This window comes from Capsicum annuum, chromosome 9, assembly GCF_002878395.1.
Source record: "Capsicum annuum cultivar UCD-10X-F1 chromosome 9, UCD10Xv1.1, whole genome shotgun sequence".
NCBI classification, from domain to species: Eukaryota; Viridiplantae; Streptophyta; class Magnoliopsida; order Solanales; family Solanaceae; genus Capsicum; species Capsicum annuum.
The window spans coordinates 10,713,151-10,785,239 of record NC_061119.1 but is presented as its reverse complement, the minus strand read 5'-3'; the positions used below and the strand labels follow the sequence as shown (position 1 = coordinate 10,785,239).

Below are 72,089 nucleotides of genomic sequence, written 5' to 3'. Positions count from 1 at the left end.
CAAGCGGGGTAGGGGTAGACCTAAGTTGTACTGGAGAGAAGTGATTAAACGTGACATGGAGCAGTTACAGCTTACTGAGGATATGACCCTTAATAGGAAGGTTTGGAAGAAGAGTATTAAGCTAGAGGGCTAAGGAGTGGGTTCGAGTCGTAGTCTGTAGATAGGAGGGTTAAGGGTAGCTTGGTTGGTAGCTCTAGGTTTGGGGGATGGAGGGTCCTTGGTGGGTTAACTATACGTCTTGTTTGTGAATGTTGATTCTTTGTTACTTTAACATAATGCTTGCCTTTTGGTTAATTATACTTTATTTTTGTGGATGTTGGTGCTATGTTATTTTATCATTTTGCTTTCCTGTTGGTCTACAGTCCTTGGTCCTGAGCCGGGGGTCTATCGAAAAAAGCCTCTCTACCCCCGTCGGGGGTATGGACTGCGTACATTTTACCCTCCCCAGACCCCACTATTTGAGAATATACTGAGTATGTTGTTGTTGTTGTTGTTGTATGTTGTAATGTATATATATTGTACTATATTTTATTTAAAGTAGTACATATACATTGAATGGTGCGTATATATGTGTATATATCTTCTATAGATGTGTATATTTATCGTATACATGTGTATATGTTTTATAAATTAGTATATAATTATATATAACTATATAACTATAACTATAACTATAACTATAACTATAACTATAACTATATATATATATATATATATGTATTATAATGTATATATGTTGCAGTATATTTTATTTAAAGTATTACATGTATATTGAATGGTGTGTATATGTGTGTATATATCTTTTATAGACGTATATATTTAACGTATACATGTGTATATGTTTTATAAATTAGTGTATAACTATATATATATACATATAAATATATATATACAACAACAACAACAACAACAACAAACCCAGTGTATTCCCACTTAGTGGGGTCTGGGGGGGGTAAGATGTACGCAGTCCATACCTCTACCTCTGATGAAGTAGAAAGGCTGTTTCCGAAAGACCCCCGGCTCAAGTCACGAGATATCACACAAACACATAGTACAGCACAGAAGCAGATGACATAACATAGATACGGCACCCATAAGGAATATAAAACAGAGTAAAGCAGGAATGCAGGAATATAAAGCAGAGGAAAGCACACAGATTCGTAATAAACATGGAACACAGAACACGAAACACTAAATACGGAATCATAACAGGAATACACCCCCACCAATTAATTCCCTACACTAGCGACCCGAACTGGCCCTAATCCTCTGCCGTAATTCGCATCTTCCAGACCTTCCTATCTAGGGTCATGTCCTCGGTGAGCTGTAACTGTTCCATGTCCCGCCTAATCACCTCACCCCAGTACTTCTTCGGTCTACCCCTTCCCCATCTAAAACCATCCAACGCTAGCCTCTCACACCTACGGACCGGGGCATCCATGCCCCTCCTCTTCACGTGTCCGAACCATCTCAATCGTGCTTCCCGCATCTTACACTCCACTAAAGTCACACCAACCTTCTCCCGGATAGTCTTATTCCGAACTCTATCCCCTCGGGTCAGTCCACACATCCAGCGCAACATCCGCATTTCTGCCACCTTCATTTTTTGGATGTGGGAGTTCTTAACTGGCCAACACTCCGCTCCATACAGAAAGGTCGGACGGACTACCACCCTATAGAATTTGCCTTTAAGCTTGGGCGGCACCTTCTTATCGCACAGCACCCCCGATGCGAGTTTCCACTTCATCCATCCCGCCCCAATACGGTGCGAGACATCCTCGTCAATCTCACCGTTACTATGGATCACGGACCCGAGATACTTGAACTTATCCCTCTTCCCTACCTCCTGAGCTTCTAGCATCACTCCTACCTCATTCTCCCGCCTCACGTCATTAAACTTACATTCCACATACTCTGTCTTGGTTCTGCTCACCCTGAACCCTTTAGACTCCAGAGTTTGCCTCCACAACTCTAATTTGTCATTCACACCCCCTCGAGTCTCATCTATCAGGACTACATCGTCTGCAAAAAGCATACACCACGGCACCTCCCCTTGAATACGCCGCGTCAACACATCCATTACTAACGCAAACAAAAAGTAGTACATATGTATTGAATGGTGCGTATATATGTGTAATTGGGTATATGTATATATATTTTTTTAATTCTAATGCAGTATATACTATATATATAGTTATATATTTGTTTAACGTATTTATAATGTATATAGGTGGGTATATATAATGTATATTGACAAAAAAAAATTCTTATATTCTGACCGAGTTTGATCGATTTTTTAACCGAGTTTGACCATGTTTAGGTGGGTTTAATCGGGTTGGGTTAAGTGGGCCGGGTTAGGGTTGTTTTTAAAAATTTTATTGTTGAGCCCAGACCGACCCGGCCCACTTAACCCCAACCCAGTTCCGGCCCGGCCCACAACCTGATTAATTTTAACGGGTCGGTTCCGGGTTGGCTAGGCCCGTCTCACTTGACAGCCTTATTCCAAATACCCAAGAAAATAACCTCACAAATACAACTCCAAAGAAGAGGTTCACTCAAAATATTTCCCAACACAACTCTCTCAAAAATACTCTCTACAAAGAAGAAAACAAACACAACTACATCTTCTCAAATGTTAGTGTTCTTCTCAAAATGGTGTGTTCTTCTCAAATGGTGTGTCATGAATGAGAAAGAAAGCCCCTTTTTATAGAGATGAAAAAGGGCTTGTTGATGTCATCCATAATGAAAATGGAAGATGTAAATTTCAACATTTGCATGTGAAATTTCAACAAAATCTTTGGTAGAAACTTTGTTTGACAAATCTAAAAATAATCTTTCAACTTTGGTAGTAACTTTGTTTGACCAAGTGTGAATCAAAGAAACAAAAAAAAGCCACATTACAAAATATGTTACATTACGGTGTTGTTTTCTATTTGTTATTGTTTTGCCTTTTCTTTTTTTCCGTGTGCCAATGGTTTCTGATACTGGAAATTCTTTTTTTGTTTTGAAAGTTTTATTTAATTTAAAAAGCAAACGTACACGTACTTGGACAAGATTCTTTTTTTTTTTTTAAAAAAGCAAAAACAAAATAATTTATTTTCTCAGACAAAATAGACCCAACTGGTATTTTCTTTGGCAAGACTAAAGACTTGAGCATTAACTTAGAGATTCTAAACTTGGAATAGAAAGTTCAAACACATACAAACTTAGAGCATATGGATATAATTCCTTCCTTAATTTCTCCGTTTTGATCGCATTTTTTTCAATAACAGTGGTGTTCAAGCTAACTTGTGTATTGAATACGTGCTACCTTTCACCAGTAAATATGTATCTGTAAAAGTAATTAACAAACATTGGACAAGTTCAAGCATGATCTGTTTAATTTTTCATCTTTAAGAATATGACATATTTAATTAAAATTATTAATAACATATCAACACAAGTCTATTCTCTCTTCATTTATAGGAGAAAACAAAGATCTTTTTAATTACATCTTTGTCAATGATAAATTATCAGACAAAATGCATGTGTTATTATTACAAGTGGAGGGACCTTTGTGTTGTTGCTTGTAGTCAAGGTCTATTACCCCAATCGATACTCTCATCTTAATTAATCAAACTCATCTTGATTTTGACATGACAAATTTTGGTCAAGGTCTACGCACCAATTATCACACTGATAAATTTTTTCGGCATTCTTTGATTTTTGGGCAATAACTCCTGCATCGACTTGAGATTTTTTTTCCATTACTTTAACTTCATAGTATCAAGTTAGATTACAGCAAACTTTCTATAACAATCACGGATTAAATATCTACAAAGTTAAGATAAGTGAACAGCAGGCGGCAAAGCCAACGTGATATCATTAAAAGAAAAAGTATCACATTGCTATATATCATTTGAAGTTGAATGGAATTAGAGTAATTAACACCATGTACCTTGAACACGTGCTAAACAATATCCGAGTTTTACTGCTTTTAAGATAAATCGTAGATTTTAATAGTCCAAAAATATTTTTTAGTAATTGACAACATAAAATTTGACTGAAAAAGACTAAGTAGCCTTCTTGGAATTGATTACTCTGAAGTAACCATAATTTGTGGTTCACAATATTTATCTAGTTGGTCTTAATGAATCAATGATATTAAATATATGAACAACATGTCATGTGTGGAGTCATTAATTGTCTTCCATTAGTAGGGTATATTTTCATGAAAAATTGATTCCATCAAACGTGTTTCTTTTTTCCAATTCTTGACTTAAACGTCTTTGCCAGAGTCTTTCTCTCCCCTCTAAAAATTAAATTGACTATAATCAAAGTTAATAGTCCAAATTGTCACTCAACTAAGGACTATTATCTTAGAAGGTCACTTAATCTTTTACTTCAAAGTCACTCAACTATAACTATTTTATTTAGAGAGTCACTCAAGTAATTTAATTGTTTTTTCCATTAAAATTTGTTTTTAAGAATTTTTATTTAAAACAAAAATTCTAAATCTAAAAAATTTGCACAAAGCATAGACTTTTCAAGAATTCAAGGTCTATACACCAATTGTCACTCTTATCGACTTTTCTTTCTCCTTTAAGAAATGGACAGCCTCATAGGGTCCAAAGAAAGTTTTCACTCCAAGCTCTAAACACGTTCTTGGAAAATTGGTTCAATCAAACTCGAGGTGGTTTTTTTTCTTCCAATTCTTCACTTGAAATGTCTTCGTCAAAGTCTCTACACCAATTATCACTCTTATATAGTTTTCTTCCTTCTTAAAGAAAGGCCAGCCCGGTGCACAAAGCATCTTGCATTAGCAGGGTCTGGAGAAATTGCCCACCCCAAAAACGTGATGTAGACAGTCTAATATAATGCAAGCATTAATATCTACTGTTAGGATCTGTAGACTGCAAAAATCTTAAAGAGCAGAGGTTGAAATAAAGAGGCCTCAATATGTGCTGAAACTCAGCTTTTCTATATATTCAAAAACAACTGAAGATAAGTCTTTATATAGACTTACAAAACAAATAAACCACTAAGCCACTTATCCACTAACTAGGCAATAACTATCCGCTACTGTTAACTAAAAATATACTGTAGCATGACTTGCTAACAGTCCAAGAAAATAGGAAACTACTAACAAATTAAATTTGACTTGGTCATATATTGAATTAGTCTTCAATACTCCCCCTTAATTCAAAGTTACAGACACCAAGCAAAGCCCTCAAATAAATAAACTTGTCTGCTGCCAAAGACTTCGTCAGTATGCCAGCTAATTGCTAATGAGTGCTGCAATGTTTCAGTATTATTTCCTCTTTTGCTACCAAATCGCGAATGAAATGGAAACGGACATCAATGTGCTTAGTTCTGCTGTGAAAACTTGGATTCTTTGTCATGGTGATCGACGCTTTGTTGTCACAGTATATCCCTGTTGCACTTTCTTGCTTATGCTGAAGTTCTACTAACATCCTTCCAAGCCAGATGGCTTGACAAGCTGCTGAAGTTGCTGCAATGTACTCAGCTTCTGAGGTTAACAACGTTGTTATAGCTTGTTTCTTTGAACTCCAAGTCTCTGCACCTAAACCTAAAGTGAAAACATGAGTTGAAACGCTTCGTCTAACATCCAACGAACCAGCATAGTCACTATCAGTGAACCCACATAATCTAAAATTTGAAACTTGTGAATACCAAATACCATAGTCCATAGTTCCAGCGATATAACGCAGAACCCTTTTTGCTGCTCCAAAATAAACCTTTGAAGGTTTTTGCATGAATCTGGAAATGACACCAACAGAGAATGCAATATCGGGGCGTGTGTGGTTTAGGTAAATCAAACCTCCAACTAGGCTTTTGAAACTTCTAGCATCATTCATCTCCGCTCCATCATTAAGCTGTAATTTTTCACCAACATTCATAGGTGTAACTGCAGGCTTGAAATTAAGCAAACCAAATTTAATGAGAAGGTCCCATACATATTTTCTTTGTGATAGAAATATTCCATCTTCATCTTGATTGACTTCAAGGCCAAGAAAGTAATGTAATAAACCCATATCTGACATCTCAAACACATTCATCATTTGCGACTTAAATTCATCCACAAGAGAAATAGAAGAGCTAGTATAAATAATATCATCAACGTAAAGGTAAACAATGATGAAATCAGTACCTCTCTTCTTTACATACAATGTGGGTTCATTATCACTTCTCATAAATCCCTTTGTTTGAAGATACCCATCGATTTTACTATACCATGCTCGAGGGGCTTGCTTCAACCCATATAATGCCTTTTTTAGCTTGTAGACCTTTGTTTCATCGCCCTTCTTTATGAAACCTTCTAGTTGTGCTACGTAGACCTCTTCTTGTAAGTCTCCATTGAGAAATACCGACTTGACATCAAATTGATAAACTAGCCATTGTGATTGCACAACCAATGCTAGAACAAGTCTAACGGTTTCAAACCGAGTAACTGGAGAAAATTTTTCTTCAAAATCTATACCATATTTCTGCACATATCCTTTTACCACAAGACGAGCTTTATGCTTTTGTAGGCTTCCATCCACTGCAAACTTTGTCTTGAAGATCCACTTCAAGCCGATTGCATTTTTGTCTTTCGGTAATTCCACCATCTCCCATGTGCCATTCTTTTCGATAGAATTTATATCTTCAACCATCGCACTCCGCCACTCTTCCTTTTCAACTGCTTCTCCATAATGTGTAGGATCTGAAATAGCAAAAGAAAATTAACAAGATGTATACATGTCATTAGCATACTTGGGATTCGGCTTTATAGGCCTTGTTGATCTTTTTAATGGAATTGGCTCATCTGGAGACTCTTCAAGAGTTGTATCTAAAGAGGTTTTGCTTGGTGAAGTTGAAGAAGATGAATACGAGGAAGTTGTAGAAGAACCCATTGTTGTAGCTGCAGTATTTGGTTGTTGAATTCCATCAAAAGTGATTCCAGTCAAATAGGAATCTGCTCTTGCATCTTACCATTGCTTCCACTCCAATTCCAACTTGCCGTTTCATCAAATACTACATCCCTTCTGATTAAAATCTTTCTACTAAGGGGGTTATAGAATCTATATGCTTTGGATTGTGTACAATAACCAGTAAAAATGTATTTTTCAGATTTCTCATCCAACTTATGACAGAATTGAGAATTTATCAAAGCATAAGCAATACAACCAAAAATTGTTAAATAGCTTACATATGGTTTTCTACCCCACCAAGCTTCAAATAGAGTTTGATTTAGAACAGCCCTTGTGGGAGATAGATTCAATAAATGGACTGATGTCGCCACAGCTTCAGCCCAAAAATGATTCGGAAGTCCCTTTGCTTGCAACATGCTTCTTGCCATCTCCACAACAGTGCGATTTTTTCACTCAGCAACACCATTTTGCTCTGGTGTATATGGTGTTGTTAGCTCCCTATGGATGCCAATTTCTTCATAAAAGAAATTAAATTCCTTGGACAAGAATTCGCCGCCTCTATCAGTGCGAAAGGTTTTGATGGACATACCACTTTGTTCCTCAACCATGGCTTTGAATTGCTTGAATTCTGAAATGTTTTTTATTTGCTTTCCAAAAAATAGACCTAACTCATGCGACTATAATCATCAGTAAACAGTAGAAAATAACGACTGCCACCAAAAGATGTAGTATGCATAGGTCCACATAAATCAGCATGTATTAATTCAAGACATTTTGAAGCCCTCCAAGCCTTTCCAATAGGAAAAGATTTTTTAGTTTGTTTTCCATAAATGCATCCTTCACACAATTCAATAGAATCAATTTTTGGTAGTCCAGAAACCATACCTTTGTCAACGAGCAATTTCAAGCCTTTTATATTAAGGTGACCGTACCTAAGATGCCACAACTTTGAGTCATTTTTTGCACTTGTAGCAAGGGCAAAATTTTCCATATTGGAAATATCCAACGGAAACATATTATTTGGCATCATGGTGATGCAAACCTTTTTGCCTGACTTCTTGTTTGTAATGACACGCGCATCGTCATCGAACCAAAGAGAATATCCATCAGTCATTAACTGTCCAACACTTATCAAATTGTATCCTAGATCAAGTACAAACTAAACATTATCTAGCACTTTTACTTTGTCGTGGCTAGTGTCGACAATCACCTTGCCTTTTCCTTCAACCTGCATCTCTTTTGTGTTGCCAAGTTGCAGCTTCTTCCTTTGCTTCTCATCAAGCTCTTGAAACATAGATTTGGTGCCCGTCATATGATTTGACCAACCACTATCTACAAATCATAAGTCACTTGGCTTATTATCTGCATCAACGTAAGTAAAGAGATAATTCTCTTCCTCATTTTCTCCTGCCGCAAAGTTTATTTTCTGGTCTTTATACCAGCAGTCAGCCCTTATATGCTCGTAGCGTTGAAAGTGATGACATTGAATGCCATTTTTCTAGTTACTTTTCTCATTGGACTGCTTGTGCTCGTCATTCCTTCCTCTGCCTCATCCATAACCACGACCACGACCACCGTGGAATCCTCTTCTTCCTCGGCCTCTGCTTGCTGGACCATTGTTTTCTCCATACTTAGTTGTAGCATCCTTCACCTGGAATGCCTTCTCTTTATTCTTTTCAGTAGATCGATTGAGTCTCGCCTCATGAGCTTGAAGAGATCCCATCAGTTCATCAAAGGAAAATTCTGAAAGATCCTTAGACTCTTCAATCGCAGCAACTACATGATCAAATTTTGGAGTCAAGCTTCGCAGTATCTTTTCCACAATGGTCTGGCAGTAACTTTATCGCCATAGGATCACATTTTTCTAACAATTGCCACTTCTTTGGACAAAAAATCAGCAATAGATTCTCCACAAATGTTGGGATCTGTAGACTGCAAAAATCTTAAAGGGAAGAGGTTTTAAAGTCACGCCGGAGTGATTGAAGTCTCACCATAATGACCTTTGAATCACCTTAAAACTCCTTCTGTAAAATGGACCAAGCCTGCTTTGACGTGGTTGCTGCTGCAATCCATGAAAAAAATACTATCATGGACAGCTTGTTGGATAAACACCAGCGCCTTAGCATCTTTTTGTTTGTTGTTTCACAGTCTATCTCCTTCGTTGGGATCTGCAAATCCAATTTCTACCAAGTCCCAAAGATTTTGGGATTTGAGTATAGTTCTCATATGAATACTCCAGAATTCGTAACTTTCTCCCGTAAAGATGGGAATGAGTGGTTGTGTCACACCCGAGGAATTGCTGCTACTTGCCATGGCTCTTGATACCACAAATGTTGGGATCTGTAGACTGAAAAAATCTTAAAGAGCAGAGGTTGAAAGAAAGAGGGCTCAATATGTGCTGAAACTCAGCTTTTCTGTATTTTCAAAAACAACTAAAGACAAGTCTTTATATAGACTTACAAAACCAATAAATCACTAAGCCACTTATCCACTAACTAGGCAATAACTATCCACTACTGTTAACTAAAAATATACTGCAGCATGACTTGCTAATAGTCCAAGAAAATAGGAAACTACTAACAAATTAAATTTGACTTGGTCATATATTGAATTAGTCTTCAATATCTACTTCCCTAGCTCGATCATTTCCAAGGCTACCCTTAACTTTTCTTTTTCCTATAAGAATTTATATTGATCAAATAACTGTTTCCTTGTGCTAGAGATCCTATTCAAAGTGATAGAATCTTTCTATTATAGCTATCGTTAAGAACTTTCTTCGCAATGTCTTGACTTGAGAATTTGAAAGTTTTGATACTTTCCTGCACTCATTTAGATTCTTGTGCAATGACTTGTATATTGACTTGAGATTTTTGTCCCTTAGATTAACTTCATTCTATCAAGTCATTTAAAAACAAATAAGAAGAAACTTTTTATTATAATCACGGAGTAAATCTTTACAAAATTGGATAAGTGACTAAGTGGCAAAACAAGTACATGATATAACTAAAAAAAAAAATACATTGTTCATATGTATAATTTTAAGTTGAATGGAATTAGTTTAAATAATGACATGTATCTTGTGTTTTCAAAGTAAACGGTAGATTTTTGTTAGTCTAAAAAATCATTAAGGTAGAATTCCACTGAATAAGTCATTATGTAATTGAGAAGTTAAATTTGACTGAAAGTGACTAGGTAACCTGCTTGGAACTGATTACTCCAAAGCAACATGCAGTAGTAGATTTTTCTTTGCTTAATTTGTAGTTCAGAATATCTATCTAGTTGGACTAAATGAATCAGAAGTAGAATATATGAACTATTTTCCATCGACAGAGTACATTCTCGTGGAAAATTGGTTCTATCAAGGTCGAGGTGTTTTTCTTTTTTATTCTTGACTTGAAATGCTTTTGTCAAGATTTCTACACCAATTGATACTCATCTAGTCTTTTCTCTTCCCTCTAAAATTAAAATTAATTAAATAATTGTTTCCTAATTGTAAGGTTAATATTCTCAAGAAACAGTATTCTGCATCATGTAAGATTAGGTTATAGTTAAATCTAGTACTATTTCATAACAAGATTAAATAAATAAATGCTTTCTCGTTTTACTTTTTCCATGGCTGGAGTGGAAATATGTATCTGTAAAAGTAATTAACAAACATTGAACAAGTTCAAGCATGATCTGTTTAATTTTTCATCTTTAAGAACCTGACATATTAAAATAAAATTATTAATAACACATCAATTGAACACAAATTTACTCTTTCTTGATTGTGCAGAGAATACAAAGTAGGAATTTTCTTCTTCTTTCTGTTTTTGTTGTTAAGAGAATCAAAACAAAGACCTTTTCAATTACATCTTTGTCTATAATAAGATATCAGACAAATGCATGTGTTATTACAAGTGGAGGGACCTTTGTGTGGTTGCTTGTTATCAAGGTCTATACCTCAATTGATACTCTTATCTTAACTAATCAAACTCATCTTGATTTGGACATGACAAGTTTTTGGTCCAACATTTTTTTGATTTTTGAGCAACAACTAGTGCATTGACATGAGACTTTTTTTTCCATTACTTCACTCAATACTATCAAGTGATTTGAAAGCCAATTACAGAACACTTTCTATTACAATCATGGAGTAAATATCTACAAAGTTTAAGATAAGTGAACAGTAGGCGACAAAGAAATGTGATATCGTTAAAAGAAAAATTATCCCGTTGCTATATATCATTTGAAGTTGAATGGAATTAGAGTAATTAACACCATGTAACTTGAACACGTTCTAAATAATATCCGGCTTTTACTGCTTTTAAGATAAATTGTAGATTTTAGTAGTCCAAAAATATTTTTTAGTAATTGACAACTTAATATTTGACTGAAAGTGACTAAGTGGCCTTCTTCGAATTTATTACTCTGAAGTAACCATAGTAGATATTTCTTTGTTTGTTTTGTGGTTCACAATATTTGTCTAGCCGAACTTAATGAATCAGTGATATTAAATATATGAACAACAGGTCATGTCTGGGAGTCATGACTTGACTTCCATTAGTAGGGTACATTTTTTGTGGAAAATTGATTCCATCGAATGCGTGTCTTTTTTCCAATTCTTGACTTGAAAGTCTTCGTCAAAGTCTCATATAGACTTTTCTCTCCCCACTAAAAATTAAAATTGATTATAATCAGAGTTAATAATCCAAATGGTCACTCAACTGAGGACTTTTATCTCAGAAAGTCACCTTACTTTATCTTTTACTTCAAAGTGACTCAACTATAACTATTTTACTTAGAGAGTCACTCAAGCAATTTAATTATTTTTTTCTATTAAAAGTTGTTTTTATGGACTTTTTACTTAATATAAAAATTCTAAATCTAAAAAAATTTTCACAAAGCATAAGACTTTTCAAGAATTCAAGGTCTACACGAATTGTCACTCTTATAGATTGTTCTTTCTCCTTTAAGAAACAGACAGTATAGTAGGTTCTAAGGAAAGTTCCCACTCCAAGTTCTAAACACGTTCTTGGAAAATTGATTCCATCAAACTCGAGGTATTTTTTTTTTTCAATTCTTGACTTGAAATGTCTTCGTCGAAGTATCTACACCAATTATCACTCTTATAAACTCTTCTTCCTTCTTAAAAAAAGGGCAGCCTAGTGCACAAAGCATCTTGTGTTAGCGGGATATGAAGAAAGTCCCTGTAGACACGTAATTTTGTCCCTCCCCGAAAGTATATTTTTTTTATTTTTTACCTTATCTTACCGTGTACCCTCAACCATATAATTATACCCCACAAAAATACAAAAAATAACAACCCTTAACAAAATCCCTAGCAATTTATTTTAAACACCCTAACAACCTCTCCAATTAAAAAAGAACACCTCACACCTCACGTGACCCCACCCCACCTCACAATTCACACACAGTGAGCCTTCCCAAAAATTTCCACACACATACTCACTATTACATACATCCACAACAAAAAATGGAAAAGGAGAGGGCCCACGGGAAGCAATAGATACACCCACCAGGGAACCTTATAGGGCTCTTCTATTTTTTTTGAAAGAGAGGACACACAGAGCTTAACGGGGAGGATGATATACTCCCTCACTGAACACACCATTTTTCTCCTTCTTTTTTCTTCACAATTGAGGCAAGACGTGCACGTTCTCAGTACATATACGTACACAGACACACATTGAGATTGAGAGAGGTGAGGAGGAGAAGAAAATGAGCAGAGAAGGGAACTGATCTAGATTGAGAAAAAAATAGTAAAGATTGAAGGCCGATTTAGTAGAAAATGGTGTGAGAGAAGAAAAGGATGAATGAAGGGGTAGATCGGGAATAGGAGGTCAAAAATGGAGTGTTGAGAGAGAAGTGAATCCCTGCGTTTATCACTGTCCCAGTGAAGGGTTCGCTGGAAAACACCATGTCTATCGGAAGCTTGTCCCATTTTTTTCAATTTTCGTTACTACCGAAGCTCGCCATAGCTCTGTCGACTCCACAATAAGAACCCTGCTGCGAATCTGACCACAACCCCAATCAAAAAACCATTAATTGAAATGGGTCAGTCAGTTTGTTTGGGCCAGTTTGAATTTCGGGTTTAATCGAGTTAGTGGCTCTGTGTTGAGTTCGTTGAATCGAGGTCTTGAGGTCAGTGGTTTTGTTCGCACAATTCAATGAGTTGAAATAAAAATGAGGTCCGATTCTTCAACTCAATCTCTTTCTATTTTTATCATAATGTGATGTTTGATGTCGTGATTTTTGTTGATTTGTGATGGATTGATGATATAAATTTTGACCGTGTTTGAGTTTCTATGATTGTCGTGGCTTGATTGGTTGATTCTTATATTGAAATTGGTTAATTTATTAGGAATAAGTGGGACGGAAATTGAAACTTGATAAAAGGTGAATTTTGGTTGGTTTGATTCATGGGTTGTTGTTTGACATGAAACAAACGCTATTTGAACTTGATAGTGGCATGTTTTAGGTCGATAAGGGATACGCAAGACGTAGGTCGGGTAGGAAAATCTAGAGATTATGGATTGATGAAATGTCTGAGATGTGTGTTAAAAAGGTTTTGTTTTATCGTATTCGACTCAATTGTACTCATTTGGCCGGAGAATTCCCCGAAGTATCTGTATTGTTTTATCCGGAGAATGCCCCGAGAAAGTTGTACTCAAAGATGGTGCACGGTTAAGGCCCAAAACGTCGGGTGGAGCTTAGTCTAGGATTAGTTTAGAATAGGATTTACATTTCCGTATTTTTCTATTTTCGGGACTGTATAACTCGGACTGGACGTTAATTTGGTTTTAAACTTTGTTTGATTTGTTTGTTGCTTGTTTTATGTTTTTTGTATGATTTATACATTTGTAGTATCAAATTAGCCGATACGCTTCACCAAGCGACAGTGATCGAACCACGGGACCGAGGGGTGCCGAACACCTTCCCCTCGGTTAACAAAATTTCTTAGCCGGAATCTCTATTCGTAAACCAGTTTTAAAAGAGTCAAATCATTTTGAAAAATATTTTTCAAAAGTGACTTGGCACACCGGATTACGCCAAGTGGCGACTCTGAGTTTTAATGTAAACAAACCTTTTTCGAAATAAATTTTAATCTTTTGTCACTTTAATAATAAAAACCCTTTCAAACTTACATCTAAATTTTTTTTGGAGTTAAAAAAAAAGGGTGTGACAGCTCTGGCGACTCTACTGGGGATTTTTCAGAATTTGAGCTTTTTCTTTTTGAGTTGTATCGGCTTAGTTTGAAATTATGAGTGTATAGACATTGTTTCTGTTATTGTTTGTATTTATTTTATCATTATTGCATGTTTACGTGCTCTTTATTTACAGTTTTTTCCTTATGTGTTACCGCTTTATATCTGGCATCATGTGAATAACTCGAGTCAATTCTTTCTGCAACAAGTCCGTAGTACACGTTGTGTACACGACCTCTAGTTGAGTTACCCTTATCTTAAGAGGGGGAGCCGTCAGCTGGTTTGGAGTGGGTGGAAAGCTAAAGCAGCCACTATCGACCACATGCTCCCCCGAATAGCCTTGTTAGTGAACCCCAGCGTAAGTCAGCCTTTAGGTCATATTTATCTGCATCATATTGACACCTAGCGGGACCCACTTGATCCTTTGTAGGAGACTCACCTCTAAAGAATCCCTACGTGCTAAATGTTGCATCCTTGAGGGTAACAGGGTCATTTGACAGATTGATTTAGGCAAAAGCATGTGCTAGAATTCAAGGAAGTGTGTAGGCAAGGAAAACTTTAAAAAAAAAAGAGGGAAAAAGAGAAAAAGGCGAATCGAAAAAGAGTTTCATAGTTTTTTTAGAGTTTTTTTTATGGCTTTTGTTCTTCACAATCCAAAAATTCAAAAAGATTTTTACCTTTTGCACTCATTTGTCAAAATCAAAAACATCAAAAAGATTTTCTTTTGTTTCCTTTAGAAAGTATTCACAATTCAAAAACTTCAAAAAAGATTTTTCATTCATAGGATTTTTTATAAAAGAAAAATGCAAAAATTGTAGGAGTTTTGTACATTTCATGAAAATACCAAAAAGATTTTTCTTTCATAGTGGTTGGTGTCAGTTTTATGTAGAGTGTCAAAGTGAAAACCCAAAAAAGATTTTTATCGTTGTAGTTTCGTCTCTCAAGTCAGGGTTCAGTCGGTTATTTAATCCTTAATTATCCTATCTGAACAAACTACGCATCCCTGATTCTCCTCTCTCAGGAGTGAGATACGTAGGCAGCCAATTATGGATTTGGGGATCTTATTTCAAAAAAATCTAAAAAGATTTTCTTCAATCTTTATTTAGAGTAAATCTTTCATATACATCTTTAAAAGAAAACTACAAAAAGATTTTTCTTTAATAGGTTCAAGTTTTATTTTCATAAGAAATTCAAAATTGGAAACCCAAAAAGATTTTTCTTTGGTAATCATAGGTTTCATTTTGTATAGGAATTTCAAACGTGAAAAATGCAAAAAGATTTTCGTCAATTCTTTTGACAATTTGTTATTTCCTTTTCTTTTTAAAGTTTCAAGAAAAAGAAAAAAATAAAGGAAAAAGAGTTTGGTGGAACATTTTGACAAAACTTCACGAACTACGCACACCTGATTCTCTTCTCTTGGGAGTGAGATACGTAGGCGCCCTTCTTGAGTTCGGTGATCTTTTCAAAAAAAAAGAAGGAAAAAGAGGTTTTGAAAAAGTGTTGAACTCTATCACATTTGTTGTTTTTTGTTGAGTCAGTTTAAGGTAGTTGGTTTATGGTATTTTGGCTGGTCTTTCATATCACACAAAATTCAAAGGGTTAGTTGTGTCCAACAAAGATATAGAGAGTGACATCATGGATCAAACAAAGAATCAAGAAAATGAGAGTTTGAAGCAAGAGATTAGGAGGCTAAGACAACAAATGACAGAAATGCATCGAGCTTGGGCTAGTGGGTTGCCTCCTCCTCCATTTTCCTTTATTGATCCTACAAATACCTCGAGTTTTCCACCAAAATCTCAAAGTCAGTTTTCTACTATTGTTGATACACTGCAACATGACTCAGAATTCATTTCAAGCCAAAAGCATCTCAATACTTCCACCACTTTTCATCTAGCTCCTCAGCATAAGCCTGCTATATTCACAACACCACATGTCGTCTGTGATCTTGTTGCTCAATCCTCTACTAGGACTTCCATACTAGCTCGCCCAACGGTTGTGTGTCCCTATGCTGCTAGTGAACCTATATTCAATACTCTTGGTGATCATTGTTATACTCTTGATCCTATTTTTAAGTTAACTGAACTACCAAAATTTCTTAACCAGAAGTCTCGTGTGCCAGAAGAGTCGGAGAAAATGGTTGGAAAAATGAAGAGTACAGAAAATGCCATGAAAAATTCTCTAGGACCTGCAGGTAAAGAAGATGTTTCATACAAATACTGGGGCATGCCTTCAAGTTCTAACCTTCCTCCAATCTTTAAGATGTCGAAATTTGAGGAGCAAGATGGGCATGAGCAATCCGTGAACCATTTGGGACAATATTGCAATCAATTCAGGAAACCTGGAGGGAAGATGAATGAGAAAGATGACACTGCTATTGTAGTTGGAGAACGGGCACATCCAAGAAGATGATGTCATTGTTGCCGCCAGTCTCAAGACCAAGTTCATACCCAAAATCTCCATAATCACTCTTAAAATCCATTATACTCTGTTTCCCCACCTCCATATCTAGTATATTGCACAAAACCATATGTTCAACTCCCTCCTTACCCACAATGGCGTGCACCAACTCCTCAAAGTAATCCTCTAATTCCATAAACATACCAAAGCCCTTCTAGGCCCGATGTTCGATCCAAGTTAAACAATGAAATGAGTCAAAAATTGAGGGATAGTTTCATTACAATTGAAGATTCATATGCTAGTTTATTTTAGAGATTGGCACAGCGAGGCATGATCACTCCTCTCTTTGGGTATACTCCTGACCTACGTTCAAGAAGTTTTGCTACTAATGTACTATGTGCATATCATTCTGATGTTCAGGGTCACAGTATTGAGGATTGTCGTGCTTTGAAAAGAGAAATAGAAAGGATGATTCAAGAAAAATTGATTGTGGTGCAAAACATTGGCACCTCAACCGTCCCATAGAATTCTTCTCCAGCACATGGTACTACACAATTTGTGGGAAGCAATGAGTTAAACATGAGGACCCAGAATTTATTTGTTGAAGGAAATGTGTCTGATCATGGTGGAAGTTCTAGTCATGCTGATATGCAAACCAGTGGCTAAGTTGTCAGGACGAGCAATTGAGAAGTCACCCTCTCCTTACTAGAAAGAGGTCTGGTAGTTTGTTTTGTTTTTTTTTCTGTTTTCCAAATTATTTCAGGGTTGTAGTTCGAGATCTATCTTGTTTTGTTTCTCTGTCATCTTTGTTTAAACTCTTCTATCTTTCCTTTCAATGAAATGCGGTTTCCCTTGTTTGTTTTGCCTTATTTTAAGTTGTTTATTTGTCTGCTTTACACAATGCATTTTATATTGATTCTAGTGTTATGACATGCTTGCAAAATTTTCAGTCAGATCTTAAAATCCAATTTAACCATGAAACATTGAATCAGAGGTTTAAGTTAGTAAAAGAGAACATCTGAGGAAATAGGTAGAGTGCTGAGACATTTGGTGACAAGTTGAAGCCTTCTTTGAAAATTAAGGCACTTATTTTGAGAATCACAAGAATAACTTGGTCATTAATTGAAAGACATGTCTCAATTAGGTCAAATAATGGTTGCGTGAACAAAACAAAAATCAGCTCCACAAAATCATAAGTCATTCAATGTGAGGAATATGCAACAAAAGTGGAGTTGTATGCTAGAAAAGAACAAAAGAAATAGTGACGCACAGGCTCAGTCAAAGTTAATGCTGCAAAAGATGACACAAATGATCTTCATCTTTCACTTCCATATTGCATGATATGTACTTGCATTTTTAAGGATTGATATGACGAAGGCATTTCATTCTGTTATCCAAACACTGTGTCATCCTTTGTTTACCCCATTAAGATTTAGTCCTCTTTTCTTTCATACACCTCTTTTGGAATCAAGATAGAGTCAGCAAAGCTCAAAAGAAAAGTGTCGAGCAAAATAATAGAGTCAGAAAAATTTCAAAAACAATAAAAGAGAAGAAAAAGAAAATATGTCCAAAAAGAAAGAAAAGAAAAGAGTGTCGAGAAAAATAGAGTCAGAAAGTTTCAAAGAGAAAAAGAGTCAATAAAAAAAATAAAAAAATCAAAATCAAGCAAAAGAACAAGCTGCCAGAACTATGCGCGACCTAATTCTCCTCTCTCAGGAGTGAGATACGTAGGCTTCCCTACTTTGGGCTCGGTCTAACCAAATAAATAATTTAGAATCACCCAGTCAAAAGAAACTGGGGCATGAGTTAATCCTCATTGTTTGAGTCGATTCCAAAAGTTGTAAGTCCTACCCCACTTCAAGTGTTGTTTGGGCCTCATGTCATCCTTTCTTTCTAACCTTATCCAAAAGTCAAGTTATAACCAAAGAAAGACCTTTAGATAAATCTATGAGAATGATAAAGCTAAGTATGAAATGAATGTGATGACACATTTTGGGAACTACTTGTCTTCCTCATCATAAGGAATCAAAAGAGAAATAAAAATGAGAGTCTTATTGGTAAAAACCCTCACGGGTACCATAAGGCGATGGTAAGTCAAGAAATATAAAAATGAGAGAGTCTTATCAGTGAAAACCCTCACGGGCACTGTAAGACGACTGTGAGTTGAGAAAAATGAAAAAAAGGGTCTCATTGGCAAAAAACCCTTATGGACACCATAGGAAAATGGTGAGCTGAGAGAATGAAAATAAGAGTCTCAATGGTGAAAAACCCTTACAGACACCATAAGGCAATGGTGAACTGAGAAAAAGAAAATGAGATAGGCTTGTTGGCAAAAACCCTTCAAGGTGTCATTATCCAAATGAGGTCTTAAATGCAATTGACCTAATGAAGCAACTCATTTTCAAGGCCATTAACTCAAAAGCAATTGGTGAAAGTATGGATGGAAAGATTAGGCAGATTAATTCAAAATGCATGGCATAATCATTAGAGTTGCCTGTCATTTTTAGATAATTTTTCATTTCTTTGTTTCAAATGGGGACATTCATGGTCTTTTCTTTCCTTTCTTTATTTCTATTTTTATTTTATTTTCTTGAGTCAGTTATCCCAAAAAATCAATGTCATTTTCTCTTGTCTTTAAGTTGAGTCTATGCCAAAATAAGTGAGAAAAGATTTCAAAATTGGCTATTAGCTTCTCTAATTGCACAAAGAAAGACAAAAGCTAGCACATGAAAGAGACATGATTGTAAGCCAAAATAAGGCATGCAGAATGTTTTGTCAACAGAAAAGTCTAGGAACTTATGAAAATATGAAGGTTCAAAGGGTTTATCTGAGAAGCATGGCAAAGCAAAAATACTGTGTTTCTTTCAGAGTCACTCTTAATAATCTGAGTTCGAATCAATAATGCAGCGAGTCAATGACTATGATAATGGTTGAAAGCAATATTAATGTGATAGGGGAAGGAGAGATTTCCACGAAAGCCAAAGCCACAAACTAGCCACCATGTTTTTAAACTAACAAGTTTTGTTTGTATGAAATAGGAATACATATTACCTTCGAATCAAGGATTTCAAAGCCTAAACATCAAAAATTGCAATTCCTCTCTTCCACAAATGTAGGAGACAATATTGTTGCACAGGCTTGGTAATCAAAACCATGGTAAAACTCATCATCCAATATCTCAAGGAGATTCATTTCCTTGTTCAGGTAATACAAGTAGCATTTGTAAGGAAACACACTCCCTTGTTTTGGAAATTCAAGTGACATTTATAAGGAGACGCACTTTCTTGTTTGGGTAATTCAAGCGGCATTTGTTAGGAGATGCACTTCCTTGTTTGGGTAATTCAAGAAAAATTTGTAAGGAGATGCACTTCCTTGTTTGGGCAATTCAAGCAGCATTTGTGAGGAGACGCACTTCCTTGTTTGGGCAATTCAAGTAGCTTTTGTGAGGAGATACACTTCCATGTTTTGTTAATTCAAGAAACATTTGTAAGGAGATGCACTTCCTTGTTTGGGTAATTCAAGCAACATTGGTAAGGAGATGCACTTCCTTATTTTGGTAATTCAAGCGGAATTTACAAGGAGATGCATTTCTCATTTGGATAATTTAACCAGCATTTGTAAGGAGACACACTTCATTGTTTGAGTAAGTCAATCGGCATTTGTAAAGAGACGTACTTTCTTGTTTGGGTAATTTAAGAAAAATTGGTAAGGAGACACACTTCCTTATTTGATAATACAAGCAACATTTGTAAGGAGATACATTTCCTTGTTTGGGTAATTCAAGCGGCATTTATAAAGAGACGCACTTCCTTGTTTAGGTAATTCAAGCGGCATTTTTGAGGAGATGCAATTCTTTTTTGGGTAATTCAAGCAACATTTGTAAGGAGACACACTTTCTTATTTGGGTAATTCAAGTGGTATTTGTAAGGAGATGCACTTTCTTGTTTGGATAATTCAATCGTCATTTGTAAGGAGATGCACTTCATTATTTTGGTAATTCAAGCAACATCTATAAGGAGATGCACTTCCTTATTTGGGTAATTCAAGCGGCATTTGTAAGGAAATACAGTTCCTTGTTTTGATAATTCAAGTAACATTGGAGCCCGCCCGAAGCACAGGGAGAATAAATGGAAAGTCAAACAACGAGTTGAAGAAATTGAAAGTCAACAAATTAAAAAATATCAAGTCAGGAGCCCACCTGGAGAACAGGGTAAAGAAATTGAAAGTCAAGCAACAAATTGAAGAAATTGCAAATCAGGAGCCCGCCTGAAGAATAGGGTGATGAAACTCAAGTCAAAAGTCCAAAAGAAGATGCATAGATAGGATTTTGTAATTTCATTTATGTTTTAACTTGTAATTTTCATTTTTGATGTAATGACAGAGCCGCGGACCAGAACCTCTCTCGACTCTCCAACTCGGTTGTCCTTCTTCCTTTTGTTTCTTTCTTTGAATAATGGTCGGGTCAAAATTTCATCTCGTTGTCTACTTCTTTGTACTCTTTGCATGTAAACACAAAGTGTTTTCACTCCCACCCCAAAAACGTGGTGTAGATTGTAAGACCCCGCAAATTTTCTGAGTCATTAAAGCTCTTTTTAAGCTTGCCAAGAGAAGCTTATCACTCAAAAATTTGGCTAAGTATTGAAACTTTTCCATTCCATAAGCATTTGAACTTTGTTGAATTAGTTCGTGACCTTTCCCACCTTTAAATGTCGATTTTTAAGTTGATTCATGATCACGTATGTCATTAGGTGTCCTCGAACAAGTTTTGGAATTTTTAGACCTCATCTAAACCACGTTTGGAAGTCAAAAATAGTGTATCAACACGATCTCAGCGCACCGCATCGACTATCATGTTGATAAATATTTTTTCCAATTTCTAGTAAGATGACGCGAACTCGACGCGCAGCGTCAGCTGTAGCGTCGATGAACCGACGCGTATAGCATCGATAAACCAATGTGGCGCATCGGCCGTAGCATCGGTGAATCAGTTTTAGTCTTTAAGAACTGCGTCCAGAAGGGTAAATGGGTCATTTTGCTACCCCTATTTATCCCCAATAACACCTAATTCTGCCCCAAAATAACCAAAACATACGATTTTTCTCTCAAAATTGTTCAAGAACAAGAGCTAGGATTTCTAAATCAAGACACCTATCATCAAGATTGCTCCGTTAACTTTTAAAGAATCAAGAAAATAAGGTATGCAGATGTTCATTCTTGGGTTCCTTCCACCTAAGAAGTTCAAGAATCCCTTTTTAAAGCTAAAGGATTATATTTTATGAGTTTTCATGGTTTATGTGAATAGAAATTGAAGTTCATGTTGTTGATAAGTTTTGATTCATGTTTGATTATAAAGATTCAAGATTTGACCTTTGTATGTGTTGATTATATGATGCTCATGATTAAAGTCCTTCAAGAAGAATGTTGAATTATGCAATGATGTTAATTATGTGTATTGGATGTTCTATGACCAAAGTATGCCTTCCACATGTTTGATAAATTGCTTGAGTGAAGGAAATAGGGCTATTATAGCATGTTAACTAAAAATCCCCAATTATGTTTTAACTAATGCATGACAAGTGTTTGTTTAAAGACTTTAGTGAATGAACTGTGACATGTTAGCATGAAATCCTCAATTATGTACACTTGAATGCATATTATGTGTGTAATGCAAGATCTTGTGGGATGAGTTATGAAACGTTGGTGTGTATTCCCTATGTAAATAAATATTAGTATTCCCAAGTGCTTGAAGAGATGTTTTATTGAGTGTATGGTGAATCAATTATTATGATGTTGATGGTGGTCATGAATTCAAGAAGTCATGTCTGGCCAGTTTCCTTCCATCGAGTTCTGGGGGTACTTTTACCTAAAAAATATAGTTGTGTGCCTAGAGCTGAGTCAGTCTCAAGATAATCTCAGTTGTGCTATGATCAATGGAACTCAGTTAGTGACAGAACATTAAGAAAACTCAGTAATCTTAGTATTTAGTCTAATTCAGCTCGGTACTCAGTTCAGACCTCAACAGTATTCAGAATTCAGTTCAGGTTTCAGTAAAGTTCAGTAAGGTATAGAACTCAGTAGTATTCAGACAGTAAGTAGAATTCAGAGTATTCCGCCAGATAATAGAACCAAGCAAACTCAGTCAGATTAGTCAAGTAATATGATCATTAATAGATTTAGCTTAGTCTAAAGTTCAGTCAAGAATCAGTTTAGAGTCTTTCAGTTGGGAGTAGGAACTAGTACCTAGCGAGTGCAGGGATGATGGCTTCCCCGCTAGAGTGGCAGAGTCCTTAGAAACAATCCTGTACTTCAGAACTGTATAGCCAGCGCAGGATCAGGAGTCACCCGTTAGATTAAGGCTTGACTATCATACTGCCTTAGGCTTGACTTCCTATTCAGGGTCACCCGTTAGAGAGGCTTGACAATATAGTGTCTTTACCCACGGCACAGTACTGACACCCTTCCAGTTAGGGTTACAGGTTTGATCCCACTAGTTCAGATTCAGGGCATGTCGGTTAAGTGAGAACTCCTATAGTTTCAGTATCAGTCTTCAGAACAGAACTCAGAAATCAGGACTGTTAGATACAGTCATTAAGATCAGAGAGGAACTTAGATAGTTCCATAGATGCAGACACAACCCGCTAAATAGGCATGGTCGCACATAAAGTTAATCAGTATCATCAGTACTAATAGATTCACAGATCACCCATAGGCTTGATCTCAAAACTCAGTCAATCATTTCTATTATGATAAGATTCAAAGATCACCCACCAGATAGGCTTTGATCTCAAACTTAGTCAATCATTATCACTATCAGAAGATGCAGAGGTCACCCGCTAGAGAGGCCTGAACTCAAATATAGTCAGTCATTATCATTATGAGCAGATTCAGTTTATCAAGTATCAGACATCATTACCAGTAGACTCAGAGATCACTCGTTATATGGGCTTGATCTCAGATATGATAAATCAGTATCAATGTCAGCAAGATTAGACATCAATATCAATAGACACAGTTATTCAGTGTTCCTGAGTTAGTAAACTCAGACATCAGTACTAGTAGACTCAGTCATTAGTAAATAAGTATTCAGAAACCAGTATTCAGAATTTAGTACTCAATGTTGCTGTGATTTCAGTTTTAATTTGTGCAATCATGCATATATCCTCATTCAGTATTCTCATATCATTCAATTAAGTAATGTTCATGCATAAGCCCTTGCATTTAGCCTTACCTTATCTTGCATACCAGTACATTCCCTAGTATTGATGCATTTGCGCTATGGTGTCTTACTTTACACCATAGGTTCAGAAGCACGAGACCTAGATCACCCTTAGCAGTCCAGACTCAGTCAGGAGCAGTAGACATAGCATTGAGTCCTCTTCATTTGAGGATGATCCTTATTTTATTATCATATTAGACTCAGTTTATTTTTTGTAGACAGAGTTAGTTGTGGACATGTCCCATCAACTCCACATTTCAATCAGTTAGATGTTTTTTCAACTCCCAGCAGAGGGTTAGCTTGTGGTCCTTCGGGATCATGAGCACCTTGTGGCATTCTGGTTATAGAAAATCGGGGCGTTACATAGACAGTCTAATTTAATACAAGCATTAATAACTACTTCCACGGCTTGGTCATTTCCAAGGCTGCCCTTCACTTTTATTTTTCCTATAAGAATTTATATTAATCAAATCATTGTTTCCTTCTATTAGAGATCATATTCAAAGTGAATTTTTTTGCATTATGTAGGATAGTACTATATGATAAATAAGCTTAATAATGTGTAACAATTTGGTCTGGACCACTTACAGAGACTTGGGATTGTGACGTTCTCAACCGAAAAAGCCATTATGTAATTGCTAACTTAAATTTGATTGAAAGTGACTAGGCGACCTTCTTAGAATTTGATTACTCCACAGCAACATGCAGTAGTAGATTTTTCTTTGCTTAATTCTGCTATATATACCTCATCAAAATTATTGAATAGAGACACAAAGAAAACATTTCTTGGTTTCTTCTCTACCAACTTAATTAATTTTGATCATTTTAGTGCAGCGATGGATTGTGTAAAACTTATACTATTTTTTATGCTATATCCCTTTCTCTTTCAACTTGATTTGTCCTCATCCTTACCTCATTTGTTCCCCAAAGATCAACCTCTTGGTCTTCTGCAATTCAAGAACATGTTTACCGTCACCCATAATACTGCTGATTGTTATTACGTCCCAACAACTCTTTCATGGAACAAGAGCATAGATTGTTGCTCATGGAATGGAGTTTGTTGTGACAAGATGACAGGACAAGTAATTGAGCTTGACCTCTTTTACGGCAGATTTCAAGGGAAATTTCATTCCAACAGTAGCCTGTTTCAGCTCTCCAACTCAAATAGCTTGTTTTGGCTGATAATTATTTTTTTAGGTCGCTTATTTTTCCTAAATTTTGTGAGTTATCTAGTTTGACGCATCTTGATTTGTCGTATTCTGTTGGAAATTGCTTAAGTTACTGCATTAGTTTTTAGCAAAATAAGTTGTTTAGTTTTAGGATGAATTTGAATTTTAAATATTTGTTAGTTGTTTAGTTTGTTGAGATAGTTTAGGTTTTTGAATTTTAAATTATGCAAATTTTAATGTTTTGTTGGCTATTTAAATCCCCTTAATGCTTAATAAAATTATTAAAACTATTGAAAGTTATTCAATCCATTGAGATCCATTTTAACCCCTTTTTTCGCTGCTCTATCTTTATTTAAAAAACCAACAGCGGTATCAGAGCTTCATTTATCTTACGGGATCTGTGAATTCTTCCAAAGCGCTATCATATCATTTTTAACCCACAAGGGCTACCTTTATAACCCATCAGGGCTACCCATTTTAACCCGTCAGGGCTACCATTTTCAACCCGTTCTTATTTTCAAATCGTAAGGCTATTTTCAACAAAAATAAGTCAAGCAGAAGTCTCTCATTGAATGCCCCAAAAATTTTCACTGACGAAAACTACCAAATTTGGTCAGTGAAAGTGAAATCATATCTTCAAGCCTATGATTTGTGGGAAGTTGTAGCAGATGATACACCATTACAACCACTCCCTAAATATCCTACTGTTTCTCAAATTAAATCTCGTTTAAATGAAAAGCTAAAAAAACTCAAAGCCAAAACTGTAAGTCAAAATTCAGTTGGGGATTCGATTTTTTTCAAAAATCATTGCTTGTGAGACAGCAAATGAAGCTTGGGAAGAACTATAAAAAGAATATCAAGTAAGTGACTGAGTTAGCCAAATGCAAATTTTGAATTTGAAAAGGGATTTTGAATCTCTTAGAATTCAAGAGGATGAAACTATTGAAACTATTGCTAAGTATAAAGAAAAGATTTCTTTGATTATCAGTAAAATCATGTTACTTGGAGGGGATTTCAAAGATGACAGAATAGTAGAAAAAATTCTTTTGACAATTACGGAGAGATTTGAGTCTAAATTCTCATCTCTGGAAGAGTCTAAAGACCTCTCTACTATCTTTGTTGAAGAACTAATAGGTTCTCTTCAAGCGCAAGAGCAAAGAAGGGCCTTTAGACAAGACAATGTTATTGAGAGTGCCTTTTATGCTCAAAATAAAAAAGGAAAAGATAATTATCCTCCACTGCAAAAAGAAAATACACTTGGAGAATTTTTGTTGGAGGAAACCTGATGCAATATGTGGAAATTGCAAACAAGCAGGTCATGTTACAAAAGTGTGCAAGCTTAAAAACAATCCCCAAGCACAATTTGCGGAAGCAAAAATTGAGGAGGAGTGACTTTTTTAAATAACAGTAACTAAAGCAAGGAGGAGTGTGGGAAATTGCTTGAGTTACAATACTAGTTTTTACCAAAACAAGTTATTTAGTTTTAGGATGAATTTGAATTTTAAATACTTGTTAGTTTGTTTAGTTTGTTGAGATAGTTTAGGTTTTTGAATTTTAAATTATGCAAATTTTTATGTTTTGTTGTCTATTTAAAGCCCCTTAATGCTTAGTAAAATTATTGAAAGTTATTCAATCCATTGAGAGCCATTTTAACCCCTTTTTTCGCTGCCCATCTTTCTTTAATAAACCAACACATTCAGGTTTTACAGGTGTAATCCCAGCAGAACTCTCTCACCTTTCTAAATTACTAGTTCTTCGTATATTGAGTGATGATCCTAATGGGCTTACACTTGGTCCTTACAATTTCAACTGTTCCTTAAGAACTTGACCCAATTAAGAGTGATTTACCTTAACTCTGTGAACATCTCTTCCACCATTCCTCTGAATTTCTCTTCTTATTTAACAACTCTATTGCTTCCAAACACACAGTTACGTGGGGTATTGCCTAAAAGAGTTTTCCACCTTTCCAACTTGGAATCCCTTTCTTTATCATACAATTCCCTAACTGGTCCAATTCCATCCAACGTAAGTGGACTCCAAAACCTATTTACCCTCTTCTTGTCATCAAACTACTTGAATGGGACTATACCTTCCTAGATATTCTCCCTCCCATCACTATCTTTGTTAGGCTTGAGCAATAACTTTTTCAATGGAAAAATTCAGGAGTTCAAGTTCAATAATACATTAGTTTTAGTTTCTATTAAACAAAATCAGTTGCAAGGTCCTATTCCAAAGCCACTCCTAGACCAGCAGGACCTATAATTTCTTATTCTTTCCCAAAATAATTTCAGCGGACAGATTGCTTCAACCGTCTGCAATCTGAAAAGACTGATAGTGCTAGATTTGAGAAGCAATAATTTGAATGGAACAATCCCACATTGTTTGGGTGAGATGAGTGTATTTATGGTTTTGGGTTTAAACAACAATAGTCTCAGTGGAACAATTAATACAACTTTTAATACTAAAAACAAACTCATCATCATTAACTTGTACGGGAATAGGCTGAAGAGGAAAGTTCCGCCATCATTGATCAATTGCAGATATTTGGAATTCCTTGATTTAGGCAATAATGAGTTGAATGACACATTTCCAAGTTGGTTGGGAGGCCTTCCTGATTTGCAGATTAAGTTTGAGATCAAATAAGTTGCATAGCCCAATAAAAGATTCAAGGACAAACAATTCGTTTGATCAAATTCAGGTAATAGATCCCTCATCCAATGGATTTAGTGGAAAATTACCAGTGAACCTTTTTGAGAATTTTCAAGCCATAAAAATCATTGGTGAGAACAGTGGATCCCAAGAGTATGTTGCAGAAGCATATTCTGAATTTTACACGAACGCTTTGATAGTGATAGCAAAGGGACTGGAACTGGAACTTCCTCAAGTTTTGACTACATACATGATTATCGATCTCTCAAGGAATAGATTTGAAGGTCATATTCCAAACATTATTGGAGATATTGTTAGACTCCGTACACTGAACCTATCTTATAATGTCTTGGAAGGTATTATACCAGCATCTTTGCAACATTTATCTGTGCTTGAATCATTGGATCTCTCATCCAACAAAATTGGCGGTGAAATTCCACAACAACTCTCATCCCTCACATTTCTTGCAGTCTTAAATCTCTCTCATAATAATCTTGTTGGATGCATTCCCAAAGGAAAATAATTTGATACGTTTAAGAACAGTTCATACCAAGGGAATTATGGCTTACGTGGATTGCCACTCTCTAAAAATTATGGTGGAAATGATGGAGTACAAGAAGAAGAAGAAGAAGAAGAAGGAGGAGGAGGAGGAGGAGGAGGAGGAGGAGGAGGAGGAGGAGAAGGAGGAGGAGAAGGAGGAGGAGAAGAAGGAGAAGAAGAAGAAGGAGGAGGAGGAGGAGGAGAAGGAGGAGAAGAAGAAGGAGAAGAAGGAGAAGAAGGAGAAGAAGAAAAAGGAGAAGAAGAGGAGAAGGAGAAGGAGGAGGTGGAGGAGGAGGAGGAGGAGGAGGAGGAGGAGAAGGAGAAGGAGAAGGAGGAAGTACCAAACAACGTTGTATTATTGCAAGTGATTGGATCTTTCTATTATAGCTTTCACTAGGAACTTTCTACGCAATGACTTGACTTGAGAATTTGAAAGTTTAGATATTTTCCCAGATTCATTTGGATTCTTGTGCAACGACTCATACATTGACTTGAGATGGTTACGATTATTTTTTCACTATAACTCTAGCATCATTAATCAGTTGCAGATATTTGGAATTCCATGATTTAGGTATTAATGAGTTGAATGACACATTTCCAGGTTGGTTGGGAGGCCTACCGGATTTGCATATTTTAAGTTTGAGGTCAAATAAGTTGCATGGCCATAGAAAACATTCAAGGACAGACAACTTTTTTGCTAAAATTCAAGTCATAGATCTCTCATCCAATGAATTTAATGGAAATTTACCAGTGAACCTTTTCGAGAATTTTCAATCCATGAAAATCATTGGTGGGAACAGTGGAACCCGAGAGCATGTTGCAGATGCATATTCTGATTTTTACACGAATGCTTTGATAGTTACAGCAAAGGGACTGGAATTGGAACTTCCTCGAGTTTTGACTACATACATGATTATCAATTTCTCAAGGAACAGATTTGAAGGCCATATTCCAAACATAATTGGAGATCTCGTTGGACTCCGTACACTGAACCTATTTCATAATGGCTTGGAAGGTATTATACCAGCATCATTGCAACATTTATCTGTACTTGAATCGATGGATCTCTCATCCAACAAAATGGGTGGTGAAATTCCATAACAACTTGCATCTTTCACATTTCTTGCAATTTTAAATCTCTCTCATAATCATCTTGTTAGATGCATTCCCAAAGGAAAACAATTTGATACGTTTGAGAATAGTTCATACCAAGGGAATGATCGGTTACGTAGATTGCCACTCTCAAAATAATGTGGTGGCGATGATGGGGTACCGCAAGTGAAAACTCCAATTGAGTAAGATGGAGAAGAAGAAGAAGGAGGAGATTTCATCAGCGGTTCTCATGGGTTTCAGTTGTGGTTTGGTTATTGGACTGCCCGTAATATACATAATGTTTTCAATGTCGGAAAAATCAGGCAATTTTCCAACTAAAATAGAACAACAAAAATTACCCAACAAATAATATTGAATACTAAGAATAAAGACACCAAAAAATTTGATAATGAAGTTTGGCCAAATAGGCTTAATCTCCAAGCACCCAACATTTTTTATTAATTGCGGGAGAAGAGAACAATTTGGGATGATTCAAATGGGAGGAGGAAAAGTTCTTTTATAGCTCTAAACCTCCCCCCAAATGGTAAAATACCTATGTGGAATAAAATGAGCCAACAAACAACAAATCTCCACCTTGGCTCAATTTCAATCCCACCAAAATACAAATCTTCTCAAACAAACAAATAATAAAAAAAAATTGTTGTGCTTCCAATTTTGAGCCGTGAGGTGCCAACTTCAAATGTGCAGGATATTAACCAAGTTTAAACAATGTTTGAACTTGTCCTTTGTAACCACCTTGGTCAGCATATCTTCAGGATTCTTCGTAGTATGAATTTTCTGGAGAAGTATGTCCTCCTCTTCAAGAATTTCCCGGACAAAATGATAGCAAACATCAATATGCTTCATCCGTGCATAAAAGACTTGATTCTTTGCTAAATGAATAGCACACTGACTATCAAAATATACCTCAAGTTGTTTCTGATCAACTCCCAAGTCTTTAAGTAACCCATGAAGCCAAATTGTTTCCTTCATAGCCTCTGTAATCGTCATATACTCTGCCTCTGTTGTAGACAAAGCCACTGGATTGCAAGGTAGACTTCCAACTAACTGGCGCCTTTGCTAAAGTGAACAAATAGCTAATTGTACATCGTCTCTTATCCAAATCATTTACATAATTAGAATCATAATATCCAACTATGCATTGACCAAGTGTTTTATCCCACTCGAATGTCAACATCTACTGTATTTTAGAGATATCGCAGAATCTATTTCACATCTTGCCAATGACCCTTGCCTCGATCATGCATGTACCTACTAAGAACACTAATAGCTTGTGAAATATCTGGTCTCGTACACACCATTGCATACATCAAACTTCCAACTGCATTTGCATACAGGACTTTTGCCATGTCAGTTGTCGGAGATAATCTGCTACTCAGTTTCAAATGAGGAGCAAGTGGGGTACTTACAGGTTTTGTATCATCGTGCATACCAAAATGTTGTAGTACCTTCTTTAAATACTGTTTCTATGACAGTCGAAGTTTGCCTCTTTCTTTATCTCTGCTTATCTCCATATCGAGAATCTTCTTGGCTTCCCCCAAAGCTTTCATCTCGAACTCTTTACTCATTTGAGCCTTCAACCTGTCAATCTCAACTTGGCTCTTTGCTGCAATCAGCATATCATCAACATATAAGAGTAAGTAGAAATAGGAACCATCTTGAAGTTTGCGCAAATACACACAATGATCATATTTGTTTCTCCTTTACTTCTGACCCTTCATGAATATGTCAAATCATTTGTACCACTGTCTCGGAGATTGTTTCAGTCCGTAGAAAAATTTGCTAAGTTTGCAAACCCAATCTTCTTTACCAGCAACCTTATAACCTTCTGGCTGAGTCATTTAGATTTTCTCCTTCAAATCACCATGTAAGAACGCAGTCTTCACATCAAGTTGAGCTAGCTCCAAATTCAACTGTACTACCAAGGCCAACAATATTCTAATGGAGGAATGTTTTACAACTAGAGAAAATACCTCATTATAATCAATTCCCTCCCTCTGAGAATAGCCTTAGCCACCAATATTGCCTTGTAGCAAATATCTTCTTTTTCAGAAAATCTTTCTATCTTTGCAAATATCCATTTGCACCCAATTGCCTTTTTGTCTTTCGGTAGTTGTGTCAGTTTTCACATTTCATTCTTCTTGAGCGATTGCATTTCCTCTTCCACTGCACCTACCCAACTGCCACTTTCTATGCTTCAAATGGCCTCTAGGTAGGTATATGGAACATCTTCATCAGTAATTAAAAGTGCATACGCTATGATACAAGACAAACAAGGAGAACACGAAACACACTCCAAATCAGTCCACTAATCTTAAGAATCTGAGGACCTTTTTGGAGACCATTCTCGGATTCGCTACCAACAAGAAGAATACAAGATTCAATAATGTATATAACACCCAAAACAGCATCAACACGTGAAGAACAAGAGGATTATAATAATAATAACCGACGGTTTCAACAACACAATAAACAACAACAAAAGATTACACTAAACAAAGGGATAGAAAGATAGACTACATGAAGGCATAATCTTAAGAACCCAAGAGCATATTCCACTCTTAGACCCTTAACACTACACACTACAATTCACCTATCTCTTACGTGGCACAAGAGGGACCTCGATCTCCCAAGCATCCAATATTTCCAAGCTTGAATCCAATACGAGTGATTCCACACTCAAGTTGAAATCCCTAGTTACAATGTTTGGCGATAGGGGCCTTTCTCACAAGCCAGAAATGTCTAAGTGTCTACAACTTTCAATATTCATCAAAAACTAATGACTAAAACCCTACATCATCCTATTTATAGTGTATTACAAATAATAGGTAAAATGACCAAAAGGTCCCTTTAATGAAATATGACCAAGGGCGCCCTTGGAGTGCAAGTTTAGGTCGGTTTTGGTGTGATCCAAGGTATTCTCCACACTTCACTTGGATGCTTTATTGGATGGGTCCAATGCATTATCACATACATGCATCCTCGTGATCGTACCCGTATCAAGCTACCATGTCAATGAAATAAGCAGGCTTCTGAATTTCTCGTCTCTATCTTCTAACTGCAATTGGTTCTGATTGTTGTAGAGGTTCTTGGGTCAGAACCTTATCCTCATCTGATTCTTCTTCTTCCATAGTAGAGTCAGTGGCAGTGCTTCGTGCTGGGGTCACCACTGTTTGCTCAAACTTCACCTGTTTAGGATTACCTGCTTTATAGTACTATTAGCTTTCTTTGGATTTACCTTGTTTAACAAGGCAGATTCATCAAAGGTAACATCCCTATTGATAATCGTCTTTTTTTCCTCAAGACACCACAAGCATTATACCTTCACTCCAGCATTGAAGCCCATAAAAAAAGTCTTCTTTGCTCGTGGATCCAACTTTGATTCAATCACATGATAATATGCAATAGAACCAAAAACACGCAAAGAATCATAATCAATTACAGGTTTTACAGACCATACTTCTAATGAAGTTTTTCCACCTATAGCAGATGATGGTAAACGATTGATGATATATTGAGCATACGTCACAGCCTCAGCCTAAAATTTTCTGTCTAACCCAGCATTAGACAACATACAATGAACTTTCTCCACAAGTGTCTTGTTCATATGCTCTGACACCCTATTCTGTTGTGGTGTTTTTCTAACAGTGAAGTGTCAAACTATGCCATAATCTTGGCATACATTTAGGAATGGATCATTCTTATATTCTCCTCCGTTGTCTGTCCAGAGAACTTTTATCCTTCTCCCTATCTAGTTTTCAACTTGAGGTTTCCACTTAAGGAAAATTCCAAGAACTTTATTCTTATTCTTCATAGTAAACACCCAAACTCTCCTGGAAAAATCATCAACAAAGGTGACAAAATAATGCCTACCTCCAATGGATGGAGTTTCGGCAGTTCCCACATATCTGAGTGCACATAATCTAAAATACCCTTGGTATTATGAATTGCAGTGCCAAACTTCACTCTTCGTTGCTTTCCTAGAACACAATGCTCACAAAATTTGAGTTTGCAAGTCTTTGTACCTTTCAACAATCCTTCCTTGGCAAGAATTTGCAAGGACTTTTCACCAGCATGTCCCAACTGCATATGCCACAGCTTCGTTGCCTCAACATCCTTCTTAGTGCTAGAAGTTACTATTGCTACTGTCCCCAATACTGTACTACCTTGGTAGTAGTACAAATTTTTCTTCCTCATGCCTTTCAACATCACCAGTGCTCCTGACGTTGCTTTAAGAACTCCATCCCATATCATCATAACTAGGCCCTTGATTCAAGAGGCCCCACTAAGATGAGATTCTTCTTTAACTTTGGTACATACGGTACATCCTTTAAAATTCTAGTGGATCCATCATGATTCCATAGCTTGATCAAACCTATCCCGGTCATTTTACATAGATTATCATTACCCATATGACAACCCCACCATTGTGTTTTTGAAACTCAAAAAACCATTTCTGAATGGTACATATATGATAGTTACATAGTGAATCAAATATCCACTCATCTTGATTAGATGATGTTAAAGGCATGACAACTAGGGAAACATCTAATTTTGCATCACTTTTGCATTATGCAACATTTGCATTTTGCGGATCTTGTGGACTCTTCTCTTTCTTTTTCAACTTCGGACAGTCTCTCTTCCAGTGCCCTTTCTAATGACAGAAAGCACACTTATCTTTGGCAATGGCTCAGCCCTTTGATTTGGACCTTCCTCTTCTCCCCTTAGTTTGTCTTTGCTGACGACCCCTTGCCACCAATGCTTATTCGGATGTTGTTGATCTGGTTTTCATATTATCCTACTTTCTCAATTCATGACTATATAAAGCAAAACAAACAGCATCTAACGACACATTCTCTTTCTCGTGAAGTAACGTAGTTTCCAAATATTCAAATTCATCGGGAAGAGATGATAAAAACATCAAAGTCAGATCCTCATCCTCAAATTTCACATCTAAATTCAACAGGTCTGCTACTAATTGATTAAACGTAGTGATGTGTTCATTCATAGTAGTACCTTGTTGATAATCAAATTGGAAAAACCTTTTCTTCATAAGGAGCTTGTTCTGACTACTCATTTCCAGAAAGTTGTCCTCCAACGCTTTCCATAATTTGTGCATAGAAGTCTCATTTTTGAAAGCATACTCCTACTCTATGGACAGGCACGATTGAATTATTCCACATGCCAACCGATTTATGATGTTCCAATCTCTTTCTTCTACCTCTTCTGATTTCTTTTCTTCAATATCAATATCAAGACCCTGGCGGAAAAGAGAGTCCAAAAACTCTCCTTTCCATATGCCGAAATGGCGAGTACCATCAAATATTTCCACCGCTAACTTTAGACTAGACAGCGGAAACCTCGACCATGATGATGAGGAGCCCGATGATCCCGGCGTAGGATCCTTCGTTTCTTGATCTTTATTTGCCATTATAGACTCAATAAAAAGTATTCAATATTACAACAAATGCAAACAAACCAAAGTAATTCTTTTCTAATGTGGAAGATCAGGCAGAACTGCAACCATAGAGCATACTCAGATAGAACCTTAGCCTAGGACAAACCTTGGATTCAAAAGGACCAAAGAAATTCTTGTCTGATGTGGAAGATCAGACAAAGCTGCAACCACAGAGCATATTCATACAAAACCTTGGCTTTGATACCACTTTTTGGGAAAATCAGGAAACTTTCCCACCAAAATAGAACAACAAAAATCACCCGACAAATAATAGTGAATACTAAAAATAAAGACACCAAAAAATTTGATAACGGAGTTCAGCCAAAAAGGCTTAATATCCGAGCACCCAATGTTTTCTATTAATTGTGGGAGAAGAGAACAATTTGGGATGATTCAAATGGGAGGAGAAAGAGTTCTTTTATAACTCTAAACCCCCTACCCAAATGGTAAAATACCGATGTGGGATAAAATGAGCCAACAAACAACAGTCAACTAACTATCCAGTATGGTTTTCGAGGATAGTTGTAAAAGTTGAACATAAAATTGTTACGAGAATGAAAAGATACTAGTGTGTAACTTCCAGGTATTCAACTTAATCTCTATCCTTCATAATATTACGTTTCATCCTTAAATATCTTAACCTGAATCCTTCATTTTTGGAAATTGAAAGATTCAAGTCTAATATGTCGCCATTGATGCAAATATATGACTTCATTTTTTCCAAAGTGCTTATTACTCTATGAATAAAGACATCATTTTTTTTTATAAATTTCAGACTCAGCCTGCCCTGAATTGTTTTCATTTATTTGAAGTTGTTCTTGTACAGTAGCCCAACTTCTATCATTGCTTGCTATATAATCTGTTGTAGTGATAATTTCATCCTAATCACAAGTAATATGGTTTGCATTTTCCATAGCTGAAGCATATGCTGTGGTTTTTTTAGCATTGGCATTCCAACAGATTTTCAACTTTCTGGTTGAGATTTACCGGTCTGTCTGTCCTCAATAACTAATCTCGCTGACCACATCTCGTATGGATCATAGAATCAATACCTTATATATTGTATTAAGATTACCTCTTATAGATAAAAATTTTGGAAAAGTTTATTTTATCGAAAAACAAGAAAGATTTTCTAATTGATGTTCACTGTAGGGCCCAGCCCACGTCCCATCCGAAAGAACAACTCGTTAGCTAGCTTGACAAGTGATCGTGAGCCTATGAACTACAATTTGTACTTTTTCACTTATGAAATTTAATTTAATGTGTAATTTATTAATTTAGATAGAACCAATATATAAATTATTAAATCTTGCATCAATTATTACTTTAAACGAGGGATCTAAAGTTTTTGGTTCAACGAAAAAAAAAAGAATCACAAAGAATGTCATAGCAGTATCCTTTTAGCTGATTCTGATTAGTCGATATTTTATCACCTAGAAGACTCATTGATAATCTGGCAAATTACCTGCTGCTGCAGTTGTCAGCTCAACTAAACAAAACTGGTTTAATTAGCTATAGGAAGATCTTTTCCAGTGAAGGGAAAACCAAAAGGTTTACCAGCTTAAATATTACACCAAAGAATTCAGTACTTGCCATCTTTTATCTTAGGCATAATACATAAATATGACCTTAAACTTGACACCAAATTATAACATTGACCTTAAACTTTGATAGTACACAAATAGGCCCTTTCACTATACAAAACTTGAATAAATAAACACTCCGATTTTGCAACTTACGTGGATTAGTAATCCACTCAGATGCTGCCACCTAATAAAAAAGATACATTATAACTATGACCTTTAACTTTGCTAGTGCATAAGTAGGCCCTTTAACTATACAAAAGCAGAACCAAAAAACCCTTCAATTCTAACTCCAACGCGCGTGGTTTTGTGTGTATAGACGCATTTTTCCACATAGGATTGGAGTGTTTATTTGTTCAGATTTTGTATAGTTAAATGACCTACTTGTGCACTGTCAAAGTTTAAGGTCAATGTTATAATTTGGTGTCAAGTTTAGGGTCATATTTATGTATTATGCCTTTATCTTATCTGAGAAACAAACAGACACAACTGTCAAATGTCCTTCATGAAGAAAATCATGAAGTCAAGCAACAGACTCATGTTGAAGCACCTCAAAACTTGAAAGATTTTACAGCAAGTATTTCCATGTACTTCAGACAATATGCTAATCAATACGATTTGCATGGAAATTTGGGTTTCATTATAAGTAATAAAAATTATTTTTTTTGCGTTAAACTAACTTATCTTCACCCTTGTTTTTTTGGTTTAAAGGATATAACTAAAGTATATATACAAAGACAAACTACAAGAAAGCTTTTAAATGTTGTTACAATCTCTTTCTTGTAGGCTCTGCATTGCTTTTCTTGTTAGTTACTGTAAAGAATGGATCTTGGTCTAACTCAATGACACGCCCCGGTCCAAGGCCCGGGAGATGACACTCACCCAATACTATTTCTAGTACAAGCGAACGTTCTATCATAACACATGAGAATACAACCAACATGAAAGAGTATAACTGAAACAATATGAGATTGAAGGTGAAATATTATCATCAAGGTTTATTAACACCACATAATGTTATACAATACTAATAGTCATTATAAAGACTAGAAATTAAAATGTTTGTTTGACAACTACATCAGCCTGTAGTACTAATACAAAAAGGAAAGAAAATACAATAAAAAATCATCATATCTCATCCAGCCTCCTGGTAGGAAAGAGGCTCACTAATAGCAGAAGTTAGGAATCCTAATGAAGTGCCTAAACACGTACTTGAGAGCCAGAACCCACATTATGAAATGATGCAGCGCCAAAGATAGTCAATATGTGGAATATATTGGTATGTAAAACCATTGCAGAAGGGTAGTACAACGAGAAATTAGAAGTAACAATAAAATTCAAATTTAAGTGAAGGCATCTGGAAAGGAACAAGAATGTAAACTAAATTTATAATTGACCAAGTAAAGTAGATTTAAATTCCTTTGATTATTTGTTGGAGAAAGTAGTGAATCATTATAAACCCGCGCATGGAGTCTGATCTCGGCTCGATCAGCTAAGCCGTCCTGTACCTTTCTAGTCATAGTACGTGACATGACATAATTTGCTAGCAAGTATCCATGGTTATCCCCTTCTCGGGACACGTGAAAGAAAAGAGAGTATCTGACTTGCAAAATAATCTCTATCCTATGTTGGCAAGCATAGTTTCGGGCATTTGTCATTTCAACTTGATCATCGGAGTGAAGGTGATGAACCTCAAGTGCCTTTTGTTGAACTTTCTCATGAATAAAATGGAAATCAATAGCTACATGCTTCATCCTACTATGAAAAATAGGATTAGAGCAAATGTAAGTAGTGTTGACATTGTTACAGAGAATTGTTGGTGCGGAAGACAGTTATAGGTGAAGCTTCTAGATCAAATTTGTGAGCCAATTGACTTAAGAAATAGTAGCAGCAACAGCTCGGTACTCAGCTTCTTTGGATGAGCTTGAGATAGGCTTTTGCTTTTTGGAAGACCATGAGATTGGTGAGTTCCCAAGGTAGACAAAATAATCCATTGTTGATGTTCTGTCATGTGGATTTCCAGCCCAATCAGAGTCAGAATACACAAGCAAACGGTCTATTGAATGTTGACTTAATTTACCCCCAATGTGGTTGTTTGCGTCAAGTAGTGCAACAAGCATTTAGTATCCTTCCAGTGAAACTATTTGGGATTATGCATGAACTGAGACAACTTGCTCACAACAAACCCGATGTCAAGCCTAATGAAGGATAGGTAGTGAAGCTTACCAATGATTTGTTGGTAAAGTAAAACATCAATGGCTGAATCGGTCTCTGAGTCAATGAAGGAGCAAGTTGATGACATTGGCGTTGGAACACCCTTACAGTCACCCATATGCAATTCATCTAGAAGATGTATGACATATTTATGTTGGGACAAGTATATGGCAGTTGGTGTGGATATTACCTCGCACACAAAAAATAATGCAAGAGCCCAAGATCTTTGAGAGAGAATCGTTGAGAAAGTGATTTAATAATGGACATGATACTTTCTTGAGTTCTACTCGTAATGATTATGTCATCAACATATATAAGAATGCAGACAGTAATACTAAAATTATGGAGGATAAACAAAGATGAGTTAGATTTTGATTTAACAAATCCAATACTTGTCAAGTAGTTGGTGAGCTTAGTGTACCATGCCCTAGGAGCCTGCTTCAATCCGTATATAGCCTTTTTGAGCTTGCAAATGTAAGTAGAATTTTGAGAGGACTCAAAAATAGGAGGTTGTCTCATGGAAACTTCCTCTTCAAGTATACCTTGTAAGAATGCATTATTGACACCTAGCTGATGAATAGGCCAAGAACGTTGGGCAGCTATTGCAAGGACCAAGCGGATTGTTGCAGGCTTGACAACAGGGCTGAATGTGGAATGATAATCTAACCCGAATCTTTGAGTGAAGCCTTTGGCTACTAGGCAAGCCTTATACCTATCAATGCTTCCATCGGGATTATGTTTAATTCTAAATAACTACTTACAGTCCACAACATTCTAGGAGGGATCACTAGGGACCAAATCTCACGTCTGGTTTCTGACTAGATCATCATATTCCACTTTTATCACTTTTTTCCACTAAGGATAAAGTTGTTCTTGATGGTAGGACAAGGGAATTGGTGGTAGGAGATTGGTTTTTGCAAGAAAATTCTTAGGTTTTAGACCATTTGTTTTTGAGTGGGTAACCATTAGATACAAAAAGGTGGCTGGTTTTGGTTATGGTGGAGGGGCAGTAAGTTGTGGTGGTTGCAAGGCAGTGGTTGGTAGAACCTGAGGAGCTTTTACGGATGGAGTAACATTAGAGGTCTGACAGCTATAGCTGCAGGTGATGGGTGGAATCTTTGTTGCTGTAGGAGAAGGGGGAATAAGAGTTGATACAGTTGAACATGGAGAAGCATGGCTGCTTGCTGGATTGTTGGGAGAAAGTGGAGAAGTACCTGAGCTTGGCGACGCTGCTGTGGAAGGAATGCAGATAGACCTTTGTGCGCTTGTAGACAACGGCTGAGGTAGTTCAAAACATTATGGCTTTGTTGAGATATCAATGTCAGGATAACTAGTTTCAAAAAAATACTACATCTCTAGAAAGATAAACTTTGGAGGAGGTCTGGTCAAAGCATTGATGGTAATAATGTTTGTTTGAAAATCCTAGATAGACACAGGGCTTTGATTTTGAATCAAGTTTATTTTGTGCATACGGTTTCAGCCACGGATACCATATACAACCAAAATTTTTGACGTTGTCATAATTTGGTGATTCTTGAAATAAAAGCTCGTATGGACACTTATATTTTAGATTTGGAGTTGTCATTCTATTAATGAGAAAAACCGCTTGATGACATGTAAAACTCAAAAAGGTGGCTGGTAAAGAAGCTTGGTTCATTAGAGTTTTTGTACTTTCGACAACATGTCGATGTCATATTTCTACTATAGCAACTCGTTGTGGAGTATAAGGTGGATAAACTAAGTGTTCATAGCCTTGTGATTTCAAATAAGAAGTTAAACTCTGAAATTCACCTCCTCCTTAAGTATAAAAAGATAATATTTTTGTTTGAAATCGGCGTTCTAGTAATGAATGTAGTGTTTTGAAAACATCTAAAACCTCGTGTTTGGCTTGAATCGTGTGGAGCCACATGCATTTGGAAAATTGATCTACTAAAAAAACATAATATCTTTTTCTGTCAATGGACAAAATAGGTGACGGACCCCACACATCATTGTAAATAATTTGTAGAGGCTTGTGACTCTGCAAGGAATTCGTAGAAAAAGATTGCATGTGGCTTTTATTTGATTGGCATGAATTATAAATAGAAAGAGAGTCTTTCTTAATAGGAATGAAAAATTTATTCAAAAATATATCTAGAGTACGGAATGGTGGATGCCACAGATCTAAGGACACAACCATATTGCATTGAGGTTGAAAAGAAGAAGCATTGTCTGGTGGCCAATCATAAAATCGTCCTCTACTCCACCCTTGAACTAACGGTGCCCCCGTACTCAGACCTTCATAAGATAAGAGAATGGAAAGAATTCACTGGATGTTTTATTATCACGACATAATTAAGAAACTAAAATCAAGTTATTGGCAATGGAAGGGGAGCAAAGTATATTGGATAATTGAAAGCTAAAATTAGATGCACATAAGTCAGTGTTACCAGTGTGAGAAATTGGTATGGTGTTACCATTTCCCATAGTGATTTTTCCAACCCATTGTAGTCAGTAATATTTGTGAGACTTTGGGTATCCGATGCAATATGGTGTGCAGCCCTGAAATCAACTATCCATGGGGCTGATTGCTACCTTTTATGTTCAGCAAAGTTGGCCTGAGCCTGAAAATAATTGTGAGATTGAGAGCGAGAAACACGAGCAGAGTGACCAAGTCGGTCACATAACTGACGCACTAAGTTGACTTCTTGCAGATTGGTGCGACAATTACTCCCTAGCTGAGAACGTCGTTATTGTTGCTGCTGCTGCTGGTAGTTGTGTTATTGTTGTTGCTGTTGGTAGTTGTTTTGACTCCTATTATTGTTTGTGACGTTGGTCCTTATTTGAGAGTTGGACTTCTAAGCAACGGCAGTAGTAATTGTGGTGGAGTGAGGTGGAGCATTGTGTTTGAGGAAAAGCTCATGATCAATAATCTTTTCAAATAGTTCGACATATGAAATTGGGGTGTCACGTGCATGAATTGCTGCTGAGATTTCTTGATATTCTGGTCCAAGACTAGTGAGAATCTTGGCAATGAGTTCGTCGTTTGTGACAGGAGCTCCTACAGTGGCAAGCTCATAGCAGAGAGATCAGACTTGGTTGAGATAGTTCGTCATAGGAAGACTCTCTTTGGTAAGATGATCTAGGCGATTTCACGAGCTAAAAATGCGAGTTTGTGACTTATTGGCATAAGCAGTATCGAGGGAATCCTAGGTTGCTTTGGCAGTAGTTGCAGTGGTAAAAGTGGCAACAAGAGTTGTATCTACGGATGCTAAAATTGCATTCTGGATCAATTGGTCCTGACGAAACCAATTAACATAATCGGGGTTGTCAATTGTCTGGTTATTTGTGGTGGTGGTCACGGCAGGAGCAGGGATAGTCCCATCTAGATGTGATTAAAGATTGTGTCCTCTCATGAGAATGGATACTTGTGCCTTCCAAAGAGAAAAATTATGGCTACCGGCAATTTTAATCAAAAGTTGGGTAACCGGGTTAAATTGGACAATATTGGTGGAGTTGGTTGCATCGGAGTTGGTAACAGAGAGAGCTATTTCTGATGGTTGGGTAAAAAAAATATCTTCGAACCCCATGAGAAGAGAAAAAGCTCTTGATACCATATAAAGGTTTGAGATGCAGAAGAGAAAGATGAATGTTATTCACGTACAACAGCTCTTTATAGAGCGGCTACAAACTATGTGATAAAATACAGGAAACTATGAGACTCCTCAATATAACACATAACTAACTACTGTAATTGAATATATCTTGATAGCTATAATAGCTTAAGTTAATAAAAAAATGAGGTGACATATATTATCTGCTCTTACTTACTGTGCAAGGTATTTACTTAATAATAGAGTAGGATAGATTGGAATTAGCGATGTAACAGTATGTATTTTATTATCTGAATGTTGCAGCAAGAGAACTAGTAGTCCGCACTGGTTCTTGTTTTGTATTTATGAACTTGGAAAAAGTAAAGAAGCATATTGTAACTACTAGGTAGGGGGCACTGGTGTATCATCTATGGACTGCTCAAAATTGGATGCTATACAGAAACCACGTTATAGACAGAGATACAATCTTCCAACAAATACAAAATGAAGTCAAAGAAAGAGTAGATGTACTTAGAAGTTCAAAAGTGCTAGGAGATGTCTGCTCCGGTCAACAGATTATGTAGTTAGTTCTCTTTGTTGAGACTTAAGTTCTTTAGTTTTTTTTACTTGCTAGAAAGTTGTTATACTCTTGTAACTTTCTTATTTTTCTGTAAGTTTCTTTCTGTCATTATAAGTTCTATAATTTGTTATTGATGATAAGAACTAGATCCAATCAAAACCACATTCAACTAGTAATTACACATACTTAATAAACTTAAAGAGATTTAGTATGTCAACATACAATCTGGAATGGATATCAGCTTAAGAGACAAAAAGGGAACAATTCTTCAGTCTAAATTGGCTTTAATGATTTTCAAAAAAAAAAATGAATAGTATTCTTGATTTGAGGTGATTTTCTAGATTTCCAGTAAACTTACTTAAGGAACTAACATGATGGATGAGGATAAAGAAACTCCTAATTTCCCCGACAACTTAATTAAAGAACCTAGACATGTCAAGAGTAATTTGAACTGTGAGAAACAATAGAACTTGCAGATGCAGAGAGACAGTTCTACATACCTCAAAGTGTTTGAAGATCTTGAGATCTGGCAAAGGAATTAGACTTGTTTTCTTGAACTAATTCCCCTAGATTCTTGAGAGCTGAGTTTGACAAGAGAACTGGGATTGCTGGATGATGAAATAGTTTGTAAAATTGCTGGAGAAAGTGGAGTTTTTTAATGTGTGCAGCTGAGGAAGACATACAGATTGTAACTGATGGATTTTATAATGTGTGTGACTTATGAAGATAGAGAGATTGTAACTGATGGAGTTTTTAATGTGTGTAACTGAGTGTGAGATGTTACAATATCTCCCCTTTGGAATCATTCATCCTCGAATGATGGTTATAGACTCATGAAAAAACACTGTGCAAAAATTAGGGAATGAGACTTAACGCAAACATGACATAGGACATGGTTTCAGGGGGAATGAACATAACAACTTAAGGCTTGAATTAATGGAAATCATAGGCATGAGCCATGGGGGTATTTTAGTTATCTGATTTGGGTCCATAGAGCATGAATGACATAATGAAGACTTGGACATCAGTCCCCTTCAATATAAAGTTATATGACATGAAAAAGCGGTGCAATAGACATAGGAATGTGAGCATTTTCACCTCTAATATTGGTAGCCTTAGATCTTAGAAAACACCTTTGGAAGCTACCCCTTTTTCCTATAAATACCACACTTCATTATTTCCAACTCACATGAGCATATACAGATACTAAAGTATGGTTCTAATTACATATTCTTAATATATTCAAGCCTAACTCGGTGGTACAAGAAGCCACACCTGAAACAATCATGGTAGTCTAAATCCTATAATCTATTTACCCTTTAGGAACATTCATCTTGATTGTTAACTTTCTCTTGGGTTTGTTCTAAAACTCAGAAAGGTCTCTCTTGCACCTATAGTTATCTATAAGGATACTACTTCTTCTCATCGCAAAAAAATAAAAAATAAAAAATTACCACCCTCAAGCTCTAATTAAGAAGTCATAAATTTCATCACGCATTTACCCATATAGGTATCAACATGATATCCACGTCTATCACTATAACCACTTCATGGTAACTTTAAATTTAACACTATATAAAAAGTCTTCCCCGTCTTCCCTAGAACCTCTTGCCCCAAAATTTCATGAACTCCTACCGAGAGGCACACCATATGACCTCATCTTACTATTAAAAATAGCTAATCATCATCTTGTACTTCATTCATACTTATGATCGTAGATGGAACCAGTACACCGCAATCATCATGACAAGGGCCATCTATTCACCTCCTTCTGAACGATTACTCAGCTAATATCATACAACTGTCAGGTCATAAAGAATATCATCAAAAATAAAAGGGATGCTATTCAATCACTACTAATACTTATTGTGACCTTGCCACTCTAGATGAGGCCTGGGAATAAATAGGCATAAAGACTTCATGTACCAAAACACAGAAGGTGTGAATAGAGAGTCATTTTGCGCATAGGGATAACATAGCACAAGCTAAGAACATATCATAAAGTTTGGTTTCTTAGAACTGAGCCTAAAGTAGAGCATGGGTTTTGGGCTCAGGAACAACGTAACGTAGAGCCTAGATATCTAGAACCTTAGAGTAATATTAAGATCGTGGTGTGAAGTTATTGTTTCCTATTCAAGGGTTAGAACATGGTCATGAGTTTGTACAAAAAATTTGGATCGTAGACATAGGCACGACATGAATGTATAAAACATGGGTAGAGTCTCATCTTGGCTAAAATCATGAAATATGCTTGAAGAATGAATCATAATGGAACTCATCATCTCTCTTTTCTAAAAAAAAACTCACTATCTATATCTCAAGCCCCAATTTTGTTCTTTACCCAATCATCTCCCCCTTAGGTCAAAGTCGACATCTAATGTATGCGGACCTATTCTCCAATCTGAGCTATCATCACCTTACTCCCCCGATAGACTTTATCTTTAGGTACACAATCCTTTCTAGTAATTCCTCCCATGATACATCTCTTAACTTTCTCCCAACTTTGCAGTCATCTCTTTATTATTTTTGCTCTCATTGATATACATAACCACTTCCTCTATACCTTCCCTTCCCTTCTAAGTCTACTAACATCACACCTCTAAATTCTTATCCACCCAATCCAATGGAAATTAAAATTGTACTAAGAGGCTCAACATCATCCATTTATAATACTCTTAATTCTTCTCTCAAGAACACCATATACAGCATACCTAGCCTTCTCCACACTTACTAATTCAAGGGTACTAAATATACTCACATAGCACTTAATATCTTTGAATCTCATATGACGAAACACTAACTTGGTTACCCCTTTTCTTCATGAAACCTAGGGATTTCTTTATTTAATGACTTAGCTACAATTCACCGTTCCACCACTTTTCCACATATATATTTTTTTGCACATTCGTGTTATCCTTAATTATCAAACTTAAGCTCTTCCACAAAAAAAAGTCAAGCCTACTAGATCTATTTTCCAAAACTAGTGCTATCACCCTTATACCGCCATTATTTCTCACTTTGGTCAGCAAAAGATCAACCTTAGTATCTTGTGCTAAACATGGATGGCCACACTATTCGATAATACTAATTCAAACCATAGCTTATAAAATAAATCAAGAACCACTAGTCAATATAAATTTCGTGACAACACAGTCGATCTAAATCACACCATCTATCTTATTGCAACCCATAAGCACACTCTCCTTCTCAACATTACTATCACTCCTTACTAACACACAGTCAAGCCTTAATAAACTTCTTTCTTAAACCGAGTACATACTCCAAGTCATCTTAATCAACCATTCTTCCTCTATTAACTATCATAAAATTTTGTAAGTTTTGATATACCCTAACTAACACCAAAGGACATTCTATCCCATTACACGCTTAATGAATAAATGACTCTTTTTAAATACATCAATCAATCACTATCCCCATTTGTTGTCCTCCTCTACACATGATTTCATATTTTTGACCTTGGGATTATTCTACTACTTATGACTTACAACAAATTACAACAAACATCACAAACAATAATATCTCCTGAGTGGAAACACTACCCAAGAGTCTAGACACACCTTTCCCCCCTTAAGGATGTCATCTGAAATAAGTTTCTGGAAGGTCTGGGAGAACAATCTTACTATGGCTCAAAAGTACAATATATACTAACAAGAGTGTACGTGTTTTTTTAAAATGGTATACTCGAATACACTAATGGACTACTCAAAACGCCTTGTACAATTAGTTATATTTCTTTTGTATCTATTGGAGAGCACCTCATCGATATAGATATGAGTTTCACAACACCTGCCACCTTAAAGATGAGGAGTAGATAGAGAAATTTGAGAAAAACACGAACCCAAGTAAGTTCTTTTTTTATGGTAGTGCTCTATTGCATGATCTAGTGTATGGAAGAAGGGGAAATGAATCCTAAATGTCTCATAGCCTCCCTATTATACGTGTGGCGCGCTTCACACCCATAAAAAGGACTCTACTAGATATGGCTTCACAGACACCCTAGGACACTTAAACTCTATGCTTTGGTACCAAGCTTGTCACGCCCCGAGCCGAGGCCCGGGACATGACACGCACCCGATACTATTTCTAGTACGAGCAAACATTCTATCATAACACATGAGAATACAACCAACATGAAAGAGTATAACCGAAAAAATATGAGATTGAAATAAGATTTCTTGAAGGCAAAATATTATCATCAAGGTTTATTAACACCACTTAATGTTATACAATACAATAGTCATGATAAAGACTAGAAATTAAAAAGTTTATTTGAAAACTACACCAGCCTGTGAAGCCTCAAATAAGTACTAATACAGAAAGAAAATAAAATACAAAAAAAATCATTGTATATTATCCAGCCTCCTGGTAGGAAAGAGGCTCACCAATAGCAAAAGTTAGGAATCCTAATGAAGCGCCTGAACACATACTTGAGAGCCAGAACCTACATCATGAAACGATGTGTGCCAAAGACGGTCAATACATGGAATGTATTGGTATGTAAAACCATTACAGAAGGGTAGTACAACGAGAGATTAGAAGTAACAATAAAATTCAAATTTAAGTGAAGGCATCTGGAAAGGAACAAGAATGTAAACTAAATTTATAATTGACCAAGTAAAGTAGATTTAAATTCCTTTGATTATTTGTTGGAGAAAGTAGTGAATCGTCGTAAACCCGCGCATGGAGTCTGATCTCGGCCCGATCAGATAAGCCGTCCTGTACCTTGCTGGGCATAGGACGTGACATGACATAATTTGCTAGAAAGTATCCATGGTTATCCCCTTCTCGGGACATGTGAAAGAAAAGAGAGGATCCGACTTGCGGAATAATCTCTATCCTATGTCGGCAAACATAGTTTCGGGCATTTGTCATTTCAACCTATGTCTTCACAATCAGCTAACTAACTCTCTTATGCTCATGATGTTATATTATTTATAGTTCTTGAAAAATGTTAGACTTGTCAGGATCATGCTCATGGTTTATTCATTTTAGGCTCGTGTACATATGTTTGCCATTTTAGGCTAATGATCATGAATTTTTCCTTTATGACTCATGCTTGGAAAATCAACCTCGTTGGTATCATACCTCATGAATGATTATAGTCATTAAGCATTTTTTTGGAGTGTCATGAATAGTAAAGTGTTGTTACATTATAACATGCCTTATAACAATATTTCATGACACAGCTTCCGCTGCACTTAATGAAACTAATGAACAACTTGAACTGTTCTAGTCAAGATTTAGAATTCATATCTACAAGTTGGAGTTCCCAGTTATGATGTCTTACGAAAACTAATTAAAATTTTATATCCTTTAGTTTAAGAAGAACCCCAACAAGTTTATGTTAAAGATCACAAAACAGATGAAACTGTTGACTGTTTGGTTGTAGCATCGAAGAGACTAGCTACCATGGAGAGACTTCAGAAATTTTGGGTAAATGTACCACCTGATTGAGTATTCTATGGCATAGGTACTGAATCTTTTGATCACCAGTTCTTTTCTCTTCTTTTCTTCTCTATTATGTTACATGGGATATGTTAAGAATATTGGCCTGGTTGGGGTACAAATAAATATGGAAATCTAACAAGACAAACTCTAGCGGACATGCTCCTGGGCTAAGAAGAAATTTGGCAGAGGTGCAATAGTTAGCTGTGTGTTTGTGATGGCGGTGTATGCCATATGGCAGGAAAGTAACAAGCTCAATTATTAGGCTGGTCATTTCCATTATGACAAGAGTTTGTCGAGAAATTCAAGTTCTTGGTTTTTTTTTAGGCAATGCAGTAGAAAGATGGCTGTCTTGCATGAGACTTAAATGGGGTACCAAGAAGAGGATGTTGCTCTTACTTACTGTTCAAGGTATTTACTTAATAATAGAGTAGGATAGATTGGAATTAGAGATGTAACATTATATATTTTATTGTCTGAATGTTGCAGCAAGAGAACTAGCAGTCTACACTGGTTCTTGTTTTGTATTTATGCGCTTGGAAAAAGTAAAAAAGCATATTGAAACTACTAGGTCGGGGGCACTGGTGTATCAACTATGGACTGCTCGAAACTGGACGCTATACAAAAACCATGTTATAGACAGAGAGACAATCTTCCAACAAATGAAGTCAAAGAAAGAGTAGATATGCTTAGAAGTTCAAAAGTGCTAGGAGATGTCTGCTTCGGTCAACAGATTATGTAATTAGTTCTCTTTGTTGAGACTTAAGTTCTTTAGTTTTTTTTCTTGGTAGAAAGTTGTTATGCTCTTGTAACTTTCTTATTTTTCTTTAAGTTTCTTTCTGTCATTATAAGTTCTATTAATTTGTTATCGATGATAAGAACCAGATACAATCAAAACCACATTTAACTAGTAATTACACATACTTAATAAACTTACAGAGATTTAGCATGTCAACATACAATCTGGAATGGGTATCAGCTTAAGAGACAAAAGGGAACAATGCTTCTATCTAAATAGGCTTTAATGATTTTCACAAAAAAAAAAAATGAACAAGTATTCTTGATTTGAGGCGATTTGTCATATTTCCAGAAAACTTATTTAAGGAACTAGCATGATGGATAAGGATAAAGAAACTCCTAATTTCCCCAACAAATTAATTAAAGAACCTAGACATGTCAAGAGCAATTTGAACTATGAGAAACAATAGAACTAGCAGATGCAGAGAGATAGTTCTACATACCTCAAAGCATTTGGAGATCTTGAGATCCGGAGAAAGGATTAGACTTGTTTTCTTGAACCAATTCCCTTAGATTCTTGAGAGTTGAGTTTGACAAGAGAACTGGGATTGCTGGATGATGAAATAATTTGTAAAATTGCTGGAGAATGTGGCGGTTTTTAATGTGTGCAACTGAGGAAGATAGACTGGTTGTAACTGATGGAGTTTTTAATGTGTGTAACTTATGAAGATAGAGAGATTGTAGCTAATGGATTTTTTAATGTGTGTAACTGAGTGTGAGATGTTACACCTAACTCAACCTCAAAAGCTAGATCATGGGGTGAGGACTTATCTTCATCCTTGTTTTTTTTGGTTTAAAGGATATTACTAAAGTATATATACAAAGACAAACTACAAGCAATCTTTTCGATGTTGTTACAGTTTCTTTTTTGTAGGTTCTACATTGTTTTCCTTGTTAGTTACTGTAAAGAATGGATCTTGGCCTAACTCAACCTCAAAAGCTAGCTCATGGGGTGAGGATCTTGGGCCTAAAATGAGGACTCCAACACCCCTCGCACGCCTAGGATTGGACATCTAGAGCATGGATCTTGGGCCTAAAGTGAGGACTCCAACTGTTGGGTTCAAAGTAAATGAAAAGTGTGAATGAAAAATGGAGGAAACCAAGTGGAAGGAAAAATAGAGAAGAAAAAAATACTAAAATGGAAAGTGTGTTGTAAAATGGAAAGTCTACTATATCTCCCACATTGATGGGAGAATGTGACTTTCAAGTGTTCATATTAAGAAACACTTATTTCACTTGGTAAGTGAGGCAAGAAATAAGAGATGTCTCGCACATTCGTTGTCGCCTCCGTCATCGCTCGCTCAGCTCGGCTCGGCTCGGCTCGGATTCAGATCAATCGATGAGATCTATATTTTTGGAAAAAATTTATTTGACTAAAATTTAATCCGAAGGGAAAATAAAAATGCAGTAAATTTTTCTATGTTTTGATCTTCCATTTATAAGCATGCAGGCAACTGATGCTTCAGAAGGATGCACTGTTTTGAACTGATGCTACTGTTTTGAACTGATGCTTTGGAAGGATGCAATCCTTCAACGAAATGACACATTGATTCATGAAATGGTATGCCTGTTCGGAAAAGATGCATTCCTTGGATGAACAGGCATAATTTCCCAGAAAGGTCACACCTTTTAAGTGAACCATTGCCACTTTTTAGAAGAGGCATATGAAGGCTATATAAATCTGCTTTCATCCATAGGTTTAGACATGAATTTTCTAAAAATACAAACTCTCTTCTTGTCTTCAAACACCTTTCTATATGATCAATCAAACCGTTGGGTGAGTTCGTTGAATCAAACAATTTGAGGTACCATTCTTCAATTGAAGACCATTTTATCCTGGGAGAAAGATTCCATAACCTCGGGTATAATGAGGGGAATTATTCCTTAAGGAAACTCCATGAAGTCAGGGGACTTGGTCTTAAATTTCTATTTCATCACTTTTTCTAAACATTAACACACTTCTTAAATAGATTATTCATAATCTAGTGTTGAAGGTGTTAAGAAACTTCAAAGTGTTCTTGTCTTGTCCTTGAACTAGTGTTGAAGTTTGTGTTGCTTATATACAGATTCTTGTACTCAAATACATATAAAATAACAATCTTAAGGAATAATCACAAAATCTGTATTGCTTGTTTTCGGAGATTAAAGCTTTGAGCTTTGCTCCGTTTGAATTTAACTAGTGATTTGAAGACATAAAATCTTTATCACAAGTTAAACTTCACTCGGTTGACGATCAAAAGTAAAACTTCATCGTTAACTAAAAATAAGAAGAAGAGTTTAAAGTTGTTTAACTTTATAAGTAGTATTTTGTAAATACTAAATTTTACTATCTTGTGGTGACAGGAAAAATGACTAATGAAAGTCAAATGCAAGATGCAGCAACGTCTGTGGGGGCAACTAGTATTGCCACAAAAAGTCGCACGAATGCTATGCCAACAATGGCACCGGCGGAGAAGCCCAAAAAAATTGCGGGCATTGACTTCAAGTGATGGTAGCAAAATATGTTCCTTTACCTCACCACTCTATGCCTTCAAAGGTTCACTAGTGAGGATGCTCCTGAGGTGCCCGAGGGAACCTCGGTCAAAGAGCGTCTCATGATTGTTGAGGCTTGGAAACACTCAGATTTCCTTTGCGGGAATTATATCTTAAGTGATCTCCAAGATGACCTTTATAATGTTTATATTGGAACTAAGACATAAAAGAAATTGTGGGGCACACTAGAACGAAAATATAAGACAAAGGATGGGAGAATTAAGAAATTCTTTGTTGCAAGGTTCCTGAACTTTAAAATGATAGATAGAAAATCGGTTGTCTCTCAAGTGCAGGAATTACAAGTAATCATCCACGATCTCCTAGCTGAAGCTTTGATTGTGAATGATGCATTTCAAGTAGCAGCGATAATTGAGAAGAAATGCAAGGAGATGACTGTTGAAAATCTTATTGTCCGACTGTGTATTGAAGAGGACAATAAAGCTGCCGAGAGAAGGTCAAAAGGGAATTCTACAATTAATGCAGAACATATTGTAGAAGATGACCAAAATAATTCTAAGAAAAGGAAGAAAGTTGAACAAGGAAGAAATCACCTAAGAAAAAGTTCAAGGGAAAGTGCTTCAACTGTGGCAAGATTGGACACAAGTCCATGGATTGTCGTGCCCTTAACAAAGGAAAGAAAAAGAACCAAGAAAATATGATTGAGTCCAATAAAGAATATGATGAGCTATGTGCTATGTTTTCAGAATGCAACTTGGTGGGGAATCCTCTTGAGTGGTGGATGGATTCAGGTGCCACCCGCCATGTTTGTGCCAACAAAGAGCTATTTTCGTCATTCGCTCCAGCTCAAGTATAAGAAATGATCTACATGGATAACTCCGCTACTGCTAAGGTAGAAGGAATAGAAAAACACGCTTGAAAATGACTTCAGGAAAGGTCTTGACACTTAACAATGTCTTGTATGTTCCGGAGTTACGTAGGAATTTAATTTCTGTTTCACTTCTAGACAAGAACGGATTAAAACATGTAACCATTTTTGGAAAAATTGTAATTAGTAAAGGAGAAATGTATGTAGGAAAAGGCTATCTCACTGAGGGACTTTATAAGATGAATGTAATAAATGTTGAAATCAATAAAAATTCAAATTCTTCTTACTTGCTTGAGTCTTATGATTTGTGGCATGAACGTTTAGGGCATGTTAATTACAAAACATTACGAAAACTGATTAACTTAGAAGTTTTGCCAAATTTTAAGTGCAATAAATCAAAGTGTCAAACGTGTGTGGAATCAAAGTATGCAAAGCATCCTTATAAGTCCGTTGAAAGGAATTCCAATCCCTTAGGCTTAATACACACTGACATTTGTGATATGAAGTCAACACCATCACGTGGTGGGAAAAAGTATTTCATAACTTTTATTGACGATTGAACTAGATATTATTATGTCTACTTTCTAAATAGTAAGGATGAAGAAATAGATGTGTTTAGGTAATACAAAACTGAAGTTGAAAATAAGTTGAGAAAAAGATAAAAATGATAAGAAGTGATAGGGGCGGAGAATATGAATCTCCCTTGGCGCAATTATGTGCAGAGAATGGAATCGTCCATCAAACTACAGCACCATATTCACCTCAATCTAATGGAATTGTGAAAAGGAAAAACCGAACGTTGAAGGAAATGATGAATGTCTTACTTATAATTTCCGATTTGCCGCAAAACTTATGGGGGGAGGCTATCCTTACAGCCAATTATATACTAAATAGAGTTCCCCATAGCAAGACACAATCAATTCCTTATGAAAAATGGAAAGGAAGGAAACCCAACTTGAAATATTTCAAAGTGTGGGGGTGTCTAGTGAAGGTCCAAGTTCCTAGGCCTAAAAGAGTTAAGATAGGACCTAAGACGGTGGACTGAGTGTTCATAGGATATGCTAAAAGTAGTAAATCATATCGGTTTTTGGTTCATAAATCCGAACATTCGGATATAAATGAAAATATGGTAATTAAATCAGATAATGCTGAATTCTTTAAAAGTATTTATCCGTATAAAACTAGACATGAACAGTCTAGTGGAGGATCTAAACGACCTCAAGATGAACCAAGTGAGAATGTACATAATGAAGAGAATCCTAGACATAGTATACGTCAAAGAACGTCAACTTCGTTTGGATCATATTTTGTAACATTTCTCTTGGAAAATGAGCCTCAAACATTTAAAGAAGAAATGTCATCATCATACTCATCCTTTTGGAAAGAGGCAGTCAATAGTGAGATTGATTCAATCTTAAGCAACCATACATGGGAATTAGTTTATCTTCCTGCAGAAAATAAATCTTTAGGTTCTAAATGGATCTTCAAAAGGAAAATGAAAGTGGATGGTACTATTGACAAATACAAGGCAAGACTTATAGTAAAAGGCTTTAAATAAATATAAGGCCTTGATTTCTTTGATACATACTCGCCATTAATAAGGATAACATCAATTCGAATGTTAATTACCTTGGCGGTGGTATATGGTCTTGAAATTCATCAAATAGATGTAAAAACCACATTCCTGAATGGAGAATTAGGGGAAGAAATTTACATGGAATAGCCTGAGGGTTTTGTCATTCCAGGAAAAGAAAATAAAGTGTGTAAACTTGTTAAGTCACTTTATGGACTAAAACAAGCACCTAAGCAATGGCATTCAAAGTTTGACCAAACCATGTTGGCAAACGGCTTCAAAATAAATGAATGTGATAAATGTGTTCATATTAAAGACACTTCGAATCACCAAGTCATTATTTGTTTATATGTGGATGATATGTTGATCATTAGTAGAGACATTTCTAACATAAATGCAACGAAATGAATGCTCGAGAGAAAGTTTGATATGAAAGACCTTGGAGTTGTGGATGTGATCTTAGGTATGAGAATCCATAGAAATCCACAAGGGTTGGCATTGTCACAATCACATTATATCAAAAATGTACTTAATAAAGTCAAGTATATGGAATTCGGTATTGCTAAGACTCCTTTGGACGTAAGCTTTGCACTTCAAAATAATGAAGGTGAAAGTGACTCACAATTGGAGTACGCAAGAGTATTGGGATGTTTAATGTATATAATGAACTGTACTCGACTAGACATAGCATGTGCTATCATTAAGTTGAGTCGGCACACGAGTAATCCCAACAAAACTCATTGGATGGCAATGAAAAGTGTTTTGGGGTATCTTAAATACACTCAAGACTATGTTTTGCATTATAATAAATATCCCACAGTACTTGAAGGATAAAGTGATGCAAATTAGATCACCGGATTGAACGAAGTAAAATCTACAAGTGGATATGTATTTACTATCGATGGAGGAGCAGTCTCTTGGAAATCATTCAAAGAGACTTGTATTGCTCGCTCTACAATGGAATCTGAATTTATTGCATTGGATAAGCCAGTGAAGAAGCAGAATGGCTCTAAAATTTCTTAGAAGATATTCCTTATTGGCCCAAACTAGTGGCAGTAGTATGTATACACTCTAATAGCCAAGCGATAATAAGTAGGGCAGGGAGCATGATGTACAACGGTAAATCTCATCACGTACAATGGTGACATAATACTGTTAGGGAGCTTCTCCCTGGTGAAATTATCATTGTTGACTGTGTGAAGTCAAAGGATAATGTATTAGATCCACTTACAAAAGGTCTATCTAAAGAAAGAGTGAAAAGGACATCTAAAGAAATGGGTATAAGGCCTAGGACAAGTCAGCATGGTGGTAACTCTACCTAGAACACTGGAGATCCCAAGATCTAGGTTCAAGGAGATCAAACAAAGTTGTGTCTGACAGGTTCAACATTGTCAATTACTCAACCCATTCTCATGATGAAGACAATGTTTAGTAAACAAGGATAAGACTTAAGGTGAAAAGTCATTTAATGATAATCCAAATTTTGTAGATTCGACCAAATAGTTTAATCTATAGGATTGAACATTTAGAAATCACCTATGTGAGGGTGAAATGGAAGCCACTTCAAGGATAATGCTAGTAAAGGACTATTCTCTAAGCTCTCATGAAATCGGGATGCGTTCATGGCTGAAAAGAACAAAACCATGAGAACCATAAACGGTAAAAGGTTGGTTTATAGCATGTGTTGTCTAGGTGTACATTAAAGCTCGACGGTTCAAAGATATCAAATCTATCGATTGACCGAGTGCATCCGATGCATGTTCACTAAGGAAAGTTCAAAGGGAAACCCACTTATCCAGATGCAATCTGTCTTTACTTGATGATCACATACTTGTCCGTAAATTTTTTTATAAAAAAATAGTCATTCCCCATTCATGTGGGAGATTGTTGGGTTCAAAGTATATGAAAAGTATGAATGGTAATTTGAGGAAACCAAGTGGAAGGAAAAATAGAGAAGAAAAAATACTAAAATGGAAAGTGTACTCTAAAATGGAAAGTCTGCTATTTCTCCCACATTGATGGCAGAATGTGAATTTCAAGTGTTTATATTAAGAAACATTTATTCCACTTGGTAAGTGAGGCAAGAAATAAGAGATGCCTTGCATCGTCATCGTCGTCGCTCACTAGGCTCAGATTTGGATTCAAATTTGGATTCGGATTTGTCAAATGATTGATCGATGAGATCTATCTTTTTGGACAAAATTTATTTGACAGAAATATAATCCGAAGGGAAAATAAATATACAGTAAATTTTTTCTGTATTTTGATCCTCCATTTATATGCATGCATGCAACTGATGCTTCAGAAAGAATGCGTTGTTTCAAACTGATGCTTCAGAGAGGATGCACTATTTCGAACTGATGCTTTGGAAGGACAAAATCCTTCAATAAAATGATACACTGATTCATGAAATGGTATGCCTGTTCGGAAAAGATGCATTTCTTGGATGAACAGACATAATTTTCCAGAAAAGGTCACACCTTTTAAGTGAACCATTTCCACTTTTCAGAAGAGTCATATAAAGGCTATATAAACCTACTTTCATCCACAGTTTTAGACACAAATTTTCTGAAAATACAAACTCTCTTCTTGTCTTCAAAAATATTTCTGTGTGATCAATCAAACCATTGAGTGAGTTCGTTGAATCGAACAATTTGAGGTACCGCTATTATTTGGATTGAAGGCCATTTTATCCTGGGAGAAAGATTCCATAACCTCGGGTATAGTGAGGGAAATTATTCCTTAAGTCGGGGGACTTGGTCTTAAATTTCTATTTCATCACTTTTTCTGAACATTAACACACTTCTTAAATAGACTATTCATAATCTAGTGTTGAGGATGTTAAGGAACTTCAAAGTGTTCTTGTCTTGGACTTGAACTATTGTTGAAGTTCGTGTTGCTTATATACAGATTCTTGTACTCGAATACATACAAAATAACACCAACACCCCCCGCACGCCCAGGATTAGAATCTAGAGCATGGACAATATAAAATAGAGGGCCCAACATCGAAAGCGGTGAATTAGGTGGTCCTAGCCCAGGATACTATGTAAAGAATGGATCTTGGTGCTAACATAGCCTCAATAGCTATCTCATGAGGTTAGGATTATCCAAGACCATATAAGGAGACCAAGGACTCTCTAACCCACCGATATGGGACTCCAATAGCTGCTATGTTTTCTTCACTATTTTCCTTCCTTTTTATGTGGATTTGTTGCACTTGAGTAGAGGGTCCTTCATAAATAACCTCTCTACCTCCATGAGGTAGTGGTCAGGTATACGTATACTCTATCCTCATCAAACCCCACTCATGGAAATTTCACTAAGTATGTTATTGTCATTGTAATGTCTTCTCGCGCCATTTAATTTGCAAATATCAGTGCAACAACCAAAATCTTAACATTTTCAAAGCTTCTTCTTTGCCTCTTTCCTATGATAGGATATTAGCAACCTTGTTTTGCTCTCCGTAACTACGATTTACCTCCTATTTTTATAACGCCTCGAGCCGATGCCCAGAACGCTACACGTTGCTCATGACCCCGAAGGATCACAAGCTAATCCATGACTGATATCTGTACCTATACATTGTATAATATAACATAATAATGCAAAAACATGTACTGAAAGGCCATAAAGTTCAATATTGAACATACTCTGAATAATATAACATTTATGTGGGGTAATAGAATACCCAAAAAAAACTGAAAATACTAAAGTCTGAAACATGATAGTCTAAAAATCCTCTATTATCTGAATAAGGAGTTGATGGGACATGTCCCCAACTAACTCCACTACTGAAAGAAACTAAATACTGAAATGCTGAAATAAGATCACGTCCTTAGAGAATGAGGACTCACTGCTAAAACTCTAACTGCTGAGTACTGGAAGCTAGAATACTACTGCTGCTCTGGATCTCAAACTCGTGCCTCTAAACCTATGGCGTAGAATAAAACACCATAGCGCAATTACGTCAGTACGACTAGACGTACTGAGTATGCATGTGGGGTAGGCTAAATGTAAGGGTTCATATGCTTTGATAATACTAACTGACTGTTTAACATGAACTTGAGAATACATACATGAATACATAATGACTATGATTGAGTTCGTGACACATGATGACTGAGTTCTGATAACTGATACTGTTACTAAGCGACCGTGTCTGACAGTCTAGATTCTGATTGAACTAACTGAGCTTTGTACTGTACGAAATATCTAGATCTAAGATCAGTCCTATATAGTGGGTGATCTTTGAGCATACTGATAATAAAGATAATTTGACTTAGTCTAAGATCAGTCCTACCTAGCGGGTGATATCTAAATTTGATTATGCTAATACTGATTGACCAGAGCTGAGATCAGTACTATCTAATGGGTGATACCAAAGTCTATTTATAATGATAAGGATTGACTGTATCTGACAATCCTGAATCTATACTACTGAGCAGAATTGACTGTATCTAACAGTCCTAAAATCTGAGGAACTATCTGAGTTCTTTTACTGAGACTAAGTTGACTGTATTTGATAGTCCGAATTTCGTAACTAAAACTGTGGGATGTATTCATCTAACCGACTTTCCCTATACTAAGCTAACTGGGGTCCAACCTGTAACCCCAGTTGGAAGGGTGTTAGTACCGCGCCAATGGTAAAGAAAATTGTTGTGGAGTCAGTCCTAATCTAGCCGGTGACTCCTGGGATCAGTCCTATACATTTAAATATACTAATAGGCGATCCCTGAGTATGTTAGTCTTACCTAACGAGTGACATCTCATACTTACGTTGGCTACATAGTTCTGGAACACTTAGTGATTACTTCTAGGGATCTCAGTCCTATCTAGCCGGTGAGCCCCCATCCCTAGGTTCGCTCGGTGCTGAATCCTACTCCCAATCTGAAAGACACTAAGGTGATTAACTAAACTGTACTGATTTGAATGGTATCATTTAGCGGAGCTAAATTAAGTTTACTGAGTTCTTTTGACTGACGGAATGTACTGAGTTTTGAGGACTGACTGATAATACTGAAGGTACTGAGATTACTGAGTACTAGGACCACTGAGATTACTGACCTACTGAGATTACTGAGATTTTTGAGATTTCTAGGTTTTCCTAAGTCATATGACTGACTGAGTTCTATGGATCATGGCCAAACATGACACTAGCTCTAGGCACACAGCTATATTTTTTGGGTACAAGTACCCCTAGGACTCGATAGAAGAAAACTGACAAAGCATGACTTTCGTGAATACTTAACCAATATCAACAATTTATAATACCATAAGTTGGGGATTTCATGTAGTACGTGATTACCATAATATCTAACATGAATTGGAATGCTTATAATCAAGTCATAAATCTCATGTTCTCATATCATGGTCATCCAAACAACATATACTTTTCATAACGATAGCATGGAAACAATTTAAACATAAGGTAATGGCAAGCATGTAACATTTAGTTCATATTTGGGCTATAATACATGATTTCTATTCTTTCAAGCGTTTTATCAAACACCTTGCATGCACAACTTAGGGCATAGGTGAAATCATCAATTTAATAATTCAAACCACCCAAAATTCATATATTTCAACTAACATGCCATCCTAGTTTCATAAAAACACATAAAGGTTCCATCTTTAAATCATTCAACAAATGAACATGATCAACAATCAAATCATAACATGAATAGCATGATAAATAGTTTAAAATAGGTTTCTTGAGCTTCATGAATGAAAAGAGTCCATGAATAAACACAACGCATACCTTGCTATATGTTTTTTAAAAAATTCACGGAGGAACTTTGATGATTTGGATCTTGGGATATGAACCTTAGGTCTTATTCTTGAAGAAAATTGATAGAAACTAATATTTTTTGGTGAAAATATCATGAATTCTGTGTTAAAGAGGCTTCTATAGGAGTGGGATTTGACCGTATTGCCCTTGGAAACATGGACTAGAATTGCTGAAATTTAGGAGTTACAGCGCATCGCCTTGCCTAGAGCATCGGGGAACCCAGGGAGGCACCCTGCTTATAGCAGTTCTAAAGCCTGGGCGGCGCCCTGCTATCACCTCAAGCTACTGGTTTGATCTCCAAACGAGTCCTAAATGGATTCCAAAAATTCCAAAACTCACCCGAGATGTACTACGACCTTTCCCCATCACAACGCAACTTGAAAATCTAAAAACAGCATTCAGGAAGGTCATCAAATAAATCCCCAAAGTTTGGAGGTCTAAAATGAGACTAAGTATTGAATATCTCCCCCTTGTGAGCATTCGTCCCCGAATGAGACTGACTGAGAGGGGAAATACTGAGTTGAACATAAACTGAACATGAATGACTAAAACGTAATCTCATGACTGATAAACTGACCATATCATACTGAACATGCATATCTGATGCATGTGTAACTAGTTCATAAATGCATGACTGAGTATGCAATGGTACTTGATACCAATTTTATAATGGGTACCTGAGCATGAAACTGAATACCAAGCTTGTACTGAATACTAAAAATGAATCTGAATAAGCTTAAGAAGGACTGTTACCTTAAACGGAAATGTTAATGAACCTGAAGTGGCTTACTAAACATACATGAGCGGAAACTTGAGAACATATCTGAGTATGATACGTGACATATTAATTGAACATCATGAACTGAACTAAGCTTCTGAATAGATTGCTTACAGCTGAGGTTGGAATTTTAAGGTTCAACTTATGAGTACCCTATACTCTAAACCAGATTTTTTATGCGAAGAGAAACTAAATGAGTTAAGACATGAGAGCGTTGAGGAATTTTGGGGTATATCCACCTTGGGAAACTATGTCCCTCTAATAACGGTCACCTTGTTGAGATACTAGGGCAATGCACAGGGCATCTATGAACTAAATTATAACTGAACCTCAGGAGTCTGAAACTAATGCATGATGCATGAACTGAACTGAACTTGCAACTACTAGGAGGTTCTTCCTTGGAATAGCTACATTCCCTGATATTTTAGATAGCATGAATAGATGCAAGGATGGGAAAACAAACTATACAAATTTGACTGTTTGATTGCTAAACTGACTTGCTAACTTTACTCGCTAAATCATGCTAAAACATAAGCTCAAATGAGAGAAAGAGATCTAAAAATTCATACCATGAACATGAAAGACTTGTAACATACCTGAATTTAGGTTAAGAAAACTTTTTGTATCATGACGGGTCTGAAGTGCATAAAGCCTATTCTGACGCTGACCACTCATGGTGCCCTGCTGATGTAAATCTTTACCTTTCTGTTCTAGAATTCTACATTCTCACATCCTTTGTCCTAGCTTACCACACCCAAAACATACTCCACTACCTACTTTACATGCGTCTAGATGATTCCTACCACACTCCTCGCAAAGCGGATAGGTAAGACTCATGTTCTCATTACCCTGGGCCTTGAAACCTAGTGTCCCATCATGACAGTCATTCCTGGACTTGGGTACTGGTGCACTAGCATAGGATGGAGATGGGACTAAAAACTTTTGACTATACTGGGAACGGTTACCACCCTATGACCCTGGCTGAGAAAAACTATAACTACCTATCCTTGCCTTCTTATTCTATTTCTTTCTCATATTACTCTTTTGCTTTTCTATCTGCTGAGCATGAGTCATAAGCCTTGCTAAAGTCATATCACTATTCAACATTGCAGACCTGCACTTATTGACCAAACTATCATTTACCCTGAGACAAACTTACTCATCTTAGCTCTGCTATCTATAACCACATGAGGGGCATATCTGGCTAACTGAGTAAAATTAAGAGTATTAAAAGAATACTCTTTCACCATCATGTTTCACTGCCTGAGGTTGATATACTCTAATACCTTGGATTCTCTAAGGTCTAGTAGAAAAAATCTATCTAAGAATGTGGTGACAAACTCCTCCCATTCTATAGGACCTGCATCATCTAACCTCTTTAACTTTCACTGCTTGTACCAAGTATGAGCCACATCATACAATTGATATGTGGCTAACGCAACACTCTCAATAGTAATCACCCCCATGATATCTGTCACCTTGTGAATTTGATTAATGAATTCCTAAGGGTCTTCGACCCTATGAAAGAAGGAGGATTTATTCGGGTGAAGTCCTGAATCCTGGTTGTAACTGAATTGGCCACTGGTTTGGCCAGAATGATAGTTGGTCATTCATTTTGGGCAGCGACTAACTGATCAAGAGTAGTAAATATGGCCCTAAACTCCGCATGAGAAACATATTCAGCCAAGGGATCTTCTTGGACAGGCTGATTTTTTCTCTTGGGAGTCATGTTTTGAAATCAAGAGGAGAAATAAAATAGACTGATATTAACTTGATATTATGATCATTTTCATGACATGAATAATGAAATAAGGGAACTGTTCCTAAAACATCTCATAGCCTTCTGTACATAAATGTGGCGTGTAATGCACCCATGTACAAGACTCTACTAGATGTGGCTTTCAGACTTCCTAGGACACTATTAAACCTTAGGCTATGATACCAAATTTGTAATGCCCCGAGCCTGGTGCCTAAAAGCTCATGGTGATCATGACCACGAAGGACCACAAGCTAACCCATGACTGATATTTGTACCTGTACACTACATAATATAACATAATAATGTGAAAACATGTACGGAAAGGCCATAAGGTTCAATATTGAACATACTCTGAATAAAATAACATCTGTGTGGGTAATAGAATACCCAAAAAAAACTAAAAATACTGAAGTCTGAGACATGATAGTCTAGAAAGCCTCTATTGTCTAAATAAAGAGTTGATGGGACATGTCCCCAACTAACTCCACTACTGAAAGAAACTAAATACTGAAATCCTGAAATAAGATATCGACCTCATAGAATGAGGACTCACTACTAAAACTCTAACTGTTGAGTGCTGGAAGCTGGAATACTACTGCTACTCTGGATCTTGAACTCGTTCCTCTGAACCTATGGCGTAGAATAAAATACCATAGCGCAAATGTATCAGTACGACTGAACGTACTGAGTATGGATGTGGGGTAGGCTAAATGCAAAGGTTCACATGTATGGATAATACTAACTGACTGTCTAACATAAACATGAGAATACAAGCATGAATACATAATGACTATGACTGAGTTTGCGACAACATGATGACTGAGTTCTGATAATTAATACTGTTACTGAGCGACTGTGTCTGATAGTCTAGATTCTGATAGAACCAACTGAGTTTCGTACTGTATAAAATATCTGGATCTGAGATCAGTCCTATCTAGTGGTTGATCTCTGAGTATACTAATAATAAAGATGATTTGACTTAGTCTGAGTTCAGTCCTACCTATCGGGTGATCTCTAAATTTGATTATGCTGATACTGATTGACCAGAGCTGAGATCAGTCCTCTCTAATGGGTGATACCAAAGCCTATTTATAATGATAATGATTGACTGTATCTGACAGTCTTGAATCTGTACTACTGAGCTGAATTGACTATATCTGACAGTCCTAAAATCTGAGGAACTATCTGAGTTCTTTTACTGAGACTAATTTGACTATATTTGACAGTCCTGATTCTGTAACTAAAACTATAGGATGTATTCATCTAACCGACATGCCCTATACTAAGATAACTAAGGTCCAACCTGTAACCCTATTTGGAAGGGTGTCAGTACCGTTCCATTGGTAAAGACAACTGATGTGGAGTCAGTCCTAATCTAGCGAGTGACCCCTGGGATCAGTCCTATAACATTTAAATGTGATAACGGATGATCCCTGAGTATGTCAATCCTACCTAATGGGTGACATCTCATACCTACGCTGGCTACGTAGTTTTGGAACTTAGGGATTGCTTCTAGGGATCTCAGTCCTATCTAACGGGTGAGCCCCCATCCCTAGGTTCGCTCGGTTCTGAATCCCACTCCCAATCTGAAAGACACTGAACTGATTAACTGAACTGAACTGATTAACTGAATTGTACTGATTTGAATGGTATTGTTTAGTAGAGCTAAACTGAGTTTACTGAGTTTCTTTGACTGACAGAATGTACTTAGTTCTGAGGACTGACTGAGAATACTAAAGGTACTAAGATTACTGAGTACTAGGGTCACTGAGATTACTGAACTACTGAGATTACTGAGATTTCTAAGATTTCTAGGTTTTCCTGAGTCACATGACTGACTGAGTTTTATGGATCATGGACTGACTGAGAGTATCATGAAAACATGACACTGGCTCTAGGCACACAGCTATATTTTTTGGGTATAAGTACCCCCAGGACTCGATAGAAGGAAACTGACAAAGCATGACTTTCTTGAATACTTAACCAATATCAACAATTTATAATACCATAAGTTGGGGATTTCATGTAGTACGTGATTACCATAATATCTAACATGAATTGGAATGCTTATAATCAAGTCATAAATCTCATGTTCTCATATCATGGGCATCCAAACAACATATACTTTTCATAACGATAGCATGGAAACCATTTAAACATAAGGTAATGGCAAGCATGTAACATTTAGTTCATATTTGGGCTATAATACATGATTTCTATTCTTTCAAGCGTTTTATCAAACACCTTGCATGCAAAACTTAGGGCATAGGTGAAATCATCAATTTAATAATTCAAACCACCCAAAATTCATATATTTCAACTAACATGTCATCCTAGTTTCATAAAAACACATAAAGGTTCCATCTTTAAATCATTCAACAAATGAACATGATCAACAATCAAATCATAACATGAATAGCATGATAAATAGTTTAAAATAGGTTTCTTGAGCTTCATGAATGAAAAGAGTCCATGAATAAACACAACGCATACCTTGCTATATGTTTCTTGAAAAATTCACGGAGGAACTTTGATGATTTGGGTCTTGAGCTATGAACCCTAGGTCTTGTTCTTGAAGAAAATTGATAGAAACGAATATTTTTGGGTGAAAATATCATGAATTCCGTGTTAAATAGGCTTATATAGGAGTGGGATTTGACCATATTGCCCTTGGAAACACGGACTGAAACTTCTGAAATTTAGGCACCCACTGGAGTTACAGGGCGTCGCCCTGCTTATAGCGGTGCTAAAGCCTGGGCGGTACCCTGCTATCGCCTTGGGCTACTGGTTTGAAATCCAAATGAGTGCTAAATGGATTCCAAAAATTACAAAATTCATCCAGAATGTACTACGACCTTGTTCCATCATAACGCAACTTGAAAATCTAAAAATGGTGGTCGGGAAGGTCGTCAAATAAATCTCCGAAGTTTGGAGGTCTAAAATGAGACTAAGTGTTGAACACTTAGCTAAAATTTTCTAAGTATTAGACCTTCTATTGAGCTTTAAGGAGCTAAATGAGCTGATTTTTACACGCAATATTTTATGGGGTCTTACAATTTTCTAGCCTTCTCAGTAACAAGCTGCATTCGGATATAATAGCACTGTAAGGGATATGTTTAGTTTTTAGCATAGTAATAACCTCTTTGATTTGAGTTTGGGGAGATTTCTAGTGGCGTCAAGCTGTTCTCTACTACAATTTTTAAACCATGCATAAAAACTATGTTATGACCAGAACAGAGGCCCTGGCCGCTATGAACATCTCGAACTATGAAGGCCTAAGTGCCCTTTTATAACTAGCATCATATACACAATTCATATACTATAAAGAAATACGGAAAAACATAGTAAAATAGAAACATGGTCATATTCTTACTTTAACTGAACAATACGAATATAAGTTCATAATTATTTCAAGAACATCTAACACCAGTCTGCGAAATCTCTAACAATACAAAAGTAACATCTACTTAAAACCCTAGACAAGGCCCCCGGTCGTACCATGAACTAAAACCAAATGATAATATAGCAAGAAACATGGTCTTCCAAAATAAGGGAGGCTCACCAACTTCAACGTCTGACAAAACTGATCTACTGCTTAGCGGGACCCCAAGACTGAGCCTCAGATCCTAAAATATAGAAGGTCAATACAAATGTACTGGTATGTAGAACAATCCATAAATAAAATACAGTTTTATACAATATCGGTGAGAGCATTTCATAAAACATGTCAGCATAAAACATTTGCAAAAAACACATGAGCATGATCTAAAACTTTCAAACATCTTCTTGAAGTCTTGATTCTGCATCTTTATTTCTCTTCTGAGCTAGATGGTACACCCTATAATCTGTAATTCCATGGGCTATATGGAATCCACCCTTAACTCGGTGTCCAAGCACCCAACCTATGTTTTTTGCGAGGGTCGGAGTCTCTGCTTCTCTACTACGCCACAGGGTTGTTGCCAGTGTACAATCCCCTTTTTGAGGCAACATGCACTCGTGTTGGAAAATCACAATTTTGGCAATGAGTTATTTGAACTCATGCCTTCTTCGGATAACCATCTAACTCTCTTAAGCCCAATTTTTAGACTCTTTAAAACATGTCTTCTTCTTATAATTATTTCTCTCTTATTCTGTTTCGGGCACCTCATAACAGAGTATCGTTATATCCAGACTTGCAAGCCATCTCTCAACATCTATACTGCCCTTTTCTTATTTCTAAAATGCATTATTGACTACCCAAAAGATTCTAAAAACCAACGATAGTTCATATTTCAAAGCATATAGAAACAAAGCATTCTCTTTTCAAAACGTTATCTATGGTGGTCATCTCATTTATTAAATACATGAAATCCTCAATTGGAAACATGGACATTTATAAATCAAGTAAAACACTCTCTAATTATCTCATAAATACAGTACAATTTATACGTAATGGTAAATCTTCAAACTCAAACTTTTAACGATCTGTATAATCAATCCACAACATGTAAAATCAATGGATTTCATAGTAAAAGAGGGAATTTCATATCCCATGCTCTCATTTAATTTCACAATCAAAATATCACATGATCACACAAAAACATTTTGAGTTTAGGGTTTCATACCATAATGTCCACCACACTTCATCAAAATATAGGATTTTCAATGCATGCTTATCAATTATCTTGAAACTAATTTCATATATACACATATATAATCTTTAAAACTAGTTTGAAAATAATAAATACCATGCCCATGAGGTTTAGTGTAACACCCCATGGAAATTCTCTATGTGGTATCTCACCTAGTAGCATGTTTGAGAGGCTAGCAACTTAAAAATTTTCTAAATGTCAAAGGACTTAGTCACATTTTGAGCTCCTAATCTTTGATAATTTTATTTTCAACCTTCCTGACCTTGAAAAGTTAATTTTTAAGTTGATTAATGATTGGAAAAGTCAATAGTACATCTCGGGTGAGTTTCAGAATTTTTGGACTAGCGTAAGGGTGAGTTTGGATGTTCAAAAAAGTGAGGATTCGTGATAGGCCCACGGCACGAGGGCCAGTTAACCCAGATAGTTTTTGCAATGCGAGGGTTGTTTGACTTAATTAGGTATCGTATTGCTAGGGCTATTTGACCCAAGCAGGGGTCGCGATGCAAAGGGGGCCAGTTCAGCATTATTTTATCTGCATTTTTAAGGGCAAATGGGTCTTTTTCCCTCACACCAATTCACCCAAACACAAAACTAAAGCCTCATCTAAGCACTTTAGGCTGGTTTTTCATAAAAACTACTCTCATTATCTCAATTGAAAACCCAAGCCTCTTTCCCTAAGATCATGAGTTCATTATTGCAAGCCAAGAATTCCAAGAATTAAAGTGTGATTCAGATTCCACTCTTCCTCCTAAGTGATCTAAGGTGCGTGGGTTTTTCCTAAAACTACATGGACATAAATAAATTGTTTCAATGACATTTAAACATTGTGAAATCATGAATTCTTGAAGGGGCTTTGGAATTTACATTACAATTGTGCTTTATGAATTCTCTAATTTTATTATTGTTTTTGTCATGAGGCCTTTCCCACAAATTGATTCGAAATCCTATATATGTATGAATGAAATTGATGAGTTTGAATGATGAATTAAGAGTATGAACTATTAGAAACCCCTCTCTTGTTGACAAGCTTCTTGTTTTCTTAATATATGATTTATTCAAAATGTATTATTGGGAGCATGATATAAATGTATTGATTTTGGTTATGACTTGATTGTGGTTTTCAATTGAAGAGGGGGTGTTTTACTTGGTTTTAAAGGTTAAAGATGTTTATTAAGAAGATTGAATAATTTGTCACAAACTTCATCACCTGGTACCACAAGTACGTCGAAATGATTTGAAAGAATGATCTTTACATAATTTGATAAATGTTTTGAAGTATGAATTTTCTTGAGTTGTTTTGAATTATGATGGTCCAAACTTTGATTTTTGAAAGGAAAGAGACTGTAACATGATATCTTATGGCTCAGAATTATGACTTGCAAGTCTTGGTATAACGATATCAATACAGAAAATGCCATAATAATACAGAACAGAACAGAATGTATATTTTCATTCAGATTTTCAAATTTTGGAAACTTAGAACGATGAATGTTTAGAAAAGGCTAAAATTGGGTATAAATAGAGTTAGGTGGTTACCCAAAAATGGCACGAGTGCAAAAAACTCATTGCTCAAAATCGCATTTTGCCGATACGGGTTTATTATGTTCCCATGAGGAATTATACTTTGTCCTAGTGCCCTGGGGTGTATCAGAACAGAAACTCTAACCCTTACGACAAACTTGGGTTAGGGACTTTGGCTGCTGAGTTATGGGTAGATTTCATATAGTCCGTGAACTGTTAGACTTGTAGGGTGTACCACTTAGCTCAGAAGTAAAGTAAAGAATGGTTTTACATCTGCAGATTGGGTTGAATGATTATTTTAAGTTGCCCATGTGTTTTAAATTATTTCATGCATGATATTTTATGAAATACTCTCAGCTATGTCTTATATAAAAGTATATTATTTTGGATTGCTCTGCGTACCAGTACAATTGTATTGACACCCTATATTTCAAGGTCTGATACTCAGTCTAGAGTTCCTACTAAGCCGTAGAGTTTTCAGACAAAAGTAAAGTGTGCAATCGGTGAGCCTTCTTTATTCCAGAAGGCCTATTTCTTTCAGACATTTGTTATTTATTTTGGTTTGGGTCCACTGGGGGCCTTGTCCCAGTTTCAGTTGGATTTCCTTCATTGTTAATTTGAATTCAGAGTATGACCATGATTCCGTAATGACTTATATTCTGCATTCTTTTATTATACGAGTGTTGTTCATGATTACCAGATGTAAAAGGGCGTTCAAGACTCTGTGGCTCAGGATTCTTGTCGTGGCCAGGGCCTGGTTTGGGTCGTGATATTTAGGATAGTCCCACGAACCTTTTTGATGGAAAGGAATTTGAGTTATCTTGAAATCTAGCATTGAAAGAAACCCTAATTGCTTTGCTTGTTCTTGAGAATGGAGAGGATTATGAGATGAGAAACTGACATAATAATGGGACAATGGCATTTAAACCATGTTTTAAGTCATGGGGTAGGGTTTTATGGTGAAGCAAAAGACCAAAATACCCTTCTGAAGCTGAATAAGAATTTCTAAAAATTTTTAGTTGATGACTTAGTTGATAGCTTATCAACTAGTTGATGTCTTATCAACTTAATTAAGTCGTCAACCCATAGTTTGATTTTGACCCTTGTTGTTTAAGGGTGACGATTTGGTTAATAAGTCTTCACTTAGTTGTTGGCTGATCACCTAAAGTCATCATGATGTAGCTGAGGTTGATCATATTCTGGTTAATTCTAACGACTTGGTTGATAAGTAATCACTTAGTTGATGGACTATCACCTCAAGTCGTCACCTTGTTGACAGATGAACATACTGAGGTAAAAGGAGCATAACTTCCCACTCCAAAGTTGGATTAAGGTGAAACCAGTTGCGTTGGAAAAAGGACTTGAAGATATTTATTTTGATATATAGAAGGCCATATAACTAATTATGTACAAGGAGTAATAGTCATTGAAATTTGACCCAAGCTGAAACATTCACTAAAACTTAATCGATAGAAGCGTTCTCAAATCGTCCTTGAGTTAGGAGATATTTGTGACCTCAATTCATATTCAAAGGTATTCCCACACTATATAATTTATCATTAAACACATATTACTAAGGAATAATTGGGTTCGGGTCTATACTCATAGGAACAGCGGTTTAAATTCTAGCCCAAAAAATGCAGGGTGTTACAAACTAGTAACTCGATTATGTTGTTAGTTGTGTTAGGCATGTCCCTCATACATTATATAACCCATTATCTAATCCCTAATATTCATAATAATACCCGTTGTACCTACTACCCCATGGTTATCGAGGGAAGATCCATTTTCTAGATGTCTAGCTGGAACTGAACTGTCTTCCAGTAGTTGTTCCATTCTCTGCTTATATGTATCAATCTCATTCATTAGAGCATTATTGCATTAGATAGTGAAGTTTTTTACTATGCAAATACAAACTTGCTTCTGATACCGTTTGGCCTTCAACACAAACTTTTTCACTCCAAAATGTGTCTGTTTCCAAGAAAAAGTAACCTTTTTGCACATTATCAAACCAATGATCTTTACCTTAAGATTATAGGATGCATACATTATAGTTATGTTTTTTCTAAAATCAGTTACATTCAAGATGATTGTGTTGGGTTCAAGGTGTATGTGAATGGAAAATGGAGGAAAATAGTGGAGAGAAGGGAGACACCAATTTAGAAAGTGTACTCCCAAATTAGAAAGTTCACTCTTTCACCCACATTGGTGGAAGAAGAGAACTTATGAGTATTTAAAATAAGGAACACTTACTCAACATGATAAGTTAGGTAAGAAACAAGAGATGCCTCACGTCGTAGTCATCTTCGCTTGCTCGGCTCGGCTCGGCTCGACTTCGGCTTCGGCTTCAGATTTGGATTTGGATTTGGATTTGGATTTGGATTTGGCAAATGATTGATCGATGAGATCTAACTTTTAGAAAAAAATTATTTGGAAATTTTTTACAAGTGATAATTTATTCCAAAAATTCCAAAATCTGAACAGTATAAATTTTCTCCAAAATGCGGGCGCATTTCCAACGCAAACGCAGCGCACATCATAAACGGATGTGTCCCTTCGAGAAGAGGCATACTGTTTTGACAAGTGGCCACAGTTTAAATGCAGATCAAAAAATATGAATGTTGTTCCAGTGTAGATGCTCACTGGAATGTACAAAATGTCATCTGCAGTCGTAGTCCTGGCACAGTTCCAGTGCAGTCTGGGCACAGATACGTGACTGTTATAGAAAGGTGCATTTTTGCTGAACCAATGCATCCTTTTTGAAAGGATACACTTAAGGCTATAAATACCTACTATTTTTCTCAGGTATTGTAATTAATTTAGACAACAAAAACACTTCTATACCTAACAAAAACAAGCTGTTGACTGAGTTCGTAGAATCTGACAATTTGAGGTACCGCTATTATTTGGATTGTAAGCCATTTTATCCTGGGAGGAAGATTCCATAACCTCAGGTACAGTGAGGGGAATTATTCCTTAAGGACACTCCATGAAGTCGGGGGACTTGGCCTTAAATTTTGTTTCATCTATTTTCTGAAATCTAACACACTTCTTGGATAGATTATTAGTAATCTTGTGTTGAAGGTGTTAAAGAGCTTCAAAGGTGTTCTTGTTTATACATGAACATATGTTGAAGTTGGTGTTGTTTGTATACAGATTCTTGTACCCGAGATACACATAAAATAACAATCTTAAGGAATAAGTTTATAGAATATGTATTGCTTGTTTTTGGAGATTAAAGCTTTAAGATTTCTACTCCATTTGAATTTAACTAGTGATTTGAAGACATAAAATCTTCATCAAAAGTTGAAAATCACTCGGTTGACGATTGGAAGTCATTAAAACTTCATCATTATCTAGAAATAAGAGAGGTGTTTAAGTTATTACAACTTGTTAATAAGTAGTATTCTGAAAATACTAAACTTACTGTCTTGTGGTGATAGGAAAAAATGACTAACAAAAGTCAAATACAAGATGTGTCAACGTCTGTGGGGGAAACCAGTATTGCCTCAACAAGTCGCACAAATACTCTGCCAATAATGGCACCAGCGAGAAAGCCCGAAAAATTTATGGGCATTGATTCAAGCGAAGGTAGCAAAAGATGTTCTTTTACCTCACCACTCTATGCCTTCAAAGGTTCACTAGTGAGGATTCTCGTGAGGTGCCCAAGGTAACCTCGAACAAAGAGCGCCTCATGATTACAGAGGCTTGGAAACACTTAGATTTTCTTTGCAGGAATTATATCTTGAGTGGTCTCCAAGATGACCTTTAAAATGTTTATAGTGGAACTAAGACAACGAA

The 72,089-nt window shown here is 36.2% G+C and overlaps 1 protein-coding gene and 1 long non-coding RNA gene across 3 annotated transcripts; one reads left to right on the top strand and one right to left on the bottom strand.

Annotated features, from left to right (window-relative positions):
* Positions 1-12,401: 12,401 nt before the first annotated feature.
* Positions 12,402-48,934, top strand: LOC124887004. Of its 2 annotated transcripts, XR_007044425.1 has the most exons (3): positions 12,402-13,105; positions 48,407-48,490; positions 48,569-48,934. XR_007044425.1 is itself a non-coding variant. In XM_047396088.1 (2 exons), exons 1-2 carry the CDS (start codon positions 48,307-48,309, stop codon positions 48,760-48,762), a joined length of 378 nt encoding a protein of 125 aa, XP_047252044.1. In that variant the 5' UTR covers positions 48,283-48,306; the 3' UTR covers positions 48,763-48,934. The 2 variants fall into 2 exon arrangements, 1 of the variants encoding a protein (XP_047252044.1); XM_047396088.1 differs by lacking the exon at positions 12,402-13,105 and having other exon boundaries at positions 48,283-48,490.
* On the bottom strand, positions 46,810-49,636 carry LOC124887005. Its single transcript, XR_007044426.1, has 2 exons — positions 49,321-49,636; positions 46,810-47,075 (listed from the first exon to the last, which is right to left on the bottom strand). It is a non-coding gene; the product is annotated as an uncharacterized LOC124887005 (long non-coding RNA).
* Between the last annotated feature and the right edge of the window lie 22,453 nt (positions 49,637-72,089).

Coding starts and splice junctions, on each gene's coding strand:
- LOC124887004 (XM_047396088.1), top strand. CDS start 48,307: ATGCCATATGGCAGGAAAGTAACAAGCTCAATTATTAGGCTGGTCATT. Junction 48,491..48,568: donor GCTCTTACTTACTGTTCAAG/GTATTTACTTAA, acceptor TGAATGTTGCAG/CAAGAGAACTAGCAGTCTAC.